Genomic DNA, 72,089 nt, shown 5'->3' with positions numbered 1-72,089 from the left:
ATTCTTTGTACTCTATTTTCTTTATTGTCAAGTTATTTGTGCTTTTACTATTAAAGTCTTTGTGATCCTTAACCAAACTAGTCTTGTATAGCAAGCATTCTTTTGAGTTCATTGAACCTTGATTCTTTCACAATAAATATACTAGCACTTTTCCTATGGGATAACATGATCCTTTTTAAACTAGATTTCTCTCTGTTCTTGCTCAAACTACATCTTTTATTCCAATGACAAGTAAAAGTATTAAAGACAAGCAACCATTCCAAATCTGTGAGTGGTGATGCATGGAATGGGCAACATAAAAGACAATGCTTCAAAAAGAAAATGCATCCTAGAAGGTATACCATATTTCAGACATACATTTCTTTATTTAATAAAACATAAAGAAAACATAGAACTTCACCACCTTAGTCTTCATGTCCTTTTCCTTGCTTGATTCTCCTTGTTTTCCTTTGCTTTTGGATCTTCTTTCTTTTTGCTTTCCTTTCTCCTTGTTGTTGTGTTGCTGCATTCTTTTGGATCTTCTTTCTTTTTGCTCCTCCTTTCTCCTTGTTGTTGTGTGGTTGCATTCCTTTTGGATCTTCTTTTTGCCAAATTCCTGAGCTTATCATTGTCTCCTGTAGCCTCTGTTGGTTGAATCTCACCCTTGCTAGTTCTTGCTGTTCAAATATCTTCCGAGCCTCATTAAAACATTTGATTTGTGGGTTGATCAATGGGGGTGTGGAACAGAGGTAACTAAGCTTTTCTTGGGTGCATATGTCATAGTCAAGTCTGTCCTTGTGCCTGGCTTCCTTGAACATTCTGTTTTCATTGAAATCTCTGTAGAGTGTTTCATGTCTAGCATCCAACCTATGGAGAAGTTCTCTTTGCTGAGCTTGCTCTATCCTTAATTGAGCTTGTTCTTGTATCACTTTCTCCATGGCTTTTTCATGTTCCATAGCTGAATTGTTGATGGCTTCTTGCATCTTGGCATATTGTTCTTGTTGCAACTCCATCATGTGTGTTTGGTACTCATTTTGTTGGTTCATCCATTGAACTTGAACCCCTCTTTGTTGATCCATCAATTGCCAAAGGTCCCTTTGTTGTTGTGCTTGTTCCTCTTGGCTTCTTTGAATTTGTGAATATTGCCCAGAAATCCCTTCCAAGGCGGCTTGGAGTTGGTTCATGTTCAAGGTGTGAGATTCATCCATTTCTTGAGGCTCCTCCTCTTGTCTTACTTCCTTCCTTTTCTTCCTTCTTGCTAAAGGTTGCCTTTCCAATTGGGTTGTGGTGATGAACTCCAACCTTTCTTTGGTGAGAGGCTTTCCAATGGAGACCAAATCAGTTTCTTCAAATTCTCCCAGAGGCACTCCAGCTTCTTCACATAGGCGCAGAATAGTACTAGGATATCCTAGCCAGCTGTCCTGTTTGACCTTTTGAGCTATTTCAATGATGTTCTTGGCTATAATGTCTCCAACATTGATTTCCCCTCCTTTCATTATGCAATGGATCATTATAGCTCTATTCACCGTTACCTCAGAGTTATTTGAAGTAGAAATCAATGACCTCCTCACTATGTCATGCCATCCTTTTGCTTGAGGTATGAGATCACCTCTCCGAAGTTTGAGTGGTCGGCCATGTGAATCCAATACCCAATCAGTGCCTACTCTGCACAAGTCACTCACCACATCCACAAATCTTGGGTCATTTTCAACCCTTTCTTCATAGCTAGGTCGTTTGAACTGTTTGTGCTTGACCCTTAGCACCCTATTGATGGTGTCCGGGCTAAAATCAACATCCACACCTCTTACATAGCTCATGTATGGTTCTTCATCATCATATTCTCTTATCACATTAGTGAAGAATTCATGGATGAGAAGCATGCTTATTTCTTGAGGTTGGTCACAGAGAAGCTCCCATCCCCTTTTTCTGATTATTTTTTGTATCTCAGGGTATTCATCTTTTTTAAGCTTGAATGGTAGCTCTGGAACAACATCTTTGCTTGACATCCAACTAAAAATTCGCTCATTGTGTTTGGATTTGAATCTTCTTTCATCAAATTCATCTTCTCTCCTCTCCCTTGATGATGAGGCCATTGAGATTCACTTGCAAGGTTGAATCTCCCCAACACCAAACTTAGTTGAATGCTTGTCCTCAAGCACAAGGAAAATGATTGTGAAGGAGAGATATGAGGTAAGCACGGTGACTTAGAAAATGATGGTGAAGGAGATTGAGTGTTTCGGTTATGTGAGAGATGTGATGCTCCAAGAGTTTTGTTGGGTAGAGGTGAGGTTCAAGGCTAGAATTTGTGAAGCATGGAATAGGTTGGAGGTTGAGTGTGAGTTCGGTTAGTGAAGTAAGATTATGGGGGTAGAGGAATGATTGATGAAGAATGAGGTTTGATGAGTGTGGTTGAAGTATTTAAAGTGAAAGTTGGTGGGGAGGCATTTAAGGCTCGGTCATGGCATTTAAGGCATGTTGATTTGTTTTTCCATGCATAAAGTTCACAACTCATGTGACTTCCTTGTGTATCCGTGACTTAGAACAAGATTCCCCATCATTTCTTTCTTTCTTTCATTATATGCTTCCAAGATTCCCCATCACTTCTTTCTTTCTTTCCTGCAACAAAATGCCAAAGACTTAAGATTCTTAAAGTGACATTAATAGCTAAAAGCTTATGATGATATTCCTATGCAAAATTAACTAAGCTAAAATTAAAAACTTTCATAGCCTAGCATTTTCGTGTATGTATGGACACCAAACTTAGTTTGTGGCTAAGTGTTGTAGAACACACATTTGCCATTACTTCAAGATTGGCCACACCAAACTTAGTGCCTTGCATACACCATGTACTAGTCTACTTGATCATTATTGGTTACTAAAACATGAAATTAAAAGACTCCCTGTGCATGGGTTGCCTCCCATGAAGCGCTTTGTTTATTGTCCTTAGCTCGACATTGTAGCTTCTTTGCTCATGTTAAGAGTTGCACACTCTCTTCCTTGCTCCAAGGGCCACCACAGTAATGCTTCACCCTATGTCCATTGACTGTGAATGTTTGTTTTGAGGCTTCATCAAGCAATTCAACATAGCCATGAGGTGATACTTTGGTGATGGTGTATGGACCAGTCCATCTAGACCTCAGCTTCCCAGGGAAGATCTTCAATCTTGAATTGAATAATAACACCTTTTGGCCTGGTTCAAATATTCTTTGAGAGATCCTCTTATCATGCCATCTCTTTGCTCTCTCCTTGTATATTTTGGCATTGTCATATGCCTCCAATCTGAACTCCTCAAGCTCATTGAGTTGTAGCAACCTCTTCTCTCCTGCTGCTTGAGCATCTAGATTTAGAAGTTTGGTGGCCCAGAAAGCCTTATGTTCAAGCTCTACAGGGAGGTGGCATGCCTTTCCATACACCAATTGAAATGGAGATTTTCCTATGGGTGTCTTGAAGGCTGTCCTATATGCCCAAAGTGCATCATCCAGCTTCCTAACCCAATCCTTTCTCGTTGTTCCCACAGTTTTCTCCAAGATCCTTTTTAGCTCTCTGTTGGCAAGTTCAGCTTGTCCATTGGTTTGTGGGTGATATGGGGTAGCTACTTTGTGTGTAACACCATACTTGTGGAGTAAGGAATTGAGTTGCTTGTTGCAAAAGTGGCTTCCCCCATCACCTATAAGCCCCTTGGGTACTCCAAATCTTGTGAAGATGTTCTTCTTGAGGAATTGCAAGACCACGTTGGTATCACATGTGGTGGTGGCTATTGCTTCTACCCATTTGGAGACATACTCTACTGCTACTAGGATGTATTTGAACGTGTAGGATGGAGGAAAAGGTCCCATGAAATCTATTCCCCACAAATCAAAGAGTTCCACTTCCAAAATGAACTTTTGAGGCATCTCATTTTTCTTTGACAAGCCCCCTGCTCTTTGACATTCATTGCATTGGCTCACAAACTCCCTAGCATCCTTGAAGATTGAAGGCCAATAGAAACCACTTTGAAGGACCTTTGCAGCAGTTCTTTCAGCCCCAAAATGACCACCATAGCTGGAGTTGTGACAATGCCATAGTATGTCCTTCATTTCACTTTCTGGCACACATCTTCTTATCATTCTATCTGGGCATCTTTTGAACAAGAATGGTTCGTCCCAAAAGAAGAACCTAGCCTCATGCAACAGCTTCTTAACTTGTTGTCTTGTGTACTCCTGTGGAATGATTCTTCCTGCCTTGTAGTTGGCCATGTCTGCAAACCATGGGACATGTTGAATGTGCAAGAGATGTTCATCTGGAAACTCTTCATTTATTGATGGAAAGTTGTCTTGGCATTCATCTTGTGGCACCCTTGATAAGTGATCAGCAACTTGATTTTCACTGCCCTTTCTATCTTTGATCTCAATGTCAAACTCTTGTAAGAGTAGCACCCATCTGATTAGCCTTGGTTTGGCATCCTGTTTTGACATAAGATACTTAATGGCAGCATGGTCAGTATACACTAAGACTTTAGATCCAATCAAATATTGTCTAAACTTATCAAAGGCATACACCACGGCTAGTAACTCTTTCTCTGTTGTGGTGTAGTTTCTTTGAGTTTCATTCAATACCTTACTTGCATAGTAGATAACATGAAGCCTCTTTTCCTTCCTCTGCCCCAACACAACACCAATTGCAAGGTTGCTTGCATCACACATGAGTTCAAAGGGTAGTCCCCAAGTTGGGGGTGTGATGATTGGTGCTGTGGTGAGCTTAGCCTTTAGAGTTTCAAAAGCATGTTTACATTCATCATCAAAGATAAAAGGATTGTCTACCACCAGCAGATTGCTTAGTGGCTTTGCTATTTTTGAAAAATCTTTGATGAATCTCCTATAAAATCCAGCATGCCCCAAGAAACTCCTAACGGCTTTCACACTAGTTGGCAAAGGAAGTTTTTCTATAATTTCTACTTTTGCCTTGTCAACCTCTATACCTTTTCTTGAAATTTTATGACCAAGAACAATGCCTTCGGGTACCATGAAATGGCATTTCTCCCAATTCAAAACTAAGTTTGTTTCTTGGCATCTTTTCAAGACTAAGGTAAGATGGTGCAAGCAAGTATTGAAGGAATCACCAAAGACAGAGAAATCATCCATAAAGACCTCAATGAATTTTTCTACCATGTCTGAGAAGATTGATAGCATGCATCTTTGAAAGGTAGCTGGGGCATTGCAAAGTCCAAATGGCATTCTCCTATATGCAAAAACTCCAAAGGGACAAGTGAAGGATGTCTTCTCTTGATCCATGGGGTCAACCACAATCTGGTTATACCCAGAATATCCATCAAGAAAACAATAATAAGCATGGCCAGCCAACCTTTCAAGCATCTGATCAATGAAAGGTAGAGGGAAGTGATCCTTCCGTGTGGCATCATTCAGCCTCCTATAGTCGATGCACATCCTCCATCCTGTCACTGTTCGTGTTGGAATAAGCTCATTCTTCTCATTAACAATGACAGTCATGCCTCCTTTCTTAGGTACTACTTGCACTGGACTAACCCATGGGCTGTCAGATATAGGGTAAATGATCCCAGCCTTGCATAACTTCAGAACTTCCTTTTGAACAACCTCCTTCATTGTGGGATTCAATCTTCTTTGAGGTTGTACCACCGGTTTGGAACCCTCCTCTAAGAGTATCTTGTGCATACATACAGCAGGGCTTATGCCTTTCAAGTCATCAATGGTCCACCCCAACGCCTCTTTGTGAGCTCTCAAAACCACAAGGAGTTTCTCTTCTTCCTCTTCATTCAATGTGGAGTTGATGATCACTGGGAAGCTATCTTTCTCACCAAGAAATGCATATTTAAGATGAGGGGGTAGTGGTTTCAACTCTTGTTGTGGTGCCTCTTCTTTGGTGGCTTCACTTGGTTCCTTTGATGCTTCCAACGTGTTTTCTTCTTGTCCCTTGATGTTATGGACTTCCTCCTGTTTCATTTGATGGTTTGTGTCAAGCACTTCTTCAACCAAAGAATCTACTACATCAACCCTCATGCAACTTTCTTTCTCAACAGGGTGTTGCATTGCTTTGAAGACATTTATGGTCATTTGCTCATCATGCACCCTAAAAATCATCTCTCCCTTTTCCACATCAATGATTGTTCTAGCTGTAGCCAAAAAGGGTCTACCAAGAATGACTGAATTGTTCCCCTCTTCATCCATGTCTAGGACCACAAAGTCAGCTGGGAATATGAAGTTTCCCACCTTCACCAAGAGGTTCTCAACTACTCCATTTGGTACTTTGATGGATCTGTCAGCAAGTTGGAGTGACATCCTTGTGGGTTTAAGCTCTTCAATCATCATTTTCTTCATCATGGTAAGTGGCATTAAGTTAATGCTTGCTCCCAGGTCACAAAGTGATTTGTCAACAGCCATGCTCCCAATCGTGCAAGGTATGAGAAAGCTGCCAGGGTCTTTGAGTTTTGGAGGTAACCCTTGTTGAATGATGGCACTACACTCTTGATTGAGAATCACGGTTTCTTTTTCTTGCCAACTTCTCTTCTTGGTGATCAATTCCTTAAGAAACTTTGCATATAATGGCATTTGTTCTAGAGCCTCTGCCAATGGGATGTTGATTTCAAGTTTCTTGAAGATCTCTAAGAACCTTGGGAATTGTTGGTCTTTTGCTCCTTTGTGTATCCTAGTTGGGTATGGAAGTTTGGGTACATAAGCTTTCACTCCTTCATTTTTGTTTTCTTTTTGTGGATTCATACTCTCCTTGCCATCACGGTTGCCTCCTTGACTTGGTGGATTGCCTTGTGGCTTGACAACCTCCTTGCTTTTGTTAGATGTTGAAGCCTTTTCTTCATCTTGCCTCTCCACTGTGTCTTGCTCTTTGGGTTTTGTTGCTTCTTTATTTGAGCTTTCACCAACTATCTTGCCACTCCTTAACTGCAGAGCCTTACATTCTTCTCTTGGGTTGGGTATTGTGTCACTTGGAAGAACATTGGTTGGTCTCTCTGCTTGTTTGGCTAGCTGTCCCACTTGTCTCTCAATGTTCTTCATGATGACCTCATGTTCCTTGTGTCCCTTAGCTAAGGCTTGAGTGGTTTGAGCAAGTGCTTGCAAGGTAGCTTCAAGACTTGCAATTCTAGTCTCATGATGGTCAATTGGGGGTATGATGGGGGGTGATTGTTGTTGGAAATTGTTGGGTGGATTAGTGTGGTAATTCTGTGTGTTGGATGTTGGTGCAGAGAAGTTATTTTGGTGGGTTTGTGAGTTATGATGGGGTGGTTGATATGTGTTTTGTGGTTTTCTATATTGGTTAGTGTTGTTGGCATGGTGATTTTGGTTGCTTGTGTGACGGTTTTGGTTGTGGTTGCTATTCTTTTGCCAATGATTTTCACCCCACTTAAGATTGGGATGATTTTTCCAAGATGGGTTGTATGTATCTCCATGAAACTCATCATGAGAATTTGAAGTATTCTGCATGTATTGAACTTGTTCTTGTGGTTGTTCAACATTGGTCCCTTCACCTTGGTTCCATTCAAGCAATGGTTGATTTGTTGTGTTCACTGCCGCAAGTTGCAAACCATCCATTCTCTTTGTTATCATCTCCATTTGTTGTTGGATTTGTTGGTGCATTAACTTGTTTTGTGCCAAGATAGCATCAACACCTTCAAGCTCCATTACACCTTTCTTTGGGGGCGGATTGTGTTGCCTCTCTGATGAGTAATAGTATTGGTTATTTGCCACAATCTCAATGAGGTCTTGGGCCTCCTCGGCAGTTTTCATCATGTTGAGTGATCCTCCTGATGAGTAATCTAGTCCCTTCCTTGCTTCAAAGCTTAAGCCTTCATAGAAGTTTTGGAGCTTAACCCAATCACTAAACATGTCAGGGGGGCATCTTCTCATTAGTGCTTTATACCTTTCCCAGGCTTCATACAATGACTCCCCTTCCATTTGCCTAAAAGTCTGGACCTCTGTCTTCAACTTGATAATCTTTTGAGGTGGGTAGAACTTTGCTAGAAACTTGCCCATCACTTCATTCCAATCATTGAGGCTTTCCTTGGGGAATGATTCTAGCCATTGAGTAGCTTTATCCCTCAAAGAGAACGGAAATAGCAACAACCTGTAGACATCTGGATGCACTCCATTTGTCTTCACTGTGTTGCATATTCTCAGAAAAACAGAGAGATGTTGATTTGGGTCTTCAAGAGGTCCCCCTCCATAAGAGCAATTGTTCTGTACCAAAGTGATGAGCTGAGGTTTTAGCTCAAAGTTATTGGCCTGAACATTTGGTGTAGCAATACTACTCCCACAATGTCTTGGATCAGGGATAGTAAATGATGATAACACCCTTCTAGCTTGTCCACCATTATTGTTGACCCCTCCAGGAGGGTTTTGCATCTCATCATCCATGACTTGATCTTCTCCCTCTGATTCCTCTGACCCTTCTTCACCAACTATGAACTTTCCTCTTTCTGCTCTCCTTAACCTTCGGCGGGTTCTCTCGTCCTCAATATCACGTCTACTTGTTCCTGACATACACAAACAGAACCAAAATCACAAATGCAACACGCTAAAATTAGAATGAAATTGGAGTTAGTGAAACAAAGTATCAAACAGTTAGTGGGCTTAATGAAAACACAAAAGAAAATGCTTAATCTAAACCACCTTTCACTTAATCATTGTCAATCTTTCCAATCCCCGGCAACGGCGCCAAAAACTTGATACGTAAAATTTAAGATTTCACGTATAACCGGCAAGTATACCGGGTCGCATCAAGTAATAAAACTCACTAAGAGTGAGGTCGATCCCACGGAGATTGGTAGATTAAGCAACTTTAGTTAATGGTAAATTTAGTTAAGCAAACATGGTTTTGATTTTATGAGCAATGTGACTTTTGAACATAATTACAGGAATTTAAATGGCAATTAAGAACAAGAATATAGAAATAAAATGGAAGTAAATAACTGAAACTTAAATTGCAAGAAACTTAAATAACATCAAAGATAAATGGCAAGGAATTAAAGGGTGCAGAAATTTAAAGAACATAAGAGTAAATGGCAAGAAGTAAATGAACAGAATGTAAATAACAAGAGTAGTAAATAGACAGAATGTATAAGGGGATTGGGAAATGGGTAATCAAATAACTAGAAGTAAAAGAAATAAGAATTGATGATGGAGAAGATCATTAGGGATCAGAGATGTTAGTTTTCATGAATTGATGTTAGTCAAACCTTCCTCAATCATGGGTATAGATCCATGGCAAATGGGTGATTGAATCCCAATCTCTTGGTGATTCAATCTCTCTCAACATAGCCAATTGCCACTCTCGTGATCTAATTGTTCATGAGAAGAGATGAAGATCAATTTCAATCCAGCCACACAATTTCCAAAATCTCAACCAAGGAGAGTTACATCTCACATACTAACCAAGGTATATTGATTGAGGAAATCATGAGAGGATGAACTCTAAACTGAATTATGTGGCTCATTCATCAAATTCACCACATAATTCATATAGATTAACCCCTCTCTCGATGGTGGTTGAATCTTTGAAGAACAAGAGTTCCCTCTTTAGATCAACCACTAAAATTGAGAAAGAGAAGATGGGTTCACCAATTCATTCCAACCAACAGAGCTCATCCCCCTAATGAAAGGGGTTTAGTGAATCATAGCTCCAATTTCAACAACAATTGCCATCAATCAAAGTTAAACTAAATTGCAAAGAAAGATGAAGAAGAATAAGTAAATGCTTGAAGATTAAGAAAATGAAGAAGAGAAGTTCCAAGATGAACCAAGATTAGCTCTCTGGGTCTCCTCTCGGAAGTACCAAAAGAGTTTTCCAATACAAGTGCTAAAAGTGTAAAAATGACTAAGTGTAAAAAAATAAAGTAAAAGTGTAAAAGTCCAAAAGTCCCCTACAAGTACATCAATCTCTTCTATTTATACTACTCCTAAAACTCTTCAGAGATCTCCAATTTGGGTTATCAATGTGGGCTTTCTCATTGTTGAATTCTTGGCTCAATTGGAAGTGTTGCTAGACTTGGAAGGGAAGAGTTCATTCATCATGTTTCTGGCCCATTGGCTTGGCGTTATTGGCACTAACTCCAGGCCAAATGCACGTTGGCAACGTGCAGGACAATTTCCTGGGCATGAAGTATGAGACTTGGGCGTTGCTAGCCCAAGTTGTTGCCAACAACTTGCTTTTCCTCTTCTTGGCCTTACTTTCATGCTAAATGTAGCCCAGAATTTGAGTGTCAACCTTCAACTTCAATATGGACTATCATACATCATTGGAAAGCTCTTGATGTCTATTTTCTAATGCCACTGGAATCACCTCAATTGGACTTTCCTAGCTCAAGTTATGGTTCTTCAAAGAAGGTAAGGTCAAGCTGCCAAGTTGTTGCCAAGTTGTTGTGAATAACGCACCCTCAACCCCAAGTTGGCAACGTGCTCGAGCATCACTCTCCCAAGGCAAGGACTTGGGGCTGGCGTTGTTGCAAAACACGCCCCCCTTGTGGCACGTTGGCAACGTGCTCGACCCACACCCCTAGGCCAATCTCTAGCTTTCTTAAATTTCACTTCATGTTCTTGTTTTTAGGGCCTAAAGATGACTCTGGTTTGGCTCCAATCTTGTGCTCCACCATGGACTATTATATATGGTTGGAAAGCTCTGAATGTTAGCTTTCCAACGCAACTGGAAGTACTCAATTTGGATCTCTGTAGCTCAAGATATCTTCCATTGAAGTGGACATGTTCAGGCTGCCTTGTTTTGGCGTTGGCAACGCCCATCCAGCGTTGGCAACGTGAGTGGTGCGCCAATGGGCGTTTAGAACGCTGGTTGGTGCGCCATTGGGTGTTTGGCAGCCTGGTTGGTGCGCCAATGGGCGTTTGGCAGCCTGGTTGGCACCAAAATTTGGTGCCTGGCCAAACTTTCTTGTGTGGCGTTGGCAACGCCATTTTTGAGTTGGCAACGCCAGCTCCTTTTCTTCCATGGCTTCATTTGTTGCTTGGTTGTGTGGCGTTGGCAACGCCCATCTTGAGTTGGCAACGCCAGCTCCTTTTCTTCCAGGGCCAAGCTTGATTGTTTGGCGTTGTTAGCCTGCGTTGTCCTCAAAAACGCCCCTCATCTCTAGGCTGGCAACGTGCTCGAGGCTCCAAATCCAGGGCCAAGTTCCTTGTGTGGGCGTTGGCAACGCCAGCTTCAAGTTGGCAACGCCAACTTTGCTTCTTCCAGGGCCAAGTTCCTTGCTTGTGTCTTGTATGTGGCGTTGGCAACTTGGTTCTAGAGTTGGCAACGCCAACCTTGCTTCCAGGGCCAAGTTTGCTTGCTCATGGCTTGTGTGTGGCGTTGGCAACTTGGTTCTAGAGTTGGCAACGCCAACCTTGCTTCCAGGGCCAAGTTTGCTTGCTTGTGGCTTGTGTGTGGCGTTGGCAACTTGGTTCTAGAGTTGGCAACGCCAACCTTGCTTCCAGGGCCAAGTTTGCTTGCTTGTGGCTTGTGTGTGGCGTTGGCAACGCCGATCCCAAGTTGGCAACGCCAACTTCTTGCCTTGGTTGCCTCCAGGGTTGCCAAGCTTGCTTGGTGTGAGTATGTGTGGCGTTGGCAACGCCAATCCTAAGTTGGCAACGCCAACTTCTTGCCTTGGTTGCCTCCAGGGTTGCCAATCTTGCTTGGTGTGATTGTGTGTGGCGTTGGCAACGCCAATCCTAAGTTGGCAACGCCAACTTCTTGCCTTGGTTGCCTCCAGGGCCAAGCTTGCCTTGTGTTGTGGAGTTGGCAACTCCAATCCCAAGTTGGCAACGTGGATTCCAAGTTGGCAACGCCAACTTCTTGCCCAGCTTGCATCCTTCTTGCTTCCATGCTTCCTTGTTTCATCACCTATCATCAACAAAGGAAATAGCTTCAAAGTCTTACCAATTCATGCACCAATTCCATGAGATTCATTCATACTCATTCATATATGCATTCCTTAAAACATTTGCATGAATTTGGCTAGAATTAACATGTTCCTTGATATCATCATGCATGGAAACAAAACTCATAAAAGGACTTGTTTATTTAGAGAAAATGAGTGAAATTAAGCTAAAACTAACTAAACTAACTAACTAATAATGCAAATATGCATTTGCATCAACTACCTTTTTGGGCGATAAACGCCCAACCAGGTACCCTGGCTGGCGTTTAAACGCCAGTCTGTCCTTCTTCACTGGGCGTTTTGAACGCCCAGCTTTTTCTGTATAATTCCTCTGCAGTATGTTCTGAATCTTCAATTCTCTGTATTATTGACTTGAAAAGACACAAATTAAAAATATTTTTGGATTTTTAATAATCAAAATGCAACTAAAATCAAATAACAATGCATGCAAGACACCAAACTTAGCAGTTTGTATACTACTGACACTATATGAGACACATAAACACTCAAGTCAAAAGAATTCAAAGATCAGAGTAAGAAATCATCAAGAATTACTTGAAGATCCTTAAAACATATAAATGAATGCATGCAATTGACACCAAACTTAAAATGAGACACTAAACTCAAACTAGAAATATTTTTGGATTTTATGATTTTGTAAATTTTTTTGTGTTTTTCGAAAATTAAGTGGAAAAAGGTATCAAAATTCTTAATGAGAATTCCAGGAATCATGCAATGTTTAGTCTAAGACTCCGGTCCAGGAATTAGACATGGCTTCACAGCCAGCCAAACTTTCAAAGAAAGCTTCGGTCCAAAACACTAGACATGGCCAATGGCCAGCCAAGCCTTAGCAGATCACTGCTCCAAAAGCAAGATTGATAGAAATCACCAAGCTCTTGTGATGATAAGTTGAAACCTCGGTCCAATGAAATTAGACATGGCTTCACAGCCAGCCAGATTTCAACAAATCATCATGAAACTCTAGAATTCATCTTCAAGAATTTCGAAAAAAAATACCTAATCTAAGCAACAAGATGAACCGTCAGTTGTCCAAACTCAACAATCCCCGGCAACGGCGCCAAAAACTTGGTGCACGAAATTGTGATCAACACTTTTCACAACTCAAATAATCCCCGGTGATGAAACCAAAAACTTGGTGTTCAATACCATGGCATAAACACAACTTCGCACAACTAACCAGCAAGTGTACTGGGTCGTCCAAGTAATAAACCTTACGCGAGTAAGGGTCGATCCCACAGAGATTGTTGGTATGAAGCAAGCTATGGTCACCTTGTAAATCTCAGTCAGGCAAACTCAAATGGGTATGGTGATAAACGCATAAAGCATAAAGATAAGGATAGAGATACTTATGTAATTCATTGGTAGGAACTTCAGATAAGCGTATGAAGATGCCTTCCCTTCCGTCTCTCTGCTTTCCTACTGTCTTCATCCAATTCTTCTTACTCCTTTCCATGGCAAGCTTAAGCAAGGGTTTCACCGTTGTCAGTGGCTACCTCCCATCCTCTCAGTGGAAATGTTCAATGCACCCTGTCACGGCACGGCTATCCATCTTCTCGATCAGGCCGGAATAGAATCCAGTGATTCTTTTGCGTCTGTCACTAACGCCCCGCCCTCAGGAGTTTGAAGCACGTCACAGTCATTCAGTCATTGAATCCTACTCAGAATACCACACACAAGGTTAGACCTTCCGGATTCTCTTGAATGCCGCCATCAGTTCTAGCCTATACCACGAAGACTCTGATCTCACGGAATGGCTGGCTCGTTTGTCAGGCGAGCACTCGGTTGTCAGGCGATCAACCATGCATCGTGTATCAGGAATCCAAGAGATATTCACCCAATCGAAGGTAGAACGGAGGTGGTTGTCAGTCACACGTTCATAGGTGAGAATGATGATGAGTGTCACGGATCATCACATTCATCAAGTTGAAGAACAAGTGATATCTTAGAACAAGAACAAGCGGAATTGAATAGAAGAACAATAGTAATTGCATTAATACTCGAGGTACAGCAGAGCTCCACACCTTAATCTATGGTGTGTAGAAACTCCACCGTTGAAAATACATAAGAACAAGGTCTAGGCATGGCCGAATGGCCAGCCTCCCAATGAGGGTTCAATCATCAAAACATGATCAAAAGATCTAAAAGATTGAAAGCTCCCCCTTTTAATACAATAGTAAAAGGTCCTACTTATAGAAAACTAGTAGCCTAGGGTGTACAGAGATGAGTAAATGACATAAAAATCCACTTCCGGGCCCACTTGGTGTGTGCTTGGGCTGAGCAATGAAGCATTTTCATGTAGAGACTCTTCTTGGAGTTAAACGCCAGCTTTTATGCCAGTTTGGGCGTTTAACTCCCATTTTGGTGCCAGTTCCGGCGTTTAACGCTGGAATTCCTGAGGGTGACTTTGAACGCCGGTTTGGGCCATCAAATCTTGGGCAAAGTATGGACTATCATATATTGCTGGAAAGCCCAGGATGTCTACTTTCCAACGCCGTTAAGAGCGCGCAAATTGGGCTTCTGTAGCTCCAGAAAATCGACTTCGAGTGCAGGGAGGTCAGAATCCAACAGCATCTGCAGTCCTTTTTGGTCTCTGAATCAGATTTTTGCTCAGTTCCCTCAATTTTAGCCAGAAAATACCTGAAATCACAGAAAAACACACAAACTCATAGTAAAGTCCAGAAAAGTGAATTTTAACTAAAAACTCATAAAAATATACTAAAAACTAACTAGATCATACTAAAAACATACTAAAAACAATGCCAAAAAGCGTACAAATTATCCGCTCATCAATACCACAGACAATGTTTAGACTTTCTGAATTCTCAAGAATGCTGCCAATGGATTCTAGCTTATACCACGAAGACTCTGATCTCACGGAATGGAAGGCTCGGTTGTCAGGCAAGGCAACCATGCGTCGTTGGTCAGGAATCCAAGAGATACACACTCTAGCTTTCGCAGGTAGAACAGAAGTGTTTGTCAGGCACGCATTCATAGGTGAGAATGGTGATGAGTGTCACGGATCATCAAGTTCATCAGGTTAAAGTACGAATGAATATCTTAGAATAAGAATAAGCATGAATTGAATAGAAGAACAATAGTAATTTGCATTAATACTCGAGGTACAACAGAGCTCCACATCTTAATCTATGGTGTGTAGAAACTCCACCATTGAAAATACATAAGAACAAGGTCTAGGCATGGCCGAATGGCCAGCCTCCTCAATGTCTAAGAACTAAATGTCCAAAGATGTCAAATACAACAGTAAAAAGTCCTATTTATACTAAACTAGTTACTAGGGTTTATAGAAATAAGTCTAAGTGCAGAAATCCACTTCTGGGGCCCACTTTGGTGTGTGCTTGGGCTGAGCTTGAGCTTTACACGTGCAGAGGCTTCTCTTGGGGTTAAACATCGAGTTGTAATGTATTTTTAGCGTTTAATTCTGGTTTGTGACGTGTTTCTGGCGTTTTCAGAATGCAGCATGGAACTAGCGTTGAGCGCTAGTTTGCGTCATCTAAACTCGAATAAAGTATAAACTATTATATATTGCTGGAAAGCCCTGAATGTCTACTTTCCAACGCAATTAAGAAGGCACCATTTGGAGTTCTGTAGCTCTAGAAAATCCATTTCGAGTGCAGGGAGGTCAGAATCCAACAACATCTATAGTCCTTTTTCAGCCTACTATCAGATTTTTGCTCAGGTACCTCAATTTCAGCCAGAAAATACCTGAAATCATAGAAAAACACACAAACTCATAGTAAAATCCAGAAATATGAATTTTGCATAAAAACTAATAAAAACATCCCTAAAAGTAGCTAGATCCTACTAAAAACTACCTAAAAACAATGCCAAAAAGCATATAAATTATTCACTCATCAGAGACTAATGACAAGACCTGAGTCCATAGCAGCAAGAGTTCTAAAATCAAGATATTTTTCAAGAATCGATTTTGTAAAAGCATCAACATGCCATGCACCAAGCTACACAGTAGAAGTATTTTGAATTCAAAAGAAGTTCTTAAATTAGGGGTTGTGGAAGATAGGAAATGGTAGGTTTGTAAAGATTTGGGGGAACGATGGTTACTAGAATAAAACAATCATATAATATGGAGTCCAATTAATACTTTAGATGAGAATGCAATTGTTAGAGAGTTAAAGAATGATGAAGAAAACAGATGGGATGCAATGAAGATTAGGAACATGTTCATGGATTTTGAAGTCTAAAAAATTCTAAGAATTCCACTACGAGTAATAGCACAGCAGGATCAATATTATTGGAAATTCTCAAGAAATTGGGAGTACAAAGTCAAGGATGCATACCATAGGGTCATAAAGCAAAGACAAATCCAGAATAGAAGTGGGTTACCAACAAACCTAGAAAACCTTGATGGAAATGTCTTAGGTAAGCAAAAGTCCACCATATAAAATTCATTGTATATAGAGAATTTGTAATAGATCACTGCCAATAAAAGTGAACCTGCAAAAGAGAGATGTAAATTGCATTGCCCTCTGTCCTCACTGTTGGAAGAACGAAGAATTCGAAACTCACCTTTTAACCTTTTCAAGAATTATAATTTTGCTCAAAGATTTTGGTTTCAATCCCCTTTGGCAATTTGGACAATTGGAAATCCATCTATGGATGCTTCAAAGTTGATTGAATTTTTGTTGGAATTCCTTGATCCCTAATTTCAATGTTTGTTATACAACTACCTTCTATCTTTTTGAGCATCTCACTGCTAACTTGTCTTTAAGAACAAAGATTCTCCCATAAAAGCTACAGATTAAGCAAGAAGAAAGTATAAGGACTTCCTTTTGGCATTGAGAACAATTGATGTCGAGCTCTAATCACTGCTCCCTGGCTCCACTAGCTCCGATAGATGGCTTAATCTACCTTCCAATTAAATTAAAATAAATGTTGATACATCTACTTGTGAAAATGGCACAGTTGCCATTGGAGTAGTGGCAAGAGATTATTTTGATAACATCTTAATGGCTAAGACGTGGGAAGGAGATTTATCCCTTAATTCTCAAGAAGTTGAGGCATTGGCTTGTCTAATGGGCTTAGAAAAAGCCCAACAATGTTACTTCTTTGATGTCGTTGTGAAAAATGACAATATAGAAGTCATCCAAAGTCTCAAGTCTAACAAAAGGTAGAGAACAATCATTTTAGATCCTTCATTGTTGATTGTTTTAATTTAGCAACTAGTTTAAGATCAATATTTTTTTTCTCATATGAAAAAAGTGGGAATATGATAGCTCATGAATTGACAAAAATGACTCTTACTAATTCAAATGAAATGTGGATCGAAGATGTCCCAATTAATATTTGTAATCTTATTTTTTTGGACACCATTAATCCTAATCGTGAATGATAGCTACCTATTTAAACTAATTGTAAAAAAAAAATCAGAAAATTGGTTAAATTATTTTTGTCTAATATTTCTAAGGTTTTTATTTCAAGCTTAATCATCTGGGATTAAACTTGATTTCGTAATATATATATATATATATATATATATATATCTTTACTCTAACTTTCTTTAATTGTTTTTTGTTTATCCTGATTATCCGAATGTGTTTTATTCTTCGATACGTGTGTGTATGCTCACAATTTTCTTTTACTTTTTTTAGACTTCTCATTTGTTAATTCCTTCTAAATATACATGTGTTATAAGTTCACCTTGAGTCGTACCACCTTATTATCGTTGACCCAACTCCAGAGCCTCCAAGTCCGTCGCCCTGCCTCTAAGACCGGCGTCTCTGCCCCCAAGCCAAGCGCCCAATTGGATGCCAAATTTCACTCTACAAGCCCAGCACCTTCGTGACCCTGGAAGGGCAAAAAATCAGGAACGGCAATGTAATAGCACAATTTTCAGCATGTCTAGATCATACCGAAAATTGAGTGCTATCAGCTTGTCTTTCTAACTATTATCTATTATTTAATAAATATGAGTCTGATCATAGTTAACACGTCGATTTATGGGTAGATTTTTTTTAAAAATGTTAAGTCATTAATACAGAAACATACATCACAAAATTATAGAAGGCTAGAAAGTAAAGCATATAATATCAGTAATATAGTTAACCATCTCAATATATATATAAGACTCAAGTCCACAATCATGCGTTGTCAACCTTATATGGATCTACTCAGAACACTCCTAGCATAGCTAGATAATATTTATACACATATGTATATATGACATTCTAGGTCCTGGCCTATCCACAAAGTCCCTAAACTGGTACCCAAGCTAGCCTAACTCTCTTTATATGCATAGTCCCCTCTAATATTACAAAAGTGAGGGGAAGACACTCTAGATCTTTAGATGTGACTAAACGGGATGTCGTCAAGCAACAACAACTGTATGGTCCTTTCTTCTGGCAAGTCGTGGAGCATATACACTTAAATGAGATTGGGGTCCTCCCAGGATCTATAATTATCTCAAAAGGTCCAATATACATACATTATTGGACCTTTTTAATACCAGTCACGAAAACCTTATGAAAATAGAAGATCCTTTCTCATATATCTATGTACGTATTTTACCTCACCACCTCTGATTTACGAGCTTAAGCGTAAAGCTCGATGTGGTAGGGTGTTACAGGAATTTAGTTGAATCATGGGTAAGATGAAATCAATCGACACTTTTTTTAAAAAAAATTGACTAGCCAGAAGGGTGAAGATGTTTCTAATATTGTTATATCAATACCAACCTCTTCAATACTTGAGGCATCAAACATGAATACTTTAGGCTCTCATTAAGATAGTTCAAAGTCAAAGCACCCACGACTTAATCCTAAACAAACGGAAGTATGTTATTTGGTAAGAGATACGGAATTCGACCAATGATTTGAAAGTTTCATCCAAGTAAAAGAGATGAAATTCGTCGAGCTTATCTTAAAGCTAGACCGAAGCAACCAATACTTGATCATTGTCCATTCTTGAGCGATACAAGCCATCGTCGTCATTTTCAAGATTCTTGGTTTGAATTATACCCTTCATGGTTAGAGTATTCTATAGAAGATGATACTATATATTGTTTACCATGCTACCTATTTGCTAAGGAATGTTCAATCATCACAGGGTCAAATGCCTTCATTGAAAATGGCTTCAAAAATTGGAAAAAGGTAAATAGTGGAAAATGTCATCTTCTTTTGAATCACATTGGCAAAGGTCCAAATTCGTTCCATCACAAGGCAACGAAATGATGTGATGATTTGACGAAGCAATCACAACATATTGATACACTTATAAAATAATAAGCATCACAGAAAATTGAGAATAATCGATGTAGACTTAGAGCATCTATTGATTGTATTAAATGTTTGACTTTTCAAGGTTGTGCTTATAGAGGCCATGATAAATGTAAAACCCGGTTAATTAACGGCTAATTAACCCATAAATGAGAATTTATTCTGGAAAGCCTAAAATGTGATTTTTATGGCTAAATGTGATAGAGGAGATTGAGACGAGAATTTCGGTACCAATTTTATAGAATTCGGACCAAGATTGGACCGAACGGGCCAAACCGGGCCAATTGGACCCAAAGTGGGCCCTTGGCCCAACATAACTTGACCAAAACCCTAGTTTTCAGCACTCTCTCTCCTCACACAACACCAAACACGCTGAAAAGAGAGGAAATGGGGGAAGAACACTCTCTCAAACCTCTATCTCTCACTTGATCTTCAAACCACCATAACTTTTGATCTAGAGCTCCGATTGTCGCTCCGTTTACGGCCACGCGTTCACCGCGTAGAGCTCTACAAAACCCATACAACCAATCTTGAGGTAAGCCACGTGTTGCTGTTCGAAATCTCAGCCCTTATTTTCGAGTTTCATGGGTGAAATGTTGAGATTTTGGGTTCTTTGATGTTATAGGACCCAACTCTCTTGAAGGAGAAGGTTAATCTTGTCTCCTTGGACCTTGGGTGTGGTAAGATTCTCAATCCTAGTGTATTTTGTTATTTTATGATGTTTGGATTTTGAGATGTTGTGTATGGGTATGATGGTTGTGGCTTAGGTTGTGTATGTGTGGATATTGGAGCTTGATTGGTGATTTTGAAAAGCTTGGAAAGGGCTTGGTGGTGAAAAATATGTTCTTGGAGGTATTGAGGCCTTGAGAGCTTGTGGATAAGTGGTTTGGAAGTGCTCCGGTGGAGCTTGGGAAAGTCGGCTAAGGTATGGTTTCGGTTTCCCGTATCTAATATGTAATGTGGTAGAAAATACTTAGGCTAGAGGCCCTAAGATAGGCATTGAATGGTTGATGTTGTTGAATGATTGAGATATATGATGTAGTCATATATGTGATGATGATTATTGATGCCTTGGTGGTATGATGTGTGAGAAATATGCATGTTGTGATATATGCTTGATGATTGGTTATGGTTGAATTGTGGGTTGAACCATGTTGATGGTGAGTATGATATTGATTGTGTACAATGATGTTTTAGTGGAATTGATATTGTTGAGAATTGGCATGAGGAAGAGTATATGATATGTCAATATGTTTGAGTTTGAGCCACTTGGGTGAAGTGGGTTAAAATGATGGGATAGTGATTTTGTATATTGTGGTAAAGTGTCAATGTGTGAGTTGAGGAGGCTTGATGTTGAAATTGATGTATTTTGATTGATTTCAAAGGAAAGGGATGAAAATGGCATGTTTTGATAGATTTTGAAAAGAGTTGGAAATTGCTTGTTTTGAAAATGGCACTTTGTGGTTTTTATGAAAAACATGGTTTTTGGGCATACTTTGGCGGGACATAACTTGGACTACGGATCTCTGTTTTGTACCAAATCTTTTTAGAAATGAAATTGGATCCGGGATGTCCGTACCGTTCGAAGAACGGGTGAAAAATGATTTAAAATGAGGAAGTTATGTCTGTCAGAAGATTGGGGTCTAAATCTGTGAATTCTGCAGATTTTAACTTAGAAAATTTTTTAGCAGAATGACCCCTTGCGCGTGGGCGCACCTGGCGCGTACGCGCCGTTCTTCCCGAAAATGCCATCCACACGTGTGCATGATGTGCGCGGGCGCGCCGATAGTGCTGCACCCAATGCCCAGCCATTTTCCAGAGAGTCATGCCAGAACTGTGCCAGTGTTGTGCCTGGGGCACGAGAACACCCACGCATGCGCATGGTTGACGCGTACGCGCCGATTAGCAAATTTTTAATCCACGTGTTAGCGTGCATGACGCTTACGCATCGATGAGTTTTTAAGGCCATCCACGCGTGCGCGTGGAGTGCGCGTACGCGTGGCCCTATTTTCATCCCAAAGTTGATTTTTGAGTTTCAAAAGTCAAATCTCATACTTCTAAGCCTCCGATCTCACCACTTATATCTTAAATCATTATGATATGTCTAGCTATGAGAAGAAAGGCTAGTGAATGTGGTAACTTGCGAGTGAAGCAAGGGGAAAATGAATGATCAATGAGGATCACTGATGATTATGTGAGATGTGGAGGATGGTGGTGGAAGTGCTTGTATGCCATTGGCCAAAGAGCCGTAATTATTTATGAATTGGCTGGTTCTGGATTGAACTGTGTGCTGGAATAGCTGTGTATGCTATGAATATTGGCTGGTTATGGATTTAACCGTGAGCCGGATGGCTGATATGGATGTTGATCCATGGATGAGAATTCATGCATGTTTATGCTGAATTATTGATAAATGTGATTTTGCACTTCCACTATCGGAGATACGAGTTTCCCTGGGTAGTAGCAGTGGCTAGCCACCACGTGCTCCAGGTTGAGACTCGAAGCTCTTTTGACCCTATGTCATAAGTGTGGCCGGGCACTGTGAAAGACCCGGATGAGCTCGCCCCCGTAAATATTCACCAGTGAAGGTGATGGATATAGATCATGATTATGGTCAAGTTTATGATGAGTATAACTCGAGTTGGGGATGCGTGACAGAGGGACAGTCCAATGGTTAACTGCCAGGACTTGTCGGGTTGGCTCTATAACCGACAGATGATATCATCAGCCACTAGGGACAGGCATTCATCATATGCATACTATGTGAATTGTTTGAGATTGCCTATTTGACTGCATATTACTTGCTAATTGTCTAAATGCCTTAACTGCTCCTATTTGTATATTCCTTGCTTGATATAACTGTGTTTGCTATTTTATACTCCTGCTGGTGGTTGGGAGGTCTGAAGGAATTGGTAAGGGAAGTATTAGTTAGATTGAAGAATCCTTAGTCAGTTGCCTTGTATGGTTTAGCTCGTTTATAAGCTTGGGTATTATCTGGAGGAAGTTCTAGGATTGCCTTCGGCTTTCCTCCATTATTATGTATTATATATGTGGAAGCTGTTACCATGCTGGGGACATTTGGTTCTCACCCATGCGGATTTTGTGGTTTTCAGATGCAGGACGTGAGGTGTCCCGCTGAGGCATGCTGGAGACTTCTATTATTGCGAAGATCCTTTGTTCTCGAGGCTATGTTTTGGTTTATATGTTTTGCTTAGATACTTTTATCTCCATTAAATAATACAAACTGTGATGACTCCTCTTATGGGAGATTTTGGAGAATAGGTTTTATGTATTTGTGTCCCTTTGGGTTTCCTTTGGGGTTTTCCTTATTTTTATCATATGTATATATTGTTATGCTCGGACCGGTTATCTTCGCAGCCGGATTTTGAGTCTTGATATTCTTGTTTTTGACACTCCTCTGTTTATATATAATCACGCGTTGGTTATCCTTGTTCGTTACGTTATCGATCGGAGTGTTACGCTTTCGAGTTGCGGTTTTTGTTTACTCCTTTTTCTACAAAGGCTCCTAGTTATAATCAATCATTCATACTACTATATGTACTAAATTTTTATCATTAGAGGTCGTAATACCTTGCCATCTCTGAATTATGACTTAAGCATAAGACTCTGTATGGTAGGGTGTTACATTATGGTATCAGAGCAGTTCGTTCCTGTAGAGCCTGAGGGATGGACTGATTATGCTTCTGTGCATTCTCTGTGTGTGTGTTATGTGCTATTAGTATATCTGCTTGATATAATTGGCATAAACGTTCATGAGCATGCATTTGGGACTTTGAAGTACTAGACTTCCGATATTGAGACTGATCAACTTAATATCGATTGTTTGGTATGTATAGGAACCAGATGGCGCCTCGTGGACGCGGTAGAGGTAGTGCGAGAGGTCGTACGGATACTCGTGCGCCGGAGAATAACCCTAATGACCCGGTGAACTTTATGACTGCGTTGGAGAACATGGCTGCTGCTATGCAAGCCACTACTGAGGCTCTTGGTCAACAGATAAACAACCATGGTAATGATGGAGGTGGAGTTCAGGGCCCGATGACACTGGCAAACTTTTTGAAGGTTAATCCACCTAAGTTCAAGGGAACTACTAGTCCGACTGAGGCTGATACATGGTTTCAGGCTATAGAGCGAGCACTGCAAGCACAAGTGGTACCTGAAGGGCAGCGTGTCGAGTTTGCTACCTATATGCTCACAGGTGAAGCGTCGCATTGGTGGCAAGGTATCCGACGTCTACTGCAGCAGGGTGATGACTATATCACTTGGAATATTTTCCAAGAGGAGTTCTATAAGAAGTACTTTCCGACTTCTGCTAGGACGGCTAAGGAACTTGAGTTGTTACAGTTGAAGCAGGGTACTATGTCCATATCAGAGTATACTGACAAGTTTGAGGAGCTGTTCAGGTTCTCTCGTATGTGCCAAGGGACTCCGGTGGAGTATGAGGAATGGAAGTGTGTTAAGTATGAAGGAGGGCTCCGGAGTGATATTTTCAGTTCAGTGGGACCAATAGAGATTAGGACTTTCTCCGAATTGGTGAACAAGTGTAGGGTTGCTGAAGAGTGTGTGAAAAGGGCAACTGCTGAGAAAGGGATTCACAGAGGATCATTCCCACAGAATCGAGGGAAGAGCTTTGCATTTAGGGGTCCGTCTTTCAAGAGAGGAAGCTCTTTCAGGAGGCCCAACAACAACAACAATTCCCAAGGGAGGAAGTTTGGGAAGCAGCCTCAGAATGATCAAGCTTGTACTAGATGTGGAAGTCACCATCCGGGAGCACCATGCAAGGCCGGATGGGGTTTGTGCTACACTTGTGGAAAGGCGGGGCATAAAGCCGCAAATTGTCCTGAGAGGCAGAAACAAGGTGCTGGGAAAGCACAACAGACTGGTCGGGTGTTCACCACTTCAGCTGTAGGAGCTGAGGGATCTGAGACACTCATTAGAGGTAACTGTGAAATGGCTGGTCAAACTTTAAATGCTTTATTTGATTCAGGAGCATCACATTCATTCATTGCATTTGAGAAAGCCCATGAGTTAGGATTGAAGATTGTAACTTTAGGATATGATCTAAGAGTGTACAATGCTACCCATGAAGCCATGGTAACTAGGCTAGGATGCCTGGAAGTTTCCTTTAGGTTCAAGCAGCGTGATTTTATTCATAATTTAGTCTGCTTACCGATGATTGGTCTCGATCTTATCTTGGGATTGGACTGGTTATCTAAGAACCATGTCTTGCTTGACTGTTCTACAAAGTCGGTGTACTTTATGCCGGAAGATACTGAAAGACCGGTCGTGGTGAATAATTATTACTTGAATTCGATGATGGTGAATTGTTCCGGAACCGAATGTCAGGGTATCATGTTGTTAACCGCGGGTGTTTCGGGTGATGATCAAAAGTTGGAACAGATTTCGGTTGTGTGTGAGTTTCCGGAAGTGTTTCCCGATGATATTGATGAGTTTCCACCTAACCGAGAGGTTGAGTTTGCTATTGAATTGGTGCCCGGGGCGGGACCAATCTCAAGTGCTCCTTATAGGATGTCACCGTTAGAGATGAACGAGCTAAAGTCTCAGTTAGAGGATTTGTTGGGAAAGAATTTTATACGACCAAGCGTCTCTCCGTGGGGTGCTCCAGTGTTACTGGTGAAGAAGAAGGATGGGAGTATGCGGCTCTGTGTGGATTACAGGCAGCTAAACAAGGTTACAATAAAGAATAAGTACCCATTGCCAAGAATTGATGATCTCATGGATCAGTTACAAGGAGCTGGAGTTTTCTCCAAGATCGACTTGCGATCCGGTTATCACCAGATAAGGGTGAGGGGTGAGGATATCCCTAAGACCGCTTTTAGGACTCGTTATGGTCATTACGAGTACACTGTAATGTCTTTTGGATTGACGAACGCTCCTGCAGTGTTTATGGATTACATGAATAGAGTTTTCCGTCCGTTTTTGGATAAATTCGTTGTTGTCTTCATTGATGATATACTGATTTATTCCAAGACTGAAGAAGAGCATACGGAACACTTGAGGACCGTGTTGCAGATTCTAAAGGAGAAGAAACTCTATGCAAAACTGTCTAAGTGTGAGTTTTGGAAAAGTGAGGTGAAGTTTTTGGGCCATGTGGTGAGTAAGAAGGGAATAGCCGTAGATCCAACTAAGGTGGAGGTTGTGATGGATTGGAAGCAACCAACCACCGTAACAGAGATAAGGAGTTTTCTGGGTTTAGCTGGCTATTACCGAAGGTTTATCAAAGGCTTTTCACAGATAGCTTTGCCAATGACAAAGTTAACCCGCAAAGACACTCCGTTTGTTTGGACTCCTGAGTGCGAGGAGAGTTTTCAGACATTGAAGAAAAAGTTGACCACTGCACCTGTGTTAGTGTTACCCGAGCCGAATGAGCCATTTGAGGTGTATTGTGATGCCTCATTGAAGGGTCTAGGATGCGTGCTGATGCAGCATCGTAATGTGGTGGCGTATGCCTCACGACAGTTGAGACCTCATGAAGTTAGTTACCCTACGCATGATTTGGAACTCGCTGCGGTTGTGTTTGCCTTGAAGGTGTGGAGGCATTATCTCTATGGGGTTAAATTCCAAGTCTTCTCCGATCACAAGAGTTTGAAATATCTCTTTGATCAGAAAGAGCTTAATATGAGGCAGAGAAGGTGGATGGAATTGTTAAAGGACTATGACTTTGAGTTGCATTACCATCCGGGAAAGGCGAACGTAGTGGCGGATGCGTTAAGTCGGAAGTCGTTATATGCGGCTTGGATGATGCTTCAAGAGGAGAAGTTGCTCAAGGGATTTGGGAGTCTAAAAATCGGTGCTCGAGAAGTATCCGGAACTTTGTGTTTGAGCCGATTAGAAATCTCAAGTGACTTTAAGTCCGAACTCCTAAAGACTCATCAAAATGATGAAGCGTTATGGAAGGTGTTACCGGCTATTGAGCAAGGAAAACGGTGGAGAGTGTCGGAAGAAAAAGATGGGTTATTGAGATTCAAGGGTAGGATCATTGTGCCGGATGTTGGCACTTTGAGGCAAGATATTTTAAAGGAGGCACACAAAAGCGGATTCTCCATTCACCCGGGAAGTACTAAGATGTACCATGATTTAAAGGCGATGTTCTGGTGGCCGGGTATGAAGAATGATGTGGCGGAATATGTTTCAAAGTGCTTAACTTGTCAAAAGGTAAAGATTGAACATCAAAGACCTTCCGGGATGTTGCAACCTTTAGAGATTCCACAATGGAAGTGGGAAAGTATTGCAATGGACTTTGTGTCGGGATTGCCAAGGACTAGGGCTGGTTTTGATGCTATCTGGGTGATTGTGGACCGACTGACGAAGTCAGCTCACTTTTTACCCATTCGGATGACTTACATCCTTGAGGAGCTAGCACGGTTATACATAAAGGAGATTGTGAGACTCCATGGTTTACCTGCTACTATAATCTCTGATAGAGATCCTCATTTCGCTTCAAGGTTTTGGGGTGCATTTCAGAAAGCTTTCGGAACCCGATTAAGCTTGAGCACGGCTTACCATCCTCAAACAGATGGTCAATCCGAGAGGACGATCCAAACACTAGAGGATATGTTGAGAGCTTGTGTTATGGACCAACCGGCGAGTTGGGATCGGTATATGCCATTAGTGGAGTTTGCATACAATAATAGCTATCATGCGAGCATTGGAATGGCTCCGTATGAGGCCTTGTATGGGAGGAAATGTCAATCTCCGCTATGTTAGTATGAAGCTGGAGAGAAAAGCTTGTTGGGGCCGGAAATGATAGCTGAGACTACTGAACAAGTCAAGAAAATCCGTGATAGGATGCTTACGGCGCAGAGTCGTCAAAAGAGTTACGCCGATCAGAGGCGAAAGCCCTTAGAATTTGAGGAAGGGGAACATGTTTTCCTTAAGGTTACTCCGACTACGGGAGTAGGTAGGGCAATTAAGGTAAAGAAGTTGAATCCTCGATACATTGGTCCATTTCAAATCCTGGAGAGGATTGGACCAGTGGCGTATCGGATGGCTCTACCACCTCATCTTTCGAACCTGCACGACGTGTTTCACGTGTCGCAGCTTCGGAAGTACACTCCTGATGCTAGCCATGTGTTGGAACCTGAGTCGGTTCAGTTGAGGGAAGATTTGACACTTCCAGTGGCTCTAGTCAGAATTGATGATACTAGTATCAAACGGTTGCGTGGAAAGGAGGTTTCATTAGTCAAAGTGGCATGGAGTCGAGGCGGTGTTGAGGAACACACTTGGGAACTTGAGTCGAAGATGCGAACGGATTACCCGCATTTATTCTCAGGTAATTGCATTTGAATTTTGTGGGCAAAATTCCCAATTAGGTGGGTAGAATGTAAAACCCGGTTAATTAACGGCTAATTAACCCATAAATGAGAATTTATTCTGGAAAGCCTAAAATGTGATTTTTATGGCTAAATGTGATAGAGGAGATTGAGACGAGAATTTCGGTACCAATTTTATAGAATTCGGACCAAGATTAGACCGAACGGGCCAAACCGGGCCAATTGGACCCAAAGTGGGCCCTTGGCCCAACATAACTTGACCAAAACCCTATTTTTCAGCACTCTCTCTCCTCACACAACACCAAACACGCTGAAAAGAGAGGAAATGGGGGAAGAACACTCTCTCAAACCTCTATCTCTCACTTGATCTTCAAACCACCATAACTTTTGATCTAGAGCTCCGATTGTCGCTCCGTTTACGGCCACGCGTTCACCGCGGAGAGCTCTACAAAACCCATACAACCAATCTTGAGGTAAGCCACGTGTTGCTGTTCGAAATCTCAGCCCTTATTTTCGAGTTTCATGGGTGAAATGTTGAGATTTTGGGTTCTTTGATGTTATAGGACCCAACTCTCTTGAAGGAGAAGGTTAATCTTGTCTCCTTGGACCTTGGGTGTGGTAAGATTCTCAACCCTAGTGTATTTTGTTGTTTTATGATGTTTGGGTTTTGAGATGTTGTGTATGGGTATGATGGTTGTGGCTTAGGTTGTGTATGTGTGGATATTGGAGCTTGATTGGTGATTTTGAAAAGCTTGGAAAGGGCTTGGTGGTGAAAAATCTATTCTTGGAGGTATTGAGGCCTTGAGAGCTTGTGGATAAGTGGTTTGGAAGTGCTCCGGTGGAGCTTGGGAAAGTCGGCTAAGGTATGGTTTCGGTTTCCCGTATCTAATATGTAATGTGGTAGAAAATACTTAGGCTAGAGGCCCTAAGATAGGCATTGAATGGTTGATGTTGTTGAATGATTGAGATATATGATGTAGTCATATATGTGATGATGATTATTGATGCCTTGGTGGTATGATGTGTGAGAAATATGCATGTTGTGATATATGCTTGATGATTGGTTATGGTTGAATTGTGGGTTGAACCATGTTGATGGTGAGTATGATATTGATTGTGTACAATGATGTTTTAGTGGAATTGATATTGTTGAGAATTGGCATGAGGAAGAGTATATGATATGTCAATATGTTTGAGTTTAGCCACTTGGGTGAAGTGGGTTAAAATGATGGGATAGTGATTTTGTATATTGTGGTAAAGTGTCAATGTGTGAGTTGAGGAGGCTTGATGTTGAAATTGATGTATTTTGATTGATTTCAAAGGAAAGGGATGAAAATGGCATGTTTTGATAGATTTTGAAAAGAGTTGGAAATTGCTTGTTTTGAAAATGGCACTTTGTGGTTTTTATGAAAAACATGGTTTTTGGGCATACTTTGGCGGGACATAACTTGGACTACGGATCTCTGTTTTGTACCAAATCTTTTTAGAAATGAAATTGGATCCGGGATGTCCGTACCGTTCGAAGAACGGGTGAAAAATGATTTAAAATGAGGAAGTTATGTCCGTCGGAAGATTGGGGTCTAAATCTGTGAATTCTGCAGATTTTAACTTAGAAAATTTTTTAGCAGAATGACCCCTTGCGCGTGGGCGCACCTGGCGCGTACGCGCCGTTCTTCCCGAAAATGCCATCCACGCATGTGCGTGATGTGCGCGGGCGCGCCGATAGTGCTGCACCCAATGCCCAGCCATTTTCCAGAGAGTCATGCCAGAACTGTGCCAGTGTTGTGCCTAGGGCATGGTGCACGAAATTGCAATCACACTTTTGCAACTCCGCACAACTAACCAGCAAGTGCACTGGGTCGTCCAAGTAATACCTTGCGTGAGCAAGGGTCGATCCCACGGAGATTGTCGGCTTGAAGCAAGCTATGGTTATCTTGTAAATCTTAGTCAGGATATCAGAAATTATCAGGATTGATTGTGAAAAGCAAAAGAACATGAAATGGTTACTTGTTTTGCAGTAATGGAGAATAGGTTGAGGTTTTGGAGATGCTCTGTCTTCTGAATCTCTGCTTTCCTACTGTCTTCTTCATCAAACACGCAAGGCTCCTTCCATGGCAAGCTGTATGTAGGGTTTCACCGTTGTCAATGGCTACCTCCCATCCTCTCAGTGAAAATGTTCCTATGCTCTGTCACAGCATGGCTAATCATCTGTCGGTTCTCGATCAGGCCGGAATAGAATCCAGTGATTCTTTTGCGTCTGTCACTAACGCCCCGCCTTCAGGAGTTTGAAGCTCGTCACAGTCATTCAATCATTGAATCCTACTCAGAATACCACAGACAAGGTTTAGACCTTAAGGATTCTCTTGAATGCCGCCATCAGTTCTAGCTTATACCACGAAGATTCCGGTTAAAGAATCCAAGAGATAACTACTTAATCTAAGGTAGAACGGAGGTGGTTGTCAGGCACGCGTTCATAGTTGAGAACGATGATGATTGTCACGGATCATCACATTCATCCAGGTTAAGAACAAGTATTATCTTAGAATGGAAGCAAGCATGATTGAATGAGAAACAGTAGTAATTGCATTAATCCATCAAGACACAGCAGAGCTCCTCACCCCCAACCATGGGGTTTAGAGACTCATGCCGTGGAAGATACACAAAGAAAACGTGTAAAGTGTCATGAAGTACTGATACAATGTCAAAAGATCCTATTAATAGTAAACTAGTAGCCTAGGGTATACAGAAATGAGTAAATGACTTAAAAATCCACTTCTGGGCCCACTTGGTGTGTGCTTGGGTTGAGCAATGAAGCATTTTCGTGTAGAGACCTTTTCTGGAGTTAAACGCCAGTTTTCATGCCAGTTTGGGCGTTTAACTCCAAGTTTTATGCCAGTTCCAGCGTTAAACGCTGGAATTTCTGAGGCTGATTTGCCACGCCGGTTTGGGCCATCAAATCTTGGGCAAAGTATGGACTATCATATATTGCTGGAAAGCCCAGGATGTCTACTTTCCAACGCCGTTGAGAGCGCGCCAAATGGGCTTCTGTAGCTCCAGAAAATTCACTTCGAGTGCAGGGAGGTCAGAATCCAACAGCATCTGCAGTCCTTTTCAGTCTCTGAATCAAATTTTTGCTCAGAACCCTCAAATTTCAGCCAGAAAATACCTGAAATCACAGAAAAACACACAAACTCATAGTAAAGTCCAAAAAAGTGAATTTTAACTAAAAACTAATAAAAATATACTAAAAACTAACTAAATCATACTAAAAACATACTAAAAACAATGCCAAAAAGCGTATAAATTATCCGCTCATCAGGGCACGAGAACACCCACGCGTGCGCGTGGTTGACGTGTACGCGCCGATTAGCAAATTTTTAATCCACGCATTAGCGTGCATGACGCTTACGCGTCGATGAGTTTTTAAGGCCATCCACGCGTGCGCGTGGAGTGCGCGTATGCGTGGCCCTATTTTCATCCCAAAGTTGATTTTTGAGTTTCAAAAGTCAAATCTCATACTTCTAAGCCTCCGATCTCACCACTTATATCTTAAATCATTATGATATGTCTAGCTATGAGAAGAAAGGCTAGTGAATGTGGTAACTTGCGAGTGAAGCAAGGGGAAAATGAATGATCAATGAGGATCATTGATGATTATGTGAGATGTGGAGGATGGTGGTGGAAGTGCTTGTATGCCATTGGCCGAAGAGCCGTAATTATTTATGAATTGGCTGGTTCTGGATTGAACTGTGTGCCGAAATAGCTGTGTATGCTATGAATATTGGCTGGTTATGGATTTAACCGTGAGCCGGATGGCTGATATGGATGTTGATCCATGGATGAGAATTCATGCATGTTTATGCTGAATTATTGATAAATGTGATTTTGCACTTCCACTATTGGAGATACGAGTTTCCCTGGGTAGTAGCAGTGGCTAGCCACCACGTGCTCCAGGTTGAGACTCGAAGCTCTTTTGACCCTATGTCATAAGTGTGGCCGGGCACTGTGAAAGACCCGAATGAGCTCGCCCCCGTAAATATTCACCAGTGAAGGTGATGGATATAGATCATGATTATGGTCAAGTTTATGATGAGTATAACTCGAGTTGGGGATGCGTGACAGAGGGACAGTCCAATGGTTAACTGCCAGGACTTGTCGGGTTGGCTCTATAACCGACAGATGATATCATCAGCCACTAGGGACAGGCATTCATCATATGCATACTATGTGAATTGTTTGAGATTGCCTATTTGACTGCATATTACTTGCTAATTGTCTAAATGCCTTAACTGCTCCTATTTGTATATTCCTTTCTTGATATAACTGTGTTTGCTATTTTATACTCCTGCTGGTGGTTGGGAGGTCTGAAGGAATTGGTAAGGGAAGTATTAGTTAGATTGAAGAATCCTTAGTCAGTTGCCTTGTATGGTTTAGCTCGTTTATAAGCTTGGGTATTATCTGGAGGAAGTTCTAGGATTTCCTTCGGCTTTCCTCCATTATTATGTATTATATATGTGGAAGCTGTTACCATGCTGGGGACATTTGGTTCTCACCCATGCGGATTTTGTGGTTTTCAGATGCAGGACGTGAGGTGTCCCGCTGAGGCATGTTGGAGACTTCTATTATTGCGAAGATCCTTTGTTCTCGGGGCTATGTTTTGGTTTATATGTTTTGCTTAGATACTTTTATCTCCATTAAATAATACAAACTGTGATGACTCCTCTTATGGGAGATTTTGGAGAATAGGTTTTATGTATTTGTGTCCCTTTGGGTTTCCTTTGGGGTTTTCCTTATTTTTATCATATGTATATATTGTTATGCTCGGACCGGTTATCTTCGCAGCCGGATTTTGAGTCTTGATATTCTTGTTTTTGACACTCCTCTGTTTATATATAATCACGCGTTGGTTATCCTTGTTCGTTACGTTATCGATCGGAGTGTTACGCTTTCGAGTTGCGGTTTTTGTTTACCCCTTTTTCTACAAAGGCTCCTAGTTATAATCAATCATTCATACTACTATATGTACTAAATTTTTATTTTAGAGGTCGTAATACCTTGCCATCTCTGAATTATGACTTAAGCATAAGACTCTGTATGGTAGGGTGTTACAATAAAAACTCGAGTACAGATAATTGAGGTAACTTTATTGAATTGTTAAAGTTTTTGGGGTCTTACAATAGTAATGTTCAAAATTTTGTTTTGAAAAATGCTCTTAGATTTGCTACATATACTTCAAATGATGTTCCGACGGAAATTCTACATGTTCTTGCTACAATGGTGGAAAACTCAATTATAAAAGATATTGGAGATGCCAAATTTTATAACATTATTAATGAAGCTCGTGATGAATCTAAAAAATACAAATGGCTATTATTTTGAGATTTGTTGATATAAATGATTTTATTCGTGAACGCTTCTTTAATCTTATACATGTTAATGATACTAGTGCCTTAACTTTGAAAAAAGAATTGGTGTCTGTGCTTTCTATTTAAAATCCCAAATTAAAAACATTCAAGATCAGGGATATGATGGTGATAGAAATATGAGAGGGGAATGGAGTAGTTTACAAGCTTTATTTCTCAATGATTGTCGACAAGTATATTATGTCCATTATTTTGCTTATAGATTGCAGTTAGCACCAGTGGCTACTTTAAGAGAAGTATTTCAAATTCATGAAGTGTTTACACAATTGACTACTATTGTCAACATTGTTGGTACATCTTGCAAACGACACGATCAACTACAAGAAGATTAAAAAATTTAAATTGCAAAATTGATTACCAATGATGAGCTAGAAACAGGTCAAGGTGCAAATCAAGTGGCCACTTTGCAAAGAGCTGGAGATAGAAGATGGAGTTTTCACTTTCATTGTATTTGTAGCTTGATAAGAATATTTCTAACTATTCATAGATGATGGTACAACTTCTACTCAAAGAGGTGAGACTTATGGTGTCAATAAAGTGTTATCCTCGTTTGAATTTATTTATTTTTTATTACATTTGATGAAGAAAATTATGGTGATTATTAATATTTTGTGCCAAACATTACATCAAAATTCCAAGATATTTTAAATGCAATGCATGTTGTTTCCACAACAAAATTACTTCTTCCAAAATTAAGGGATAATGGTTAGGGCAATTTATTTGAGACTGTTAAGAAGTTTTGTGAGAAGCATGAAATTGACATCCCTAATATGAGTATATAATACACGGTTGGAAGAGATCAATCTCATTAACCAAAGATAACAATTGAGCATCATTATCGGGTAGATGTGTTTTTGGCAGCAATTGACTCTCAAATACAAGAGTTAAATGGTATATTCAATGAGAAAACCATGGAACTTTTAACTTTAAGAAACGCTTTGGATCCCCAGGGAGCTCAAAAATCTTATTTTTTGCCTGGAGCAGTGGAACCACTTCACTGTGTCTACCTAGGGAACTCAAATTATCTCATTCAAAATGATCATTTTAAATCAATCATATCATTACTCCATCTCAACAAAAACAGCCCTCAGCATCAACCGACACCAGCATGAGGGTTGAGGGACCTCTTAGTTGTATAAACACAAGCAATACAAACAAGTAATATACAATAAGGTACAAGTAGAACAAGTAGCACATAATCAGGTAACATAGCATGTTTGTACAATTTAGAAATTTGGAAAAGATAGGCAAACCAAAACAATTCAAACATATGCAAATGATGTACGCCTGCCCTATGGCTGATGATATCATCTGTTGATTACAAAGCCAACCCGACATGTCCTGGTTGCTAACTATTGAATAGTCCCTGCAAGCGCGCATCCCCAAGCTCAAAACCATAATCAATCAAAATAAAATATCTATAGGGGAGAGCTCATCCGAAAAGGTATAAGTGTCCAGCCACATCTTACGATGTAGGGTTAACAAAATCTCGGATCTCAACCTGGATCAAGTGGAGCCGACCCACTGCATTTACCCAAAGAAATCCAAAACTCGGATAGTTTCACAAATCTCAAATCAACCTCGATTGGGAGCAAGTGGAGGCTAACCACTGCATTTACCCAGGCAAGTATATCTCACCGCATCTTGGAGCAAGTGGATCAATGCTACTGCATCTACCCAGACAGGTGTTTAAAAGCTTAACCTGGGGCCAATGGAATCACCACTACTACTGCTACTACCCAGACGTCACAATCTCTGATCTGGAGCAAGTGGGACGGACCACAACCCTTGCTACTACCCAGGCATCACAATCTTCGACCTGGAGTAAGTGGGACGAACCACAACCCTTGCTACTACCCAGGCATCTCAAACATACATTCATTCAAAACTTCATAATTAAACTCATTTATCATGATCCTCCTTCCCCATCTCATACCTGAAGCAAGTGGACAACGCCACTGCCTACTATCCGGGGTCACACATCATATTGAACATTTTTCATCATTATTAATTTACTAAATTTAATCATTAATCATATACATATACGTACTCAACCATAAGTCAATTCTTATCACAGCCATCCAGCCCATACTATACACAGCACTTTCACCATCATCCTCAGCAACTCAAACAATTATCATTACTCATCATTCATCATTGATTCTCAATTTACTTCATCCACAAGTCACCACATGTCCTAGATTCTTTTCATTACTAGGCATACTATAAAACTTTAGGACTTAAAGGATGAAAATGGAGGCTTAGAAGTTTGAAATTCGGCTTTAAAAACTCAAAAATCAGCTTTTGTTGAAAACGAGATCACGCGTGTGCGTCGCCCATACGCCGTGTAGAAAGCGGAAAAAGGAAGTGACGCGTGAGCGCCATCCATGCACATGCATGGGAAGCAGAAAGGTAGCGCGACTCATGTGCGTCAGTCACGTGTACGCGTGGGTCCATTTTGTGCTCCTCGCACAAAACCAACACAGTACCAGCGCAACTCTCTGGATTTTCTATGGGGCACTTGCATCAATACAGCAACGCGTACGCGTCGGCCAGGCGCATGCGTGAGAGAGTAAAAATCCTGAGTGACGCGTGTGCGTTGGCCATGCGTGCGCGTCGGAGTACGTTTTCTAAAAAATTTTACTAAGTCTGAAAAAGCTGCAGAATTTCTTTTTCAAACCTCCAACTTCCGCCACACATAACTTTTTCTACAAAATTCTTTTTTCAACCATTTTTGATCTGTTGGAAAGATCGTTGAATAAACTTTCATAAAAATTCAGTTTTGAGGAATTCCTAACTCCGAGGACCGAGTTACGGACCGCCAAAGTTGGTCAAAAATTAATTTTTATCCAAAAATAGAAATCACCAATTTTTCCAATGTTCACAAGCCAAATTCATTTTCACTCATCCAAATGACCACAACCTAACCACATTCACATAATTACACTCCACCAAAACCAAAGCTACCTCATCTACACAATTCAATTCAATTTCGTCACCTTCCACTCCTAAATTCCTAATTTCTTATTGTTCCACACTTCTCCCATTTATTCACACACTCAATATTCAATATCCATTCAATCTCATATGACATCAGACAATACACACATCACTTACCTTCCTTACGTCTTTCTGGCCTCCGGCCCAAATTCACAATGCAAATGCATATTCCACAAATCAATATTCATTTTCCAATTCATCAAATTCTCAACACACCAAACATACAAATCCATACAATTCTCAACCCAATCATTAATTTACATTACATATCAACTATACATATTAGTACCAACCATTTACACAATCTAAACTTAATCCTAGGAGAATCTAGCATAGGAATTCTCATCACACCACATGGTACTTAAATGAAACTTAAACCATACCTCTTGTAGCCAAAATAATTAAGCTTCTTCTTGGAAGTCTCCATCAACCCTTAACTCCAAGCCTTACCAAGGCCCCACAAGTAATATCAATCTTCCAATTGTGCACCAAAATCACCCAATACTCTAACATATTCAATTTTCACACTTATAATCAACCTAGGGTTCATGACATTGATAAATCACAAGGGTTAGAGGGTTCCTTACCTTAACCCACGAAATTGGTTGATCTAACTCACCAATGGCTCATACTAGAGCACTCTTAAACAACCAAAATCATAAAATTACTCAACACCCATAACCAAACTCGAATTTAAGGAGAAAACGAAAACTAGGATAAGGACAATGGAATACTCACCATAAAACTTAGATATAATTGTAGAGGATGAGAAGAGCAATGTGTGACCACAAACGGCTCGTCAATCGGAGTTTCAGATCAAAAGTTATGGTGATTTGAAGTTTGATGGAGTTAGGATTTTCTCTCTTCTTCCTCTCCTCTCCATAGCTATGCCCCACACCCTTTCTTTTGGGTTAATGAGCTGAAATGCTCATAACTAATATTTATATATGTTAGGTCTTGGGCCCGCTTGGGCCCAATTCACTTGTTTTAGTGCATTGGCCCAATTTTGTGCCAAAACCTTTAAGATTAGAGTTTTAAATCATATTTTAAATATTTCTAGCTTCCCAAATTATAATTTCTAATTTCTTAACCTTATTCACATATAATTAATTTATTCAGCTGCAGTACCCGATAGATCTCAACTGGTATTGCCGGTCAAATTTTCACTGCCCATTTTTACACAGAAAACTATGTTTTCCGACTCAGAAAAATTCACTAAGTCCAAATATCATATTTAAATTATCAAATTTCAATTGCTAAATTTTCTAACCATATTTGCTCCTATTTAATTTATTATTTAATCAATTATGGTTTGACCGGGTTTTACATTCTACCCCCTAACAGAAATTTTTGCTCTCAAAAATCCCATTCGCCACCACGGGTACGTGAGCGTAGTCTGCCATTATATCCAACGCATAGTAGTCCCAAGATTTTTTTACTCAATGCGCTTCCGTTGCCACGCTCTGATTCCTTTATCTCCGAGAATCTCGATCATTCATCCAACACCGACCAATAGCCTCGTTCATTACTTTTATCATCTCATCAACTCACATCTTATTAAATCTCAAATCATGTCATCATCCCACATCACTATAATAACCAAAAATTATCACCATACCTTAATCATACTCCATCACTATCCTCTCTCTCTCTGTCAAGTTAATTACCACTAATCACAACTCAACTCCAAGCATAACCTCCAGACTTACTTTCTTATTCACAAACCCTCGAATTTATATATAAATTGCTGTTTTAAAGTCTTTAACTAATTAATCAAAACTCTCTTCCTTTTTAGAAATCAAACGAGTTGAAATATTCAGTTAATAAAATAATAAGAATCCGATTTTCTTTAATAACCTATAAAAGCATTTGAAGCACATCTCTTTTGTTAAAGTTACTCAAATAAAAAATCATTTTCAAACCCATAACCAACACTCTTTCAAATTTTTGGGAAAATTTCAACAGCACCTACCCTAAAAATTGGAGTTTGCCACTTGTCACGGGTCCCCTCCTTTCAACCTCAACTCAATCAAAATCAAAATTTCAAATCAACATTTCCAAATCCATCATTTAGGACCATTCCTTATCTATTTAAATCAAAGGAAACTAAAACTCACAGATTCAATCCGTTTCACCAAAAATCCAGAAATCAACCAATTAAATAACAAACACAATATATCAATCTCAACAGAAAATCATTTACATCACAGGCATTTATCTATTTGTATTAATCTGCTAAACTTATCAGGTATTCAAAGCCCAAAGCATTTTTTTTAAAGCAAACCCCTACTTGGACCATCCGGTTTGGTTCTAAGTCTAATACTAAGCTCGATATTCCCAGTTTTATTGTAAAGGTGCTATTATAAAATCCATAAAATCCTACACTGTCCTTTAAGCCTGATTATTGTAATTACCTCAATCTTACTGTCGCAATCGGCCCGCATTCTGACTCTCTCCTTGTTGGTAATTTCTTGATACATGACCTAATAACCCAGACTTGTAACATACACCTAACCTCAATCGGCATAGCCTGTTTAGGTGATGACTTCCACATCTCTAATAGCTCGAAACATCTGAAGTAGCCGCTGTCTGTTTTCCCTTACCGTTCCCTTGGGACTCCTCATTCGTTGCAAAGTCATTCCGTCCTTGGAGAAAGTGTTGTGTGTATTCTCTCTCCTTAAACTCTTGACCCCTTGATGTGAATCTTTGGTTGTGCTTCCTATGACTTCCTTTCTCTGCAGCCACCTTTTTACACACTCTTCAGCAACTCTGCTCTTAAGACTCAATCACAACCTCTTAATAATCCTTGATCCCCATACTCACATTAGCTAATCGTTCAAACCTATAACATCAGTTTTCTAACAATAGTCTTATCCCATTCCTACACATTTGCTCAAATCCAAAATATATTAATACTATTTACAAGTCTTCTCTATTCTCAATCACCAAGATCCAATCGATTCAAGCCTAATAAAACCAATCATTTTCAATCATTCGCCTCTAGGCAAAACCAACACATATCACTCATACCACTGTTGAAATTTCTATCTCGGTGTGCTCTCACCTGTCCGTTTTTGGGAATTCCTCCCCGATTACTTCATTCATGTCCATGAGACACCATTCGGATCTTGTCCACACTAGCCAAGCGATATCGAGGTGATCAGACACAATATCTTAAGTTAATTGCTTCAAGTTACCAAAGGTACACTCCTGGACTTCATGCTAGATGTATCGGTTAGATACCCTAACAAGAACAAGCACAGACACAGAGTATGCATTGAAGCATAAACAGTTCCATCCCTCAGGCTCACGAGGATGAACTGCTCTTATACAATAATGTAACACTCTAGTATACAGATTCTTATGCTCGAGTCATAAATCAAAGATATTAAGGTGGTACAATTCTCAAGGGGTTTTTGATACATAATTATAAGTAAAATTGAAAGGAGTATTAATCAAGAAGTCTGAAAGGAGTAAAAATAAAATCGCGAAGTTGTATCACTCACATATCGACAACTAAAAGATAAAATGTGAAGTCGAAAGCGATATACAGATAAAGGCATAAAGGAGGGTAAGAGAAGGACAGTATATAGATATATAATATAAGTAAATATCCACTAGTCGCGACCCGCGAAGTCTAGGCCGGCTAGGGTATAGTATGAAAGTAGTTGACAACAGAATCTCCTAATCTCTCCCAAAAGAAACATAAGAGCCTCTATAGGCAAGTTCAAAAGAGTTCAATACATAATATAAGCTTTTCAAAATAAAGATGGAGAGATTCTAAGCAAAATATAAAGTAGGGAATATAAAGATCTTCGCCGTCTCTCAGATGAACCACAACTCATTTTTGAGCACCTGGACTTGTATTTGAAAATAAGAGATATATACAGAATGAGAACCCTCGACCCATGGGTTCTTAGTGCGGTAAAAGTGTCAAATAAATACAATGCATTGTAATAAAAATTCACTAAGAATCCTAAACTTCTTTTGCCAAATTTTCATCATATGTTCTCACTAATCCATAAATACGCAACTGTCATAAGGAGATAATAAATCGAATTCATATTCCTCATGCTTCCTAACTTTCTAACTCTCCAATAATTCACAATCAGAATTATAAACAAAACCATTCCCAGCTATTCTGTCTCAGCAATTCTATATCATTACCTCATATCCTCACTTGGAGCAAGAAAAATCACTTCACTGAGTCTACCCAGGGAGCTCAAATTATCTTATTTTCTACCTCGAGCAGTGGAACCACTTCACTGCGTCTATCCAGGGAACTCAAATTAGCTTATTCAAAATCATCATTTTAAATCAATCATATCATTACTCCATCTCAATAAGAACAACCCTCAGCGTCAACCGACAGCAGCATGAGGGACCTTTCAGTTGTACAAACACATGCAATACAAACAAGTAATACGCAATAAGGCACAAGTAGCACATAATCAGGTAACATAGCATGTTTGTACAATTTAGCAATCCAAAATTAATAGGCAAACCCAAACAAGTCAAACATATGCAAATGATGTAAGCCTGCCGTATGACTGATGATATCATCTGTCGGTTACAAAGGCAACCCGACATGTCCTGGTAGCTAACTATTGGACATTCCCTGCGAGCGCGTATCCCCAAGCTCAAAACCATAATTATTCAAAATAAAATATCCATAGGAGAGAGCTCATCCGGAAAGGTATAAGTGTCCGGCCACATCTTATGACGTAGGGTCAACAAAATTTTAAATCTCAACCTAGAGCAAGTGTGGAGCCGACCCTCTGCATCTACCCAAGGAAATCCAAAACACAGAAAGTTTCACAAATCTCAAATCAACCTCGACATGGAGTAAGTGGAGGCTAACCATTGCATCTACCACAGGAGTTGCAAACCAAACCCGGAGCAAGTGGAATCAATGCCACTGCATCTACCTAGGCAGGAATATCTGACCGCATCTCGGAGCAAGTGGATCAATGCCACTACATCTACCCAAGCAGGTGTTTAAAAGTTCAACCTGGAGCCTGTGGAATCACCACTACTACTGCTACTATCCAGACGTCACAATCTCTGACCCGGAGCAAGTGGGACGGACCAAAAACCTTGCTACTACCCAGGCATCACAATCTTTGACCTCGAGCAAATAGAGCGAACCACAATCCTTGCTACTACTCAGGCATCTCAAACGTACATTCATTCAAAACTCCATAATTAAACTCATTTATCATAATTCTCCTTCCCCATCTCATACCCGGAGCAAGTGGACAATGCCACTGCCTACTATCTGGGGTCACACATCACATTCAACATTTTCCATCATTATACATTTACCACATTTAATCATTAATCATATACATATACATACTCAGCCATAATTCAATTCTTATCACAGCCATCCGGCCCATACTATACACAGCACTTTCACCATCATCCTCAGCAACTCATACAATCACCATTACTCATCATTCATCATTGATTCTCACTTTACTTCATCCACAAGTCACCAGATGTCCTAACTTCTTTTCATTACTAGGCATACTATAAAAATTTAGGACTTAAAGGATGAAAATAGAGGCCTAAAAGTCTAAAATTTGGCTTTAAAAACTCAAAAATCATCTTTTGCTGAAAATGGGGTCACACGTACGCGCACACGTGGAAAGCGGAAAAAGGAAGTGACGCGTGAGCGCCATCCATGCACACGCATAGGAAGCAGAAAGGTAGCGCGACACGTGCGCGTCAGTCACACGTACGTGCGTTTTGTGCTCTTCGCACAAAATCTTGAATGACGCGTGCGCATCGGAGTACGTTTTTTTAAAAAAATTTACTAAGTCTGAAAAAGCTGCAGAATTTCATTTTCAAACCTCCAACTTCCGCCACACATAACTTTTTCTACAAAATTTCTTTTTCAACCATTTTTAAACCGTTGGAAAGATCGTTGAATAAAATTTCATAAAAATTTGGTTTTGAAGAATTCCTAACTTCGAGGACCGAGTTACGGACTGCCAAAGTTAGTCAAAAAAAGTTTTTACCCAAAAAGAAAAATCACCAATTTTTCCAGTGTTCACAAGCCAAATTCATTTTCCCTCATCCAAATGACCACAACCCAACCACATTCACATAATTACACTCAACCAAAACCAAAGCTACCTCATCTACACAATTCAACTCAATTTTGTCACCTTCCACTCCTAAATTCGTAATTTTTTATTATTCCACACTCTTCCCATTTATTCACACACTCAATATTCAATATCCATTCAATCTCATATAACATCACACAATAAACATATCACTTACCTTCCTTACGTCTATCTGGCCTACGGCCTGGTGCGGTATTTTATAACCCACAAACTAACCGGCAAGTACACCGGGTCGTACCAAGTAATACCTCAGGTGAGTGAGGGTCGATCCCACGAGGATTGATGGATCAAGAAACAATGGTTGAGTGATTGGCTTAGTTAGGCAAGAAAAAAAGGGTTTTCAGATATTCAAAAGGTTTAAATTGAAAATATCAGAAGGCAGGCATGCAAGTAAACAAGTTGAAAATAAAATATTGGAGAAACAGTTAAGGCCTCAGAGTTATCTATTTTTCCGAATTAACTTTTCTTACTAACTATTTTAATCATGTTGGATTTAATTTATGACAAACTATGTGTGAGTAGACCCTAATTCCTTAGACCTTTCTAGCCTCCTCTAAAATTCATCAACAGTCAATTCCTTGTTCAATTAATTCCAATTAGAGGGTGATGATCAAATTCCAGTTTATATGCCACAAAAATTCTAATTTTCCAAAAATAAGAGGATTATATGTCACGTATCCTGTTAAATCCAAATAATTAAAATTTAGGAGAAATTATTTTCAAGATGTTATTCAAGTAAAGAGCTTTTCCAAGTTTTACAAGAACTCAAATAGAAAGAGGGTCATACTTCCGTTCCACCCAAATTCATAAGATGAAGAGTGAAAACAATTCTTAAATTATAAATCCATACATGAATTAAAATAGAAAAAGTAATAAAATCAATCCATACAAATAGACAGAGCTTCTAACCTTAACAATGGAGGATTAGCTGTTCATGGTTCAGAGAAAAACTAGGATTGTGATAAAATGTACAGAGTTCCAATCTGATGGCCTGTTAAGTTAACTAATGGAATCCCTTTTCATAACTAATCCTAATTAATTTAAAATCTAATTATCTAAAATTAAAAATAATATCTTTTCCTAAAAATAAGATTTGAATTTAAATCAGAATAATCAGCAGGTGTTCAGTTGATGGGTAGGGACCACATATTTTGTCCATTCTACAGCTTCTAATCTGTGTTTTCTGGGCTAAAAACTGGGTCAAAACAGTCAAGAAATCGCCCCCAGCATTTTTCAGGGTTTTCTGCACGTGGCACATGTCACGCGTACGCATCAGTCACGCGTACGCGTCGCTGGTCTTCTTCGCAAGTCACGCGAACGCGTTCGCTGTGCAATTCTTCAAATCACGCGTACGCATCAATCACGCGCACGTGTCGCCATGGAAAGCTCCAAATCACGCGTACACGTCAATCACGCGCACGCGTCACTCTTCGCTGCCATCTCTTTTGATTCTTGTACTGCAGAAACTCCACCAAATCCAGCCAAATGTTACCTAAAATAAACAAATTTGCAAAAGACTTAACGTAGCATCCATATTGGTTAAAAGATAATTAATTCTTCATTAAACTCAACACATTAGATGCAAATTCATTAGGAAAAGATAGGAAAGATGCTCACGCATGACAACACCAAACTTGAATTGTTGTTTGTCCTCAAGCAACCAGAACTAATATAAGCTTAGGATGTGAATTTGCATGAGAATGAAAGTTCGATCAAGCTCGTGTCTCTTCTTATAGTGGGGTTTACAACTACAATCTTGAATAGTTTTGGCATCTCACTCTCCTTTGAATCAGAAGAATGTTACTGTCATCTGAAATTAGAATCCGGATAATATTATGAATTTTCTAATCTTTTGTAGCTCAATTTAATCTTTGAACACAGCAATTTTTCTTTGGTGCTTTGCACCTTGAGCCTAGCCGTGACTTTAAATGTTTTGTCTCAAGCTTTACTTGACACAGAAACACCACAAACACTTAACTGGGGAACTTTCTTTAAGTTCTAAATATTTTCATTATTATTAAAAAACATTTTTCAGTTACTCCCAGACAGTGGTGCTCAAAGCCTTTGGTGTACTCTGCAATTGATCTCAACTCTAAATGTTTTGTCTCAAGGATTACTTGACACAGAAACACCACAAGCATGTAACTAGGGAAACAACTCTTTGAGCTTTTAATCATGTCTGACCTCCCTAGTCATTGATGCTCAGAGCCTTGAACCTTGCTTTTATTTTTGTTTTGCTGTTTCTTTTGCTTCAAGGATTAACTTTCATTAATTTCAGAGAAATCATAATAATTCTCTAAATTCTTGTTCCTTGTACATCAACATTCTTTGATTCAAATTTAAATATGCATTGTTCATGTCATGCATTCAGAATCACAGAAAATACCACCACATTTAAGTAAATAAGACTACTCTTAAAATCAACTCAATTTCTTATGCAATACATCACTTCTGTATTCTTGATTTGAATTCAAGCTTAGTGAGTAATACATGAGACATTTTTTCAGAATTAAAGCAATTTAAGAGAAAGCTAAACTAGTCCTAGGATTCTAACTAATAAAGGATCATGCAACAAACAAAGCAAAATAGCAGAAAACCGGAACATAACATAGAAAAAGAGGGGAGGAATAAAATAAAAAAATGAAAGGAACTCAACCACCTTAGTTATCCTAGCGGTCGCTTTATTCTTCAGGTTGTGCCCCTCAGTGAAGATGATTCGCCTTCCTTTTGGTGCCATAGGAATAAACAGAAAACCCTTAAGCGAAGCGTCAACACCAAACTTAAAGGTTTACTTGTTCTCAAGCAAAGAAGAACTGAAAAATAGAAAGGGAAAAATATTATGATGAAAGAAAAAGAAAAGGATAAAAGAACAAGAGAGAATTAGGATTGTGAGAGGGGAAAGAAAATTAAAACTGGGTGGCGCACTAGTGTAGTTGAGCAGCGCAGGCGACGCATACGCGTGCAGCACGCGTACGCATGGGTCGTAAAATTTTCTTAATGACGCGTAAGCGTCAGGCACGCGTACGCGTCTCCTGGGTTTTGTGCGATTCGCGCGAAGCCAGCCACGCGCACGCACAACTCTCTGTTCGTATGGCTTGGGAACCAATATTTTCATACGACGCGTGCGCGTTGGCCATTTGTGCAGATGACACGCACGCGTCAGTGACGCGTACGCGTGATCAAATTTGTGCCTCTAGCACACTTCCAGCCCTAAGCCAGCACAACTCTCTACCAAAACAGTTATTTACGTCGATTTTTTAGGTCACGCGTACGCGTGGAATGCCAAAAATCATGAATGACGCGCACGCGTGGGGTACGCGTACGCGTGGGCTTGTTTGTTCGAAAGGCATCATTCCTGCGCCACTTCCGTGCAACACTCTGTGCATTTTTATTTTTCATGCACACCCATCTGACGCGTGCGCGTCAGCGATGCTTGCGCGTCGGGTGCTCTTCTCTCTTTTTTTTTCGGCTCTTGTTCTAAAATAGCTGCATGATCAGAAAATTAGTAAGAACTCAATAAAAATCAAATAAGTAAGAAAACTATTACTACGAAAAATAACTAAGGATACAAAATTATCGATTTGCCTCCCGACAAGCGCTTCTTTATCGTCATTAGCTTGACGGTCAGCTCCTCTAAGGATGAGGATCATAGGGGCTCAGCTATTCACCCCTTACTTTGAACTTCTTTCCTGTGTCTTCATAACGTAGCTCAATATGCTCCAGAGAGAGGATTCTGGTTACTGTATAAATCCACTTTGGATTGCTAGTCAACACCACCTTCATTCTTGGGGAGAAACCTTCAGTGAAGATCTTTTTGTTTCTCCATCCTCTGGGTACTTTCTTCTTTTTGGGAACCTCTTCCTTGGTAGATGATGCATTCCCAAAACCAAACTTAGGTTTGATGTCAGGAGGAATTTTATTGATTGTTACCAAGGGAGGTTTGAACTACAGATTCTGCTGTGTATCATCAGGGGATTTTTGAAAGGTTGGATCAATAAGCTCAGTCTGCATGCACCTATCTTCTTTACCTCCTGAATGTACATCTTTAAAAACATGGAAGACTAGTTGCTCATCATGCACTCTAAGCACTAATTCGCCCACTTCTACATTAATCAGAGCTCTTCCAGTGGCTAGGAATGGTCTTCTTAGAATTATAGAGGCATTCTCATCTTCTCCCGTGTCAAGAATCATAAAGTCTGCGGGGAGGAAGAACTTACCCACTTTGACCAAGATATTCTCCACTAATCCGTATGCAGGCTTCATAGATTTGTCTGCCATCTGTAATGCTATCTTTGTGCGTTGTGCCTCTTGGATTTGCAGCTTTTTCATCACATATAAGGGCATTAGATTTATGCTTGCCCCCAGATCACATAGGGCTTTCTCAAAGGTTGTGCTCCTAATGGTGCATGGAATTTGAAAGCTCCCTGGATCTGGCATCTTCCTTGGCAAGTTATTCTGAATTACGGCACTACATTCCTTAGTCAGGACTATTGTCTCATCTCACTTTAAACGCTTTTTCTTTGACAATAGCTCCTTCATGAACTTGACATAGATAGGCATTTGCTCCAAAACCTCAGCAAAAGGAATATTGTTTTATAACTTTCTAAAGACTTCTAAGAACTTTGAAAACTGCTTGTCCTTGGTCTCCTTTTGAAGTCTCTGAGGATACGACATCTTAGGCTTGTACTCAGGAGCCTTTGGTAGTGTAGGGTAAGTGTCAAGAGAGTCTGGAAATGGGTTGTCCGTACGCTTTGGAGGGACGTGCTCTACTTCTTTCTTCTTCTCCTCTGGAGCTTCTTTTTCAACAAACTCTTTATTGACCTTGGTCTCAGAGCCATCTACTTTACCACTTCTCAGTTGAATAACCTTGCAATCTTTTTCAACTGGCTCCTCATCAACTTGTGCTTCCATACTTGCCCCTTGTCCACTTATCAAGGTGATAGTCTTGCATTCCTCTCTTGGATTTGGAATTGTGTTACCAGGAAGGCTATTAGTGGTCCTCTGATCAATTTCATTAACTCTGGTGGCTATTTGACCCATCTGAATCTCCAAATTCTTGATCGATGCTCTGGTTTCCTGTGCAAAACTCTTCATCATTTTCCAATTAAAATCTTCTTGGGATTTAGAATTTGCCTGTAGAGGTGGTTGTTGTTGATGAGATTGAAATTAGTGGTTATTGTAATTATTCTGTTGGATGCCGCCCTGAGAATTATTGTTAAAGTTCTGAGGTCTCTGAGGTTGGTCTCTCCACCCAAAATTTGGGTGATTTCTCCACCCTTGGTTGTAGGTCTGAGAATAGGGATCATTATTGGGATTTCTAGGAACACTCCCCATGTAATTGACCTGTTCAGAAGAGGGTTGAGCATAATCATAATTATCATTTTGAACATAGTTACCTGTCATGTCATAAGAGACCTCTTGAGGTGGATTTTGGGTGTTGATAGCTGAAACTTACATGCCACCCATGTGTTGAGTAAGTAGACTTATTTGCTGAGACATAAGCTTGTTCTGAGCAAGAATAGCATTAAGAGCGTCTACTTCCATGACACCCTTCTTCTGAAGAGCCTCAGAGTTTACAAGATTCCTGTTAGATGAGTATAAATATTGGTTGCTAGCAACCAATTCAATAAGCTCAATAGTCTCCTCCGGTGTCTTCTTCTTGTGCAATGAACCTCCTGCAGAATTATCTAAGCACATCTTGGACATTTCACCCAAACCTTTATAAAAGATATCTAGTTGGGTTCACTTGGATAACATGTCCAGAGAACATTGCCTAGTCAGTAGCTTGTATCTCTCTCAAGCTTCATACAGAGTTTCACCATCCTTCTGCCTGAAGGTTTGAACCTCCACCCTAAGCTTAATCAGCTTCTTTGGTGGGAAAAATTTAGTGAGAAACTTAGTAACCACCTTGTCCCAAGTATCCAAACCCTCCTTGAGTTGGGAATCTAGCCATAGCTTTGCTCCATCCCTCAGAGCAAACGGGAAAAGCATGAATTTGTACACCTCTGAGTTTACTCCATTTGTCTTCACAGTATCACAGATTTGTAGAAAACTAGAAATAAACTAATTTGGGTCTTCGTGGGGAAGACCATACTGGCAGTTTTCTTACACCAGGGTGACCAGTTGTGGCTTCAACTCAAAGTTGTTCGCAGCTATAGGAGGCACCACAATGCTTTTTCCATAAAGATCTGCAGTTGGAGCAGAATAAGAGCCAAGCACTTTCCTTTGTTGCTCATTCCCATTCGGATTTGCCACATTGGCATTAGTAGCCTCGTTAGGATCCATAATGGATTATGCAGCCTTGTAAAGTCTTCCTTGCTGTAAACATCGCCTGAAAGTCCTTGCAGGTTCAGGATCAAAGTCTAAGAGATGTTCTTTGTCTCTATTCCTGTGCATAAACAAACAGAAGACAAGAAAAGATGGGAATCTCTACGTCAGAGTACAGAGAATTCCCAGTGAGGTAACATGTGTAAAGAGATAAAATATTTTTTTCCGAAATTAATAAAGCAAAAGTTAAATAAAATTAAAACTAAAACGCCTAATCTAAGCAATCAAACAACTAATAGTTGTTAATCACTATCAATCCCCAGCAACGGTGCCAAAAACTTGGTGCGGTATTTTATAAGCCACAAACTAATCGGCAAGTGCACCGGGTCGTACCAAGTAATACCTCAGATGAGTGAGGGTCGATCCCACGAGGATTGATGGATCAAGCAACAATGGTTGAGTGATTGGCTTAGTTAGGCAAGCAGAAAAGGGTTTTGAGATATTCAAAAGGTTTAAATTGAAAATATCAGAAGGCAGGCATGCAAGTAAATAAGTTGAAAATAAAATATTGGAGAAACAGTTAAGGCCTCAGAGTTATCTATTTTTCCTGATTAACTTTTCTTACTAACTATTTTAATCATGTAGGATTTAATTTATGATAAACTATGTGTGACTAGACCCTAATTCCTTAGACCTTTCTAGCCTCCTCTAAAATTCATCAACAGCCAATTCCTTGGTCAATTAATTCCAATTAGAGGGTGATGATCAAATTCCAGTTTATATGTCACGTATCCCGTTAAATCCAAATAATTAAAATTTAGGAGAAATTGTTTTCAAGCTGTTGTTCAAGTAAAGAGCTTTTCCAGGTTTTACAAGAACTCAAATAGAAAGAGGGTCATACTTCCGTTCCACCCAAATTCATAAAATGAAGAGCGAAAACAATTCTTAAATTATAAATTCATACATGAATTAAAATAGAAAAAGTAATAAAATCAATCCATAAAAATAGACAGAGCTCCCAACCTTAACAATGGAGGATTAGTATCTCATGGTTCAGAGAAAAACTAGGATTGTGATAAAATGTACAGAGTTCCAATCTGATGGCCTGTAAAGTTAACTAATGGAATCCCCTTTTTATAACTAATACTAATTAATTTAAAATCTAATTATCTAAAATTAAATATAATATCTTTTTTCTAAAAATAAGATTTGAATTTAAATCAGAATAATCAGCAGGTCTTCAGTTGATGGGTGGGGACAACATGTTTTGTCCATTCTACAGCTTCTAATCTGTGTTTTCTAGGCTAAAAACTGGGTCAAAACAGTCCAGAAATCGCCTCCAGCATTTTTTTGGGTTTTTTGCACATGGCACATGTCACGCGTATGCGTCAGTCACGCGTACGCATCGCTGGTCTTCTTTGCAAGTCACGCGGATGGGTCGATCATGCACATGCGTCGCTGTGCAATTCTTGAAATCACGCGTATGCGTCAGTCACGCACACGCGTCGCTCTTCGCTGCCATCTCCTTTGATTCTTGTGCTGCAGAAACTCAACCAAATCCAGCCGAATGTTACCTAAAATAAACAAAATTGCAAAAGACTCAAAGTAGCATCCATATTGGCTAAAAGATAATTAATTCTTCATTAAACTCAACAAATTAGATGCAAATTCATTAGGAAAAGATAGGAAAGATGCTCACGCATCACGGCCCAAATTCACAATGTAAATGCGTATTCCACAAACCAACCAATTCATCAAATTCTCAACACACCAAACAAACAAATCCACACAATTCTTAACCCAATCATTAATTTATATTATATATCAACTATACATATTAGTACCAATCATTTACACAATCCAAACTTAATCCTAGGGGCATCTAGCCTAAGAATTCTCATCACACCACATAGTACTTAAATAAAATTTAAACTGTACCTCTTGTAGCCAAAATAATTGAGCTTATTCTTGGAAGTTTCCACAAACCCTTAGCTCCAAGCCTTACCAAGGCCCCACAAGCAATATCAATCTTCCAATTGTGCACCAAAATCACTCAATACTCTAACATAATCAATTTTCACACTTATAATCAACTTAGGATTCATGACATTGATAAATCACAAGGGTTAGAGGGTTCCTTACCTTAACCCACAAAATTGATTGATGGAACTCACCAATGGCTCATAATAGAACACTCCCAAACAACCAAAATTACCAACACCCATAACCAAACTCAAATTTAAGGGAGAAAACAAAAACTAGGCAGAGAACAGTGGAATACTGGTACACAAAATCGTGATACACAACTTCGTGCAGCTGACCAGCAAGTGCACTGGGTCATCCAAGTAATACCTTACGTGAGTAAGGGTCGATCCCACAGAGATTATCGGCTTGAAGCAAGCTATGGTCATCTTGTAAATCTTAGTCAGGCAGATTCAAATGGTTATGGGGTTTTGATAATTAAAAGAATGAAATAGAACATAAAATAGGATAGAAATACTTATGCAATCCATTGGTGGGAATTTCAGATAAGTGTATGAAGATGCTTTGTTCCCTCTGAGCCTCTGCTTTCTTATTGCCTTCATCTAATCATTCATATTCCTTTCCATCGCAAGCTGTATGTAGGTAGATCACCGTCGTCAATGGCTACCATCCATCCTCTCAGTAAAAATGGTCCTCTACAGTTTCCCGCATGGCTAATCATCTGTCGATTCTCGATCATGTCGGAATAAGATCCATTGATCCTTTTGAACACTGTCACTGCGCCCAACACTCGCGAGTTTGAAGCTCGTCACAGTCATCCCATCCCAGATCCTACTTGGAATACCACAGACAAGGTTTAGACTTTTCGGATCTCAAGAATGCTGCCCATGTAATTCTAGCTTATACCACGAAGACTCTGGTAGCACGGAATGGAAGCTCTGTTGTCAGGAGAGGCAACCATACATCGTGAACTAGGAGGCCAAGAGATACACGCTCAAGCTATAACATGTAGAATGGAAGTGGTTGTCAGGCACGCGTTCATAAGGAAGAATGTTGATGAGTGTCACGGATCATCACATTCATCAAGTTGAAGTACGAGTGAATATCTTAAAATAAGAATAAGCTTGAATTGAATAGAAGAACAATAGTACTTTGCATTAATTCATGAGGAACAGGAGAGCTCCACACCTTAATCTATGGTGTGTCGAAACTCCACCGTTGAAAATACATAAGTGATAATAGTGTTCATTGGCTTCGGCCCAAGAGGGGGAACCAAAATAACCAAGACGACTAATACAATAGAGAGAAGTTCTATTTATAATCAACTAGTAACCTAGGGTTTACAAAAATAAGTAAATAATGCAGAAATCCACTTCCGGGGCCCACTTGGTATGTGCTTGGGCTGAACATTGAAGCTTTCACATGTAGAGGCTTTTCTTGGAGTTAAACGCCAGCTCTGGTGCTAGTTTGGGCGTTTAACTCCAGCTTTTATGCCAGTTTGGGCATTTTACGCCAGAATTTTTATGCTGACTTGGAACGCCAGTTTAGGCCATCAAATCTCGGGTAAAGTATAAACTATTATACATTGCTGGAAAGCCCAAGATGTCTACTTTCCAACGCACCAATTAGACTTTTGTAGCTCTAGAAAATCCATTTCGAGTGCAGGGAGGTCAGAATCCAATAACATATGCAGTCCTTTTTCAGCCTCTGAATCAGATTTTTGCTTAGGTCCCTCAATTTCAGCCAAAAGATACCTGAAATCACAAAAAAACACACAAACTCATAGTAAAGTCCAGAAATGTGATTTTTGCACAAAAACTAATAATTATATACTAAAAACTAACTAAATTATGCTAAAAACTACCTAAAAATAATGCCAAAAAGCGTATAAATTATCCGCTCATCAAATACTCACCACAAAACTTAGATAGAATTGTAGAGGATGAGAAGAGTGTAAGACCCGGTTAATTAACGGTTAATTAACCCATAAATGAGAATTTATTCTACAAAGCCCAAAATGTGATTTTTGTGGCTAAATGTGATAGAGGAGATTGAGACGAGAATTTCGGTATCAATTTTATAGAATTCGGACCAAGATTAGACCGAACGAGTCAAACCGGGTCAACCAGACCCAAAGTGGGCCCTTGGCACAACTAAACTAAACCAAAACCCTAGTTTTCAGCACTCTCTCTCCTCACATAACACTCTTACACGCTGAAATTGGAGGCACAAGAGGGAAGAACACTCTCTAAAGTTCTCTCCCTTGGTTGATCTTCAAACCACCATAACTTTTGATCTAGAGCTCCGATTGCTGCACCGTTTGCGGCCATGCTTCACCGTGAAGAGCTCTACAAAACCCATATAATTAATCTTGAGGTAAGCTACGATTTGATCTTCGAATTTCCAGCCTTATTTTCAAGTTTCATGAGCAAAAATATTGAGATTTTGGGCACTTTGATGTTATAGGACCCAACTCTCTTGAAGGAGAAGGTTAATATTGTCTCCTTGGACCTTGGGTGTGATAAGATTCCCAAACCTAGTGTAATTTGTGGTTCTATGATGTTTGGGTTTTGAGATGTTGTGTATGGGTGTGATGATTGTGGCTTAGGTTGTGTATGTGTGAATATTGGAGCTTGATTGGTGACTTTGAAAAGCTTGAAAAGGGATTTGGTGGTGAAAAATTTGTTCTTGGAGGTGTTGAGGCCTTGAGAGCTTGAGAAAAAGTGGTTTGGAAGTGCTCCGGTGGAGCTTGGGAAATCGGCGTAAGGTATGGTCTCGGTTTCCCGTATCTAATATGTAATGTGGAAGGAAATACTTAGGCTAGAGGCCCTAAGATAGACATTGAATAGTTGGTGTTGTTGAATGGTTTATATATATGATGTGGTCATATATGTGATGATGATTATTGATGCCTTAATGGTATGATGTATGAGAAATATGCATGTTGTGATATATGCTTGATGATTCATTATGGTTGAATTGTGGGTGGAACCATGTTGATGGTGAGTATGATATTGATTGTGTATAATGATGATTTATTGGAATTGGTGGTGTTGAAAATTGGCATGAGGAAGAGTATATGATATGTCAATGTAATTGAGTTTGAGCCATGATGAGCGGATAATTTATACGCTTTTTGGCATTGTTTTTAGGTAGTTTTTAGTAAGTTCAAGCTACTTTTAGGGATGTTTTCATTAGTTTTTATGTTAAATTCACATTTCTGGACTTTACTATGAGTTTGTGTATTTTTCTGTGATTTCAGGTAATTTCTGGCTGAAATTGAGGGACTTGAGCAAAACTCTGAAAAAAGGTTGACAAAAGGACTGCTGATGCTGTTGGAATCTGACCTCCCTGCACTCAAAATGGATTTTCTGGAGCTACAGAACTCCAAATGGCGCGCTCTCAACGGCGTTGGAAATTAGACATCCATAGCTTTCCAGCAATATATAATAGTCCATACTTTATTCGGGAATTGACGACATAACTTGGCGTTGAACGCCAAGTACATGCTGCTGTCTGGAGTTAAACGCCAGAAACACGTCATGATCCGGAGTTGAACGCCCAAAACACGTTATAACTTGGCGTTCAACTCCAAGAAAAGCCTCAGCTCGTGGATAGATCAAGCTCAGCCCAAACATATACCAAGTGGGCCCCGGAAGTGGATTTATGCATCAATTACTTACTCTGTAAACCCTAGTAGCTAGTTTACTATAAATAAGACTTTTTACTAGTGTATTAGTCATCTTTTGACAGTTTAATCTCTGGACGCCTAGTCCTTAGACCATGGGGGCTGGTCATTCGGCCATGCCTGAACCTTTCACTTATGTATTTTCAACAGTGGAGTTTTTGCACACCATAGATTAAGGGTGTGGAGCTCTGCTGTACCTCAAGTTTCAATACAATTATTATTACTTTCTATTCAATTCTCTTCTATCCTTATTCCAAGATATACGTTACATTTAACTTTGATGAATGTGATGATCCATGACACTCATCATCATTCTCACCTATGAACGCGCGTGACTGACAACCACTTCCGTTCTACTCTAGGCCGGGCGCATATCTCTTAGATTTCCCAATAGAATCTTCGTGGTATAAGCTAGATAGATGGCGGCATTCATGAGGATCCGGAAAGTCTAAACCTTGTCTATGGTATTCCGAGTAGGATTCTGGGATTGAATGACTGTGACGAGCTTCAAACTCCTGAAGGCTGGGCGTGATGACAAGCGCAAAAGAATCAAGGGATTCTATTCCAACCTGATTGAGAACCGACAGATGATTAGCCATGCTGTGACAGAGCATAGGAACGTTTTCACTGAGAGGATGGGATGTAGCCATTGACAACGGTGATGCCCTACATACAGCTTGCCATGGAAAGGAGTAGAAAGGATTGGATGAATGTAATAAGAAAATAGAGATACGAGAGGAGCACAGCATCTTCACACACTTATCTGAAATTCCCACTATTGCTTTACATATGTATTTCTATCCCTTTTTATTTTCTATTTATTTATAAATTTTCGAACTCACCATAAACCAATTTAATCTGCCTAACTGAGAATTACAAGATGTCCATGGCTTGCTTCATACCAACAATCTCTGTGGGATCGACCCTTACTCACGTAAGGTTTATTACTTGGACGACCCAGTACACTTGCTGGTTAGTTGAACGTAGTTGTGATCACATATGCCAAAGAGCCATTAAATAAATCTCATGCAAATACAAAGAGGGCAATCACAATTTCGTCCACCAAGTTTTTGGCGCCGTTGCCGGGGATTGTTCGAGTATGGACAACTGACGGTTCATCTTGTCGCTCATATTAGGTAATTTTCTTTTCAAAAATCTTTTTCAAAATTTTTCTTTTCTTTTTCGTTTTTCTAACCATGTTTTTCGAAAAAATTAAAATAAAAATACAAAAAAATTAGAAAATCATAAAAATCAAAAATATTTCATGTTTCTTGTTTGAGTCTTGTGTTAATTTTTAAGTTTGGTGTCAATTGCATGCTTTTAAAATTTTTCTTGCATTTTTTCGAAATTCCATGCATTCATAGTGTTCTTCATGATCTTCAAGTTGTTCTTGACAAGTCTTCTTGTTTGATCTTGATGATTTCTTGTTTTGTGTTGTTTGTAGTTTTTCATGTGTATTTTTCGTTTGTTAGAGTCCATGCATTACAAATTTCTAAGTTTGGTGTCCTGCATGTTTTCTTTGCATCAAAAATTTTTCAAAAATATGTTCTTGATGTTCATCATGATCTTCATAGTGTTCTTGGTGTTCATCTTGACATTCATAGTGTTCTTGCATGCATTATGTGTTTGATCCAAAATTTTCATATTTTGGGTCATTTTTATGTTTTTCTCTCTCATCTTTAAAAATTCAAGAATAAAAAAAAATATCTTTTCCTTATTTCCTTCCAAATTTTTGAAATTTTGGGTTGACTTGGTCAAAAAAATTTTTAAAAAAATTAGTTGTTTCTTACAAGTCAAATCAAAATTTCAATTTTAAAAATCTTATCTTTTCAAAATCTATTTCAAAAATTATATCTTTTTCACTTTTTCTATTTCTCGAAAATTTCAAAAATCTTTTTCAAAATATTTTTCAAAATCTTTTTCAAAAAATATTTTCGAAAACTCACTAACAATTAATGTGATTGATTCAAAAATTTGAAGTTTGTTACTTTCTTGTTAAGAAAGGTTCAATCTTTAAGTTCTAGAATCTTATCTTGTAGTTTCTTGTTAGTGAAGTAAGTAATTTTAAAAATTTTTGAATTACATCTTTTTATCTTTTATCTTATCTTTTTCAAAAATTTTATCTTTTTCAAAATTTGATTTCAAAATATCTTATCTAACCTCTTATCTTCTTATCTTTTCAAATTTGATTTTAATATCTTTTTTCAATCAACTAACTAACTTTTTGTTTGTTTCCTATATTTTTCAAAACCAACTAACTACCTATCCCTCTCTAATTTTCGAAAATACTCATCTCTTTTTCAAAAATTCTTTTGTTTTAAATTTTAATTTTAATCTTATCTTATCTCTAATTTTCGAAAATTACTAACCCTTTTTTTTTTCAAAATTATTTTCGAAATTCTCCCTCTCTTTTCTTATTCTATTTATTTAATTACTAACACTTCTCTTCACCTCTCTCCACCTAATATCCGAATCCCCTCTTCTACTTTCTTCTCCCCTTTCTTTTTCTACTAACATAAAGGAATCTCTATACTGTGACATATAGGATTCCTCTCTCTTTTCTTGTTTTCTTCTCTTTCATATGAGCAGGAACAATGATAAAGGCAGGAACAATGATAAAGGCACTCTTGTTGAAATTGATCCAGAACTTGAAAGGACTCTGAAGAGAAAATTAGGAGAAGCTAAGTTACAACAATCTAAAGGTAACCTTTCAGAAATATTAGAACAAGAGAAGGAGATGGCAGCCGAAAATAATAATAATGCAAGGAGAATGCTTGGTGACTTCACAAAGCCAACGTCCAAGTTTGATGGAAGAAGCATCTCCATTCCTGCCATTGGAGCCAATAACTTTGAGCTTAAGCCTCAACTAGTTGCTTTAATGCAACAAAACTGCAAGTTTTATGGACTTCCATCTGAAGATCCTTACCAGTTTTTAACTAAGTTATTGCAGATCTGTGAGACTGTAAAGACGAATGGAGTTGATCCTGAAGTCTACAGACTCATGCTTTTCCCTTTTGCTGTAAGAGATAGAGCTAGAATATGGTTGGATTCACAACCTAAGGATAGCCTGGACTCCTGGGATAAGTTGGTCACAGCCTTCTTGGATAAATTCTTTCCTCCTTAAAAGCTGAGCAAGCTGAGAGTGGATGTTCAAACCTTCAAACAAAAAGATGGTGAATCCCTCTATAAAGCTTGGGAAAGATACAAGCAGCTGACCAAAAGATGTCCATCTGACATGTTTTCAGAATGGACCATATTAGATACATTCTATTATGGTCTATCTGAATTTTCGAAAATGTCATTGGACCATTCTGCAGGTGGATCAATTCACCTAAAGAAAACACCTGCAGAAGCTCAAGAACTCATTGACATGGTTGCAAACAACCAATTCATGTACACTTCTGAGAGGAATTCCGTGAATAATGGGATACCTCAGAAGAAAGGAGTTCTTGAAATTGATGCTCTGAATGCCATATTGGCTCAGAACAAAGTGTTGACTCAACAGGTCAACATGATCTCTCAAAGTCTGAATGGATGGCAACATGCATCCAACAGTACTAAAGAGGCAGCTTCTGAAGAAGCTTATGATCCTGAGAACCCTGCAATGGCAGAGGTTAATTACATGGGTGAACCTTATGGAAACACCTATAATCCATCATGGAGAAATCAACCAAATTTCTCATGGAAGGATCAACAAAAGCCTCAACAAGGGTTTAACAATGGTGGACATAATAGGTTGAGCAATAGCAAGCCATATCCATCATCTTCTCAGCAACAGACAGAGAATTCTGAACAAAACACTTCTAATTTAGCCAATCTAGTCTCTGATCTGTCAAAGGCCACTTTCAGTTTCATGAATGAAACAAGATCCTCCATCAGAAATCTGGAGGCACAAGTGGGCCAGCTGAGTAAGAAAGTCAGTGAAACTCCTCCCAGTATTCTCCCAGGCAATACAGAAGAGAATCCAAAAGGAGAGTGCAAGGCCATTGATGTGATCAATGTGGCCGAATACACAAGGAAAGAGGAGGACAAAAATCCTAGTGAGGAAGACCTCCTGGGATGTCTCTCAAGCAAGAAGGAGTTTCCTATTAAGGATCCAAAGGAATCTGAGGCTCATATAGAGACCATAGAGATTCCATTAAATCTCTTTCTGCCATTCATGAGCTCTGAAGACTATTCTTCCTCTGAAGAGGATGAAGATGTGACTGGAGAGCAAGTTGCTCAATATCTAGGAGCTATCATGAAGCTGAATGCCAAGTTGTTTGGTAATAAGACTTGGGAAAGTGAACCTCCCTTGCTCATTAGTGAACTAGATACTGGGATTCAGAAGACTCTACCTCAAAAGAAATAAGATCCTGGAAAGTTCTTAATGCCTTGTACCATAGGTACCATGACCTTTGAAAAGGCTCTATGTGATCTAGGGTCAGGGATAAATCTTATGCCACTCTCTGTAATGGAGAAGCTGGGGATCATTGAGGTACAACCTGCCTTTTTTTCATTACAATTGGCAGACAAGTCAGTAAGACAACCTTATGGATTAGTAGAGGACGTGTTAGTCAAGGTTGAAGGCCTTTACATCCCTGCTGATTTCATAATCTTAGACACTAGGAAGAAAGAGGATGAATGCATCATCCTTGGAAGACCTTTCCTAACCACAGCAGGAGCTGTGACAGATGTCAACAGAGGTGAATTAGTCCTTCAATTGAATGGGGACTACCTTGTGTTTAAGGCACATGGCCATCCCTCTGTGACAAAAGAGAGTAAGCATGAAGAGCTTCTCTCAGTTCAGAGTCAAGAAGAGCCCCCACAGTCAAACTCTAAGTTTGGTGTTGGGAGGCCACAACCAAACTCTAAGTTTGGTGTTAAGACCCCATATCCAAACTCTAAGTTTGGTGTTGGGACTATACAATATTGACCTGATCACCTTTGTGGCTCCATGAGAGCCACTGTCAAGCTATTGACATTAAAGAAGCGCTTGTTGGGAGGCAACCCAATTTTATTTATCTAATTTTTATTTTATTGTTATTGTGTTTTATTAGGTACATGATCATGTGGAGTCACGAAAAAAATATAAAAATTAAAAACAGAAGCAAAAACAGCAGAAAAAAATTCGCACCCTGGAGGAAGCACAGGCTGGCGTTCAACGCCAGTAAGATGCATCTGGCTGGCGTTCAATGCCAGAACAGAGCATCAACCTGGCGCTGAACGCCAGAAACAAGCAACATTCTGGCGCTGAACGCCAGGAATGTGCCTAGAGAAGAAAAGCTGGCGCTGAACGCCAATAACAAGCATGAAACTGGCGTTTAACGCCAGAAACATGCTTTACATGGGCGTTGAACACCCAGAATGTGCACCACACGGCGTTTAAATGCCAGAATGGTGTGCAAAGGCATTTTACAAGCCTATTTGGTGCAGGGATGGAATTCCTTGACACCTCAGGATCTGTGGACCCCACAGGATCACCTCAGGATCTGTGGATCCCACAGGATCTCCACCTACTATATTCCTACCTTACCTCCTAATCCTATTTTTGTGATGACTATTCCCCATGTCACACTTCCCAACACTCTTCACCAATCACCTCAATTCCTCTTCCCCATACACCCCACCTACCTTCAAAATTCAAAAACATTTTCCCACCCATTCCCACCCTAAATGGCCGACCATACACCCTCCCCTTTCCCTATATATACCCTTCCATTCTACTTCATTTTCACACAACACAACCCCCTCTTCTTCACCTTGGCCGAACCTACATCTCTCCCTCTCTACCATATTCTCTTCTTCTTCTTCTTCTCTTCTTTCTTCTATTGCTCGAGGACGCGCAATCTTTTAAGTTTGGTGTGGTCAAAGCATAATCTTTTTTGTTTTCCATTACCATCAATGGCACCTAAGGCCGGAGAATCCTCAAGAAAAAAATGAAGAAGAGAAAAAAAAAGGGAAGACAAAAGCTTCCACCTCTGAGTCATGGGAGATGGAAAGACTCATGTAAAGGGTTTATAGCTCAGTGGTAGAACATTTGACTGCAAATCAAGAGATCCCTGAGATATCTCAGGGGATAAATTGTCCTCCACACAATTATTGGGAGCAACTAAGGATAAGAACACCAAAATTACTAGGGATCATGCAACAGAAGCAAGGAAGAGACATAAAGGAGCTCAAAAAGCACCATTGGACCTTCAAGAAGGCGCCACCCTCACTCAGGTGGATTCATTCCTTGTTCTTATTTCTTTCTGCTTTTCGTTTTTTTTATGTTATATGTTTATTTATGTTTTGTGTCTCTACTTCATGATCATTAGGATGTAGTAACTATGTCTTAAAGCTATGAATAAATTCTATAAATCCTTCACCTTTCTTAAATGAAAAATGTTTTAATTCAAAAGAACAAGAAGTACATGAATTTCGAATTTATCCTTGAATTTAGTTTAATTATATTGATGTGGTGACAATACTTTTTGTTTTCTGAATGAATGCTTGAACAGTGCATATTTTTGATCTTGTTGTTTATGAATGTTAAAATTGTTGGCTCTTGAAAGAATGATAAACAAATAGAAATGTTATTGATAATCTGAAAAATCATAAAATTGATTCTTGAAGCAAGAAAAAGCAGTGGAAAACAAAAGCTTGCGAAAAAAAAAAGAAGTGGCGAAAAAATAGAAAGAAAAAGAAAAAGCAAGCAGAAAAAGCCAATAGCCCTTAAAACCAAAAGGCAAGGGTAAAAAGGATCCAAGGCTTTGAGCATCAATGGATAGGAGGGCCCAAGGAAATAAAATCCAGGCCTAAGCGGCTAAATCAAGCTGTCACTAACCATGTGCTTGTGTCATGAAGGTCCAAGTGAAAAGCTTGAGACTGAGTGGTTAAAGTCATGATCCAAAGCAAAAAGAGTGTGCTTAAGAGCTCTGGACACCTCTAACTGGGGACTCTAGCAAAGCTGAGTCACAATCTGAAAAGGTTCACCCAGTCATGTGTCTGTGGCATTTATGTATCCGGTGGTAATACTGGAAAACAAAGTGCTTAGGGCCACGGCCAAGACTCATAAGTAGCTGTGTTCAAGAATCAACATGCTTAACTAGGAAAGTCAATAACACTATCCAAAATTCTAAGTTCCTAGAGAAGCCAATCATTCTAAACTTCAAAGGAAAAAGTGAGATGCCAAAACTGTTCAGAAGCAAAAAGCTACAAGTCCCGCTCATCTAATTAGAATTAATATTCATTGATATTTTGGAATTTATAGTATATTCTCTTCTTTTTATCCTATTTGATTTTCAGTTGCTTGGGGACAAGCAACAATTTAAGTTTGGTGTTGTGATGAGCGGATAATTTATACGCTTTTTGGCATTGTTTTTAGGTAGTTTTTAGTAAGTTCAAGCTACTTTTAGGGATGTTTTCATTAGTTTTTATGTTAAATTCACATTTCTGGACTTTACTATGAGTTTGTGTGTTTTTCTGTGATTTCAGGTAATTTCTGGCTGAAATTGAGGGACTTGAGCAAAACTCTGAAAAAAGGCTGACAAAAGGACTGCTGATGTTGTTGGAATCTGACTGCCCTGCACTCAAAATGGATTTTCTAGAGCTACAGAACTCCAAATGGCGCGCTCTCAATGGCGTTGGAAAGTAGACATCCAGAGCTTTCCAGCAATATATAATAGTCCATACTTTATTCGGGAATTGACGACGTAACTTGGCGTTGAACGCCAAGTACATGCTGCTGTTTGGAGTTAAACGCCAGAAACACGTCATGATCCGGAGTTGAACGCCCAAAACACGTTATAACTTGGCATTCAACTCCAAGAAAAGCCTCAACTCGTGGATAGATCAAGCTCAGCCCAAACATACACCAAGTGGGCCCCGGAAGTGGATTTATGCATCAATTACTTACTCATGTAAACCCTAGTAGCTAGTTTACTATAAATAAGACTTTTTACTAGTGTATTAGTCATCTTTTGACAGTTTAATCTCTGGACGCCTAGTCCTTAGACCATGGGGGCTGGTCTATAAGCTAGATAGATGGCGGCATTCATGAGGATCCGGAAAGTCTAAACCTTGTCTATAGTATTCCGAGTAGGATTCTGGGATTGAATGACTGTGACGAGCTTCAAACTCCTAAAGGTTGGGCGTGATGACAAGCGCAAAAGAATCAAGGTATTCTATTCCAACCTGATTGAGAACCGACAGATGATTAGCCGTGCTGTGACAGAGCATAGGAACGTTTTCACTGAGAGGATGGGATGTAGCCATTGACAACGGTGATGCCCTACATACAGCTTGCCATGGAAAGGAGTAGGAAGGATTGGATGAATGTAATAAGAAAATAGAGATACGAGAGGAGCACAGCATCTTCACACACTTATCTGAAATTCCCACTATTGCTTTACATAAGTATTTCTATCCCTTTTTATTTTCTATTTATTTATAAATTTTTGAACTCACCATAAACCAATTTAATCTGCCTAACTGAGAATTACAAGATGTCCATAGCTTGCTTCATACCAACAATCTCTGTGGGATCGACCCTTACTCACGTAAGGTTTATTACTTGGATGACCCAGTACACTTGCTGGTTAGTTGAACGTAGTTGTGATCACATATGCCAAAGAGCCATTAAATAAATCTCATGCAAATACAAAGAGGGCAATCACAATTTCGTCCACCAAGCCACTTGGGTGAAGTGGGTTAAAATGATGGGATAGTGATTTTGTAAATTGTGGTAATGTGTCAATGTGTGAGATGAGGAGGCTTGATGTTGAATTTGATATATTTTGATTGATTTCAAAGAAAAGGGATGAAGTTGGCATGTTTTGATTGATTTTGAAAAGAGTTGAAAATGGCTTGTTTTGAAAATGGCACTTTGTGGTTTTGTATGAAAAATATGGTTTTTGGACATACTTTGACGGGACATAACTTGGACTACGGATCTCTGTTTTGTGCCAAATCTGTTTAGAAATGAAATTGGATCTGGGATGTCCATGCCGTTAGAGGAATGGGTGAAAAACGATTTAAAATGAGAAAGTTATGTCCGTTGGAAGATTGGGGGTTGAATCTGTGAATTCTGCAGCTTTTAACTTAGAAAATTTTTAGCAGAATGACCCCTCGCGCGTAGGCGCACTTGGCGCGTACACGCCATTCTTCCAAAAAGCGCCATCCACGCATGCGCGTGATATGGGCGGGCGCACCGAATGTGCTGCACCCAATGCCCAGCCATTTTCCAGAGAGTTGTGCCAGAACTGTGCCAGTTTTGTGCCTGGGGCACGAGAGCACCCACGCGTACGCGTGGTTGATGCGTGCGCGTCGATTGGCTAATTTTCAATCCACGCGTTAGCGTGCATGACGCATACGCGTCGATAATTTTTGTGAACATCCACGCGTGCACGTGGAGTGCGCGTACGCGTGGCCCTGTTTTCATCCCAAAGTTGATTTTTGAGTTTTAAAAGCCAAATCTCATACTTCTAAGCCTTCGATCTCACCATTTATGTCTTAAATCATTATGATATGCCTAGAAATGGGAAAAGGAACTAGGGGATGTGGTAACTTGCGAGTGAAGCAAGGGAAAAATAAATGATCAATAAAGATCAAAGATGATTATGTGAGAGGCGGAGGATGGTGGTGGAAGTGCTTGTTATGCCATGGGCCGAAAGGCTGTAATTGTTAATTAAATGGCTGGTTATGGATTTAACCGTGAGCCGGATGGCTAGTTTATTGTCGTGTTACGGCGGAGCCATGATTATGGCTATGTATAAATGCATATATGCTGTTGAATGAATTGTGAATGTTGCACTTCCACTGTTGGAGATGAGAGTTTCCCTGGAAGGAAGCAGTGGCTAGCCACCATGTGTTCCAGGTTGAGACTCGAAGCTCTTTTGACCCTATGTCGTAAGGGGGGCCGGGCACTGTGAAAGCCCCGGATGAGCTCGCCCCCGTAAATATTCACCAGTGAAGGTGATGGATATAGATCATGATTATGATCAAGTTTATGATGAGTATAACTCGAGTTGGGGATGCACGACAGAGGGACAGTCCAATGGTTAGCTACCAGGACTTGTCGGGTTGGCTCTATAACCGGCAGATGATATCATTAGCCACTAGGGACAGGCATTCATCATATGCATACTATATGAATTGTTTGAGATTGCCTATTTGACTGCATATTACTTGCTAATTGTCTAAATGTCTTATTTGTTCTTATTTGTATATTTCTTATTTGATATAACTGTGTTTGCTACATTATACTCCTGCTGGTGGTTGGGAGGTCTGAAGAAATTGGAAAGGGAAGTATTAGTTAGACTGAAGAATCTTTAGTCAGTCGCCACATATGGTTTAGCTTGTTTATAAGCTTTGATATTATCTGGAGGAAGTTCTAGGATTGCCTTCGGCTTTCCTCTATTATTATGTATTATATATGTGGAAGCTGTTACCATGCTGGGGACCTCTGGTTCTCACCCATGCGGATTTTGTGATTTTCAGATGCAGGACGTGAGGTTTCTCGCTGAGGCCTGCTGGAGACTTCTGGTTTAGCGAAGATCCTTTGTTCTTGGGGACTCTGTTTTAGTTTATATGTCTTGCTTAGATACTTTTATCTCCATTAAATAATACAAACTGTGATGACTCATCTTATGGGAGATTTTGGAGAATAGGTTTTATGTATTTGTGTCCCTTTGGGTTTCCTTTGGAGTTTTCCTTATTTTATCATATGTATATATTGCTATGCTCGGACCGGTTATCTTCGCGGCTGGATTTTGAGTCTTGGTATTCCTATTTTTGACACTCCTTTGTATATATATAATCTCGCGTTGTTTATCCCTGTTCGTTACGTTATCGATCGGAGTGTTGCGCTTTCGAGTTGCGATTTTTGTTTACCCATTTTTCTATAAAGGCTCCTAGTTATAATCAATCATTCATACTACTATACTTACTAAATTTTTATTTTAGAGGTCGTAATACCTTGCCATCTCTGAATTATGACTTAAGCATAAGACTTTGTATGGTAGGGTGTTACAAAGAGCGATGCGTGGCCGCAAACAACTCGTCAATCGGAGTTCCGGATCAAAAGTTATGGTGATTTGAAGTTTGATGGAGTTAGGATTTTCTCTCTTCTTTCTCTCTTCTCCATAGCTACGCCCCACACCCTTTCTTTAGGGTTAATGAACTGAAATGCTCATAACTAATGTTTATATAAATTGGGACTTGGACCCGCTTGGGCCTGGTTCACTTGTTTTAGTCCGTTAGTCCAACTTTAGGCCAAAACCTTTAAGTTTAGATTTTTAAATCGTATGTTAAATATTTTTAGCTTCCCAAATTATAATTTCTCATTTCTTAACCTTATTTATTTATAATTAATTTATTCAGCTGCAGTATCGAATAGATCTCAGCCGGTATTGCCTGTCAAATTTTCAGTGCGCATTTTTGTGTAGAAAACTATATTTTTCGACTCAAAAAAATTCACTAAATTCAAATATCATATTTAAATTATCAAATTTCAATTACTAAATTTTTTAACCATATTCGCTATTATTTAATTTATTATTTAATTAATTATGATTGACCAAGTTTTACGTAAGTTAAAACTACTTCAGTATCATGTTCGCTAACTCAATACCCAAAAAAAATTCAGAGACTAATATAAAGTTAGGAACTAAATTTCGAGGAGCAGTGTAATAAATTTTGTCATAAATATAAGGGACTATTAATATAGGGATTTAGTCCTAAAAAATTGTCGACAAAAATGATATCTCTTTTAATTTTTTCCATCATTTATTTCATTCAGCTCCCATTCATTCAGCTCCCATTACTATTTATACTTAAGCATTGATGATAATGTAGTTGCAGGCTGCTTTAATTTGTATTTAAACCCCGGCAAGGGAGTTAGGTTCCAACGGGTGATAAAGGTCAAGAAGCATTAAACTCTGGCTGAAAAGACATTTATTTTCCACCCTGTTAACAATGAGATTAGATTAGTTAACACCAACTTAAATACTATCTTTCAATTTTAAACCTAAATTAATTGTTCAAGGTCAATGGAAATCCCTTAACTTTCGTGTAGAAGTATAAGTATACTAATATTTCCGAGGTTTGCTAATTTATGCTTTAAAAACATATTTTAAAAATATAATACTAAATACATAAAAAAAAAAATTATTTTGAGAAGGGGGAGAGGGAGGGGATTGCCCTCCTTCGCATGTATGTAACTCAGCCACTGATAAGTTCTAAAGATACATATTAATTAAATTCTAAATAAATTTAATAAAGAAAAGTGATATATTCTCTTAGTTAATTCTTAAGAAAAAATATTGAGCGAACAAATAGTTTAGTTTTCAACCAAATATTGTTACTGGTTTTCTTCTATTTTTAAGTTTGGTTAAGGGAACAAAAAGAAAAAGTTCTCATCAAAAAATTATTTTTTAATAATTTTAATATGCTTTTAATGAATTAAATGTATTCAAAAAATAAAAAATTAGTTTTTATTATCCTTAACAAGTGTACTATTGTAAGCTAATTCCTTAATTTTTATAAGGACTTTCTTAATTAAAATTCCTTCAAAAGAGATACTTATCTTGAGAAAGATGGAATACTTTTTATTATATCTATTTTTTCATATTAATTGCTTTTTTCCATTATATCTGTCATTCTCACTTTTTTTAAATTGTCAAATTATTATTGTTTATAAATTATACCTATAATCTATTAAGGTATTAAAAATTATTCTCTTATTCCTTTTATAAATTAGGAGTTGTTGAGTAATATTATTTTTATTTTATCTTTAATTTTTAAGTTTCTTCATTATTATATATTCAATCAAGTGAGAGATTAAAAAAACATGACAAAATATTTATTATAGAAGTATTTATCAAAAGAAAAAATATATTCCAGAGAAGACCTATTTAATGTTTTGTTTTTAATTTATGTATTATAAAGATATTTTTCAAAAGTAAATATATCATAACTCAGCTAAATTATTTGAGTTCATATCATGATTCATGAGCACTCAATACCCAGATCCTTCTGCATTTTAAATCGTCCAATTGAGCTTAATGAAAGCATTCAATTTATGGAATCTTCAAAAATAAAAAGAATTGTAAAATAATAAAATAAAAATTAATTATTATTTAAATTTATAATTTTTATCATGTATATGAGAGTTTTATTATTTTAATTTAAGAGTAATTAAATTCTTACTATTTACTTTAATAATTTTCTCATTTTAAAAAAAAAAATAGTACAAGACTACCAATAAAAGTTTGTATACATTGTTGTTGTGAGATGCAAATTTGCTCTATTATTGATAAATGAAAAGGATGATAACACTTGCTTCCAATAACATGTAAACACAGAAGAGGAGAAAAGCATAAAAAACAGAGATTTTCCTTTATGAGCACTTTAATTTCATCATGATGGTACTTCAATCTTCAATCTACAAACAAAAAACAACAAAAAAGAAAGCCCACCAAGCTTTTTCCTATGTGATGTGCCTGTCTTTGTATAATATAAAAGACATCATGACTTATATGTGGTCTACTTTGAAGTGTTGGTCAACTCAGCAGTGATCTTTCATGGCAACAGAAACCAGAGGGCCATTATCATTCAAAGCAAGATTCAGACCACAACTCATTAATGTTTTTGATAATTTAATTGAATTTATGTAACCCAAGAGTTATACCAAGCTGTCAGCCTCATCAAAATTATTGCTGCACCCATCAACATGTTCATTGCTCCCAACTTCAATTCCAACTTCCAAGTCTTGTGTTTTCACTCCATATGATAAATTTCTCCACTTATGTAGTTATGTCTATCGATTAGCATAAGGACGAAATATATACCATACTCAATTTGTTTCAAAATATCTGCCAATTCGAAAAAATATAAAATGGTTTCAACATATTATGTTTATTAATTTAATATACTATTTTGTTCAGGTTACCAAATGTTATGGATATAGATCAGAAGCTTATCATCGGATGGATTAAGAGCGAATAGTCGAATACCCAATTCATAATTTTTTCGAAAAATTATGAGGCCTCTAAATAAAAAAAATATTTTTTTATTTTTTGATACGTTAATTACTAATATATCATTTGTTAATAATGTATATTTAAAACATATTTATGTGATATGTTAATTATTAATATATCTTCTATTTAAGTTTTATAAGTAAAATTAATTTAAAAAAATTAATAATTTTTAGTTTTATACGATAAATTTGGCTAATATATTTAAAAAAATAATAAAAACTAAATAGTCTTGATAATTATCCTTAAAAGACAATGAGACTCCTAATAAAAATATTTGTTAATTGTAATTAATTTTTAATAGATAAATTAACAGTTTAACATGCCATGTAAGTTTATTCTATTAATACAGAAAAAAATATTGATAAAAAGATTAATCAATCTCATAAAAATAAAGATCAAGAAGCGAAAAAAAAAATTAATTAAAAACCTCGTTATCTTTTGAAATAATTATAAAAAATCGTTTAAATTTTTTTTATGAATTAATTTATGAAACCAAAGATCTAAGACAAGACAGAAAATCTTACTACAAAAAAAAAAAAAATCTGTTAATACACTTTTTTCTTACCACGCTTTTTACCTCTTTTGACCTGATTTTCTCTTTGGGGATTTCTTTTTTATAATAAATTTATGAGAAAATGAATATTTCATTTAATGTTGTTGTTGCTGCTTTGTTTTCCATTGTAATTGTAGAATATACCTTTTTGCTTATGTTAATACCTAGATTATAGAATATACCTTTTTGCTTATGTTAATACATAGATAAAAAGTACTATTTTAGTTCTTAATATTTAGATTAATTTCTAATGTAATATTTAAAATATTTTATTTTTATTTTAAATATTTTATTTTATCTTATTTATTTTTTTGGACAAAATATTATTTTATTATGATTTTTTTAAATAATAATAAAAATTATAATTGTAGTTATCATAGTAGTTATTACAATAATTTGAGAGCAAAAATAATAAAATAATAAGACAAAAAGAAGATAACAATAAAAAAATATATATTTTAAAATAAAAAAATTTAATTTTGACCAAAAAATTAAAATAGAATAAAATAAAACATTTACAACTAAAATAATACCTTACTCTAATATCTATTAATTAATCGTTTAAATAAATTATCTTCCTTATATCTTAATATCTGTTGATGCAAGTATTCATAAACTAAGCATGTTTTAAAATTCTTTTAGGTAGATCTTGTCATCCAGAAATCATCAATATTAAATAATTAAAAAGAATCAAAATAAATTTACATCCCAATTTTTACACAATTAAAGATTAAGAGATCATAAAAAAACCCTAATGCTATTTATTATTTATGATAAACACCAATCTTTTGAAATAATGGAGATAGTAGTGAGAGAATTATGTCTACTTAAGCAGCTTAATAATTAAGATTGATGATGAGGGACTTAGATTATTATATTGAAGCCTTAGGAATCATAATGAGGACTAGACAAAGATACCAATTTTTCTTAGATCATGAATAACTTTTGATAGGTCGGAGGCAGGTATATATATAGCATCATATCATTATTTAATTAATTGGAAGACATAAAAGATGAACAAATTTTATCCGGTCACCTTTGGATTTCTGATAGTGGGGGACAATGTTTGTACTTGAGTAGGGGCAGGTTAACATGATTTGTTGCCTTAAGTGGAACTTTGAAGTTGTGTTATGATCTTATCAACTGTTAGGAGAACCCAAGAAACTGTTTTAGGAAAGACGTTGGTCTTGTCCAAACAAAGAAAAGCAAACTACTATCTCATTTATCTTTCAATCACTGAGTTGGCATTTTGGATTTTCCAACTAAAGAAACACTCAGTTTATTGCCACACACTTATCACTTCCTAAAGCTTGTCTCCCTTTACTACCCTAATAATCATTATTATTATTGTTTATACTTTGCCAAAAAAGCATATATCCAATTATTATTATTTCATATATGTTCGTGTATATATATATATAATAATATATAGACTAATTTTGCATTTAATATGGTTGATTTTATAATAAATAGTATATATATTAAAATACAAAATACACATTTAAAATAAATTAAATTATATATATTTATATTAAAATACACAATGATTAATGTTATTGAATAATTTTGGTATACAAATAATATTTTTATTGTAAAATATACTTAACACATCTTAATTTTCAGGGTTGGACATAATTAATTAGACGTTTATCATTTGTATACTATCATATTCTCTTTTTTTTTTCATTTGATAAAAGAAAACCTTAGAATAATAATTAAATTATCTCTATGTGATTTTAAAATTATAAATTCAAATTGTAAAAATAATCACTAATATAATTATTAAGATAAATTACATATATTACACTTTCTAAATATAACCTTTTTCAAATTTTATGTTAAAAAGAAATGCTTCTGTCTTTTTTTATTTCTTTTGGTCCCCATTGAGTAGGAGCAAACATTGTCACTTACTAAGCAGGGGCAAGGGTAATGAATGTGACACTCAGAAGTAACATTTACTATCAGTATCAGCCATTGTTGTCTACTGAGTATTGATGTCAATTCAAGCTCATACATGGTGAACATCATCTTTTTAACATGTGATTGTGCTTTTCTGCGAGAATTTGTTTACTTTTTAAATATCTCAAATATTTAAAATTTTTTATTAAAAAATAAGTTTTACTTAGTATCTTAATTAAGAACCTTTGTTAAGAATATTATATTATAAATAAAAACTTTTAATAGAAATTTTATTTTTTAGTTTTTAACGCATTGAATGCAGTGATAAAAAATTTAAAAAGGACTGCATGCACTGGGTGAATTAAAATATTTAATAATATAGAATTGTTAAAGGTGTAATAAGTTATCCGTTATAAATGTTAATAAAGGGTTGGTTTTTGGTTTTTTTTTATGGAGATAAATTTTTGGGCCAGGCAAACTTTTTTATCTGGGTTGGGTCTTAATTGTTTTTTTATACAAAAGGAAAATAATAAACATACTTTATTGTGGGTTTGGATCTTGGTTGATTTTTTTTTGGGCCTGGGTCTTCATTAAAATTTTCTGTTCGGATCCAGGTGTTATTTTTTTTGAAAAGTGGACTTTTTTTATATATTTTTGTGGTGTTAAAAATGTTAATTTAGTCTTATTTTTATATGTTATCTTTATTCTAATACTCTCAATAATCTTATTCTTAATAACGTTTTAGATTATAATCATTTATTAGTTATGATTTTATTATTAGTTATGGTTAATTTTTGTGGTAGGATGAATAGTTTGTTATAAAAAAAATTATAATAGTGCATAAGAATAAAATGGTTTAATATTTAGAATTTAGTTTTGGTTTGTTTAGGATTTATTTTGATGATAACATTTTTGGTACGTGATAAAATTTTTGTATTGTAACGATTGTAAATCGATGATAGAATTTAGTGTTTAATTAAAATTATTTTCGTAGATCCTTAGTAAAAATTTTGAATATGTTTAGTTAACATAATTGTTGAAATTTTAAAATATAATAATACGAAGGTGACCCCTTTATCTATCCAATCTACGAAGGTGTTTTTCATCTCACAATCCGGCCTTACTGCAAAAGAACATTCTTCGTATCAAATTTCCATCGCCATCCTTCCCATAATCTCTTTTACGCCCACCGAATCCATGGCATCTCCCAAATTTATAATAAAATTCATAGGCACCCTCATTATCTACTGGTTACTCAATCCAATAACGTTACCGTAGTCTGATGCATCCTCATCAGATACAGTACTAGTGTCTGCGGCACCGACATCATCATATGTATCGTCAAAATCCTCATTATACCCATGCTCTCTATTCTCATTCCTATCACTTATCCTGCCGTGCACACTGCCTACATCCTCGATATTGCAAGATCCCATTTGTGAAAATCAATTTTAATTAATGAAATTGTCAGCATCAACAATTCAATATACACCGACAAGTCATCCGATACAAGATATGTGGATTTGAAAATAATTTTATCAATTATTGAATGGAACCAAAAAAACTTTTCAAATAAAGCCCGCACTTCCACCAAAAATTGCTGGCACCCGAAAACCAACGTCCCTGTTAACCAATTTGTCAAATTGAAATCTAATTTACTCATTTCACTTGATTTATTTGAATAGTC

The sequence above is a fragment of the Arachis hypogaea genome, chromosome 6 (genome assembly GCF_003086295.3).
Source record: "Arachis hypogaea cultivar Tifrunner chromosome 6, arahy.Tifrunner.gnm2.J5K5, whole genome shotgun sequence".
Lineage (NCBI taxonomy): Eukaryota > Viridiplantae > Streptophyta > Magnoliopsida > Fabales > Fabaceae > Arachis > Arachis hypogaea.
This window is presented reverse-complemented; position numbering follows the sequence as displayed.